We start from the raw sequence: 72,089 nt of genomic DNA, 5'->3' as shown, positions 1-72,089 counted from the left end.
AACAGAGTTCAAATACTGCCTCAAACACTTATGTTGTGACTCTGGACAAGTAATTTAACTTTTTTCAATCTCAATTTCCTCCCTGGTGAAATGTAGATAATAGTACATATTTCACAGAATTTTGCAAATATCAAATTAGATAACATGTAAAAATAGTTTCCAAATCTTAATATATTATAAAAAGACTAGTTATTGGAAATTTCTAATAATAAACCCAATAATCTAATATTAAATCACCAAACATAAAGTATGTGGGTTAGAGTTCTCTATTTGACTAGAATTTCTGGGAAAACTAAAAAACAACATGGCAGAAATTAGGCTTAAAACAGTATCTTAAACAATACACCACAATAAATTCAAAATACCTATGCTATATGGATATTAAATATCAAACATATGACCAGCAGGAGGAATATAGAGAGGCCTAGAGAGACTTAAATCAACTGATGCTGAGTGAAATGAGCAGAACCAGAAGATCACTGTACACTTCAACAGCAATACTGTATGAGGATGTGTTCTGATGGAAGTGGAAATCTTCAACATAAAGAAGATCCAACTCACTTCCAGTTGATCAATGATGGACAGAGGTAGCTACACCCAGAGAAGAAACACTGGGAGGGGAATGAAAATTGTTAGCACTAATATCTGTCTGCCCAGGTTGCATGTACCTTCGGATTCTAATGTTTATTGTGCAAGAAGAAAATGATATTCACACACATGTATTGTACCTAGACTATATTGTAACACATGTAAAATGTATGGTATTGCCTGTCGTCGGGGGGAGGGAATAGAGGGAGGGGGGGTAATTTGGAAAAATGAATACAAGGGATAATATTATAAAATATATATATATATATATATATATATATATATATATATATATATATATATATAAAATTAAAAAAAAAAGTGTAAGTACCCTAAAAAAAAAAAAAAAATATCAAACATATTAAAAAATAGGAGAGAAGGCTACTACTAACATTTTTCATAGCTATGGGTAGAAGAAAAAATAATTATTATTCTTTTAGTTTCATTGTTTTCAATCTTCTGAGCATTTATTATCTATGCTCTATTTCCCTGCTTCAATTGAACAACTTTTAAAAATGAAAAATTAAATCTTCATAACAAATATGTATAATCCTATAAAAACAATTCCTACTTTGTCCACGTCTAAAAATGTCTACATTTTAAAACTATAAAATCTCTAACAAGAACTATGGGAAATGATTAATCTTCAGTTGAGGAAGAGTTCTTAATTAAGTAAGAAACAAAGGCAATCACAAAAGATAAAATAGATCATTTTAATAACATAAAAGTAAAAAGATTTTTCATTTTAAAAAATCAGTATAACAAGATAAAATGAAAAAAGGACACCTAGGGAGGGAAAAATCTTTATTTCAAGTATCTATGATAAGGTTCTGATGCTCTAGATTTATATATACAGCCAATAAAAAGTATACAAGACTAAATGTCATTTCCCAATAGATAAGTTGTTAAAGGATATGAATTAAGTTCTCAAAAGAAAAAAATGCTATTACAAAACACACAAAACCACAAATACATTTTATATGTGTCTGTATATATGCATAAAGACTAGATCTAAGATTTCATTATTAAGGAACTCCCAGCTAGGGAAATTCCTTCTATTAATTCAGGTTGGCATTTTTTGCAATGTATAGTATTAAGGGCACTAAAAGGTTAAGTGACTTGTCTACCATTGCACAATCAGTATGTGCCAGAGGCTTGCACCAAGATCTTTCTGGCTCCAAGATTGTTCTAGGCCTTCCTGGCTGTGTGACCATCATCATTTCTGTACTATGATATGGCTGATTCCAAAGCATATGTGTATATACACCCACACACATACCTACATTATATTTGTATATATTCTTATATGTATATACATTTACTTACATGTATATATGTGCATATATATATATATATATATATATGAGTGTATACATATGTATATATGCATTTATACAGGGCATCCCAAAAGTTTGAAACTGTCCCTTTAAGGTGTAAAAAAAATGCACTAGGACTTTTGGAACCTCCCACACATACACACATACACATACACATAGTCATATGCATTATTTAGACTAAAACAAATTTAAGCTGAAGCATAAGCATGTGTCTTGCCCTAAATAGAAGAACTTTCCAGAGCCAGCTTTTGGAAAATAGTATTGTTGATAGTGTAAAGGAGAAGATAGCCTATGTCCTTTTTTCCTGGAACTTGGACAATAAAATTTACAAAAAAAGACTAATCAATAATATATTTTTCCAGAAGTAGCAGTACATCATAGTTTAAGATTTAAAGTTTATTCTTTAAATTTCCTTGGGCAAGTTGAGATTAGTTGAGAAATCTTCCTATCATTAACTAAAATGATATCTGAATTCATTTAAATAGAACTAATCAAAATTATATTTTCTTTTAAATCCTATAATTATTGCTTCAAAAGTTCATAGTCACTTTCCAAAGATCAAGGAGTTAGGCACTCTTTTCATCATTTATGAGGTATGGTCTAAGATTTAATTATATACGGGGAACCTTGATATGTCTTTCTGTATGTGATTATTCTTGGGGAGCAGGCACAGGGGAGGAAAGAAAGACTATGTTAAGGAATACAATTGTTTTCCTTCAGTTTTTGAAGCACTTTTGCTTTTAAAAATAACTTTTCAGGTTATTTTATCTGATTTTCTTATATCTGATCCTTACTTTTGACAACTGTGTCCTCCACAATTTCTACCTATAGTAAGAAAGGGAAATCTTAAAAATTCACAAACATAATGGTTTTGGAAATAGTGAGTTTAGTAGAAAGACCACTGAATTTGAATCATGCCTTTATAATTTACTTCTTAATTTCTTTGGGCCACATCAGTAAAAAGAAGGAATAGGATTGAAATATCTCCAAGGTTCATTGAAGCTCTTAATTTTGTAATTTTAAAGTTCTACATATATCAGAGTATAATTATATATCTAAAATGACATTTTGAAGTTTATGTATTTTACAAAGAAATACATATCTACCTAAGTGCTAACCTTGTAATATGTGAGTGATTTTGTTAAATTAATTGTACTCTAGTCCTTAGCCCCCTGTTTCTTTTCCTTTTAAATTCTTTCCCTTGGTTAATTGATAATTTACAACTTCTACTATCACTTTTATGCTAATAACTCTCAAATCTCTATCTTTAAAAGCCCAGATTATTTTTTTTATCAGCTCTAATTCTAAATTTCCAAATGCTTACATTTCCACTTGAATCATCTTCACTTGAATATCCTATCATCACTCGCAAATACTAAAGTACAAGAACTATGGAGATGCTATACGTTTCAGTTACAATAATATTGCTGACCATTCTGGCAGCAAGCAAGTAGACAAGCAGAGAAGCTAAAAACACAGGAGGTAAAGACTAAAAACCAGAAAAGCTAGGGTCTCGCCACACCCACACACAATAACTCAACAAGCTCTCAGAGTCTCAGAGCTCAAGACACAGCACAGTCATTGCTGTCCTGCTAATGCCTCACTGCTGCCCCCTACTGTCTGTAAAGGAAGCCCGGTAATACTATCCAGCAACTCCCCCCCCCAAAAAAAAAAAAAAAAAACCCAGACCATTTGGGTTTTTTTGTTAGTTTGTTTTCTTTGACTCTTCTTTGACAAAATGAGCAAAAAATTAAAGTGCACTCTAACTACTGATAGCTTCTATATGGCTAGAGAGCAGACTTTAAACCCTGAGGAGACTAAAAACACACTGTCTCCAGATGAATCCCCAAAGGAGGAAATCATCTAGTCCTCAGTACACAAGACTCTCACAGAACAAATCAAAAAGGCTCTCACAAGAGAGTTAGAAGAAAAATGGGAAAAAGAAAGGGAAGCTTGGCAAGAGAGTTTGGATAAGTCATCCCACTCATTTAAAGATAGAGGAGTGGATAAAGAAATCAAATCCCTAAAAAAACAGAATTATGAGTTGGAAAAAGAAAATAGCTCTCTAAAAAACAAAACTGGTGAAATGGAAAAAAAAATCCATCGAACAATACAACTCACTTGAAAACCCATTTGGACAATTAGAAAAAGATATAAAAAAAAAATGAATGAAGAAAATACTTCATTGAAAATTAGAATCAAGCAAATGGAATTGAATGACTCAAGGAGACATCAAGAATCAGTCAAGCAAAACCAAAAAAAAAAAACAAAAAACAAAAAACAAAAACCTGAAACAATGGAAAAAAATGTCAAATACCTTCTTGGAAAAACAATAAACCTGGAAAATAGATCCAGAAAAGACAATCTGAGAATTATTGGACTCCCTGAAAAATTTGATGAAAAAAAGAACCTGGACACTATTTTCCAGGAAATTATCAAAGAGAACTGCCCACATGTTTTAGAAACAGAGGGTAAAATAGACATTGAAAGAATTCATTGAGTATTCTCATGGAAGTGGATATCTTCAACATAAAGAAGATCCAACTCACTTCCAGCTGATCAATGATGGACAGAAACAACTACACCCAGAGAAGGAACACTGGGAATTGAATGTAAAATATTAGCACTACTGTCCATTTACCCAGGTTACTTATACCTTCAGAATCCAATACTTAACGTGCAACAAGAAAATTTGATTTACACACATATATTATATCTAGGTTATACTGTAACACATGTAAAATGTATGAGATTGCCTGTCATCTAGAGGAAGGAGTAGAGGGAGGGAGGGGAAAATCTGGAAAAATGAATACAAGGGATAATGTTATAAAAAAATTACTCATGCATATATACTGTCAAAAAATGTATAATTATAAAATTAATAAAAATGAATATCTTAAAAAAAATTTTAAAAAAGAAAGAATTCATTGATTACCTACTGAAAGGGACCCTAAAATCAAAATGCCAAGAAATATAGTGGCCAAATTCCAGAACCATCAGACAGAGGAAAAAATATTGCAAGCTGCTAGAAAAAATCAATTCAAATATGGAGGAACCACAGTAAGGATTACCCAGGATCTAGCAGTGTACACATTAAAGCATTGAAGGGCCTGGAATATGATATTCCGAAAGGCTAAGGAACTTGATATGCAGGCAAAAATAACTTATCCAGCAAAAATGAGCATCTTTTTCCAGGGAAGAAGATGGACATTCAATGAAATCAGTGAATTCCATCTATTATTGATGAAAAAAACAAATCTAAACAAAAAGTTTGATCTCTAAATATAGAACTCAAGAGATTCCTAAAAAGGTAAAAAGAAATCTTGAGAACTATACTTCTGCCATAAAGATATATAAAGAGCACATATATAATTTGTTCTAGAAACTAGAGGTGGAAAGGAAATTGTACCAGGAAAAAGGTAAAGTGGGGGTACTACATCTCACAAAGAGGCAAAGGAAACCTATTATATCTGAGAGAAAGAATGGAGGGGGATGAACATAGTGTGTATTGTACTGCCATCAGAATTGGCTTAAAGAGTAAAATATTAGAAATATCTGATTTATGGTGAAACTTCTCCCACCTCATTGAAAAGTGGGTGGGATAAAGTGAAAAGGGAAAGAGTAAGCTAAACCAAAGGGAATGCAGAAATTGTGAAGAAAAGATAAGATAGGGGAAGGAACTCTAGGGTGGGGGAGGGATACTAAAAAGGGAGGGCTGTAAGAAGCAAGTGGTGCTCATAAGTTTAATACTGGGAAGGGGGATAAGTGGGAAGGAAAAGAGAAAAGCATAAGCAGGGGTTAACAAGATGGCAAGTAATACAGAATTGGTCATTTTAATTATAAATGTGAATGGGGTAAACTCCTCCACAAAGAGGAAACAGTTAGCAGACTGGATTAAAAGCCAGAATCCTACACTATGTTGTTTGCCGGAAACACACCTAAAGCAGGGTCATACTTACAGAGTAAAGGTAAAAGGTTGGAGCAGAATCCACTATGCTTCAAGTGAAGTAAAAAAGGCAGGGGTAGCCATCCTCATCTCAGATCAAGCAAAAGCAAAAATTGATCTAATTCCCCCCCGCCCTCCCAAGGCTGGGGTTAAGTGACTTGCCCAGGGTCACACAGCTAGGAAGTGTTAAGTGTCTGAGACCAGATTTGAACTCAGGTCCTCCTGAATTCAGGGCTGGTGCTCTATCCACTATCCACTAGGCCACCTAGCTGCTCCCAAAATTCTATCAAAATATATCCTCACACAGTATCTCTCTGTGCAACAAGAGAACTGTTCAGTCCTACACTCATATTATTGTATCTAGGATATACTATATTTAACATGTATAAGACTGCTTGCCATCTACGGGAGGAGGTGGAGGGAGGAAAGGGAAAAGTCGGAACAGAAGGGAGTGCAAGTGATAATGTTATAAACAATTTTCCAAGTATATGTTCTATCAATAAAAAGTTATAATAAAAAAATATTGCTGAGCATTACAATTCCAGAAGAACTGGAATATTAGATAAGTGGAATCAAGAACTGGGTCCTCATGGGGTCATAAGGAAAGAAGAGTTTTAGTGGGGCAATTGATACAAACTCTGAATATAGGAGATTATCATTCTGAGAAAAGCATTCATAGTGAAAAGGTTTTGAAGCACTTAATATTTGTTTTCTAAGAGAAAAGTGAATTTAGGAGACCAAATAGTTTTCTGACTATTTCTCAGATTTCTCAGACAATTTCTGTTTCAGTGAGAAAATGATACTCACATATTGAATCATAGAATTTTATATCTGGAAACAACCATAAGGCTGTCCTATTTTTATGTCAATTCATTTGTCATTTTTACAGGTGAAAAACAAAGAGGCCCAAGAAGCTAAAATGACTTTCCTAAAATTATACCCAGAATTATCAACAAATTTTGGAAAATTGAATCTTAATGTTCTGACTCAACACAATATTCTTCCTACTCCCATTATACTGATAAATCTAATATATATGCATATACACGAATATATATATTTTATATTGAATATCCAAATGTGTTGGATATTCCTCTTTCAGAATACTTACCAATATGAAGTATGAAGTCTATATGAGATAATATATGTAAATTGTTTTTAAAAACTGTTCTTTTCCCTTTTTTTTGGAAAATCAAAACAACTGTCTAGTTTTCTATAGTCTTTCAAAAATCACTAATAAATGGTTTAAAAAATCATGTCTGCCTGTTCTTTCAGTATCTTAAGATGTGGCTAATTGGTACCAGATGACTTGAATGTGTCTAGGACAAGCAAGATGTTTTCATGGAGAACTTGGTCTTTACTTATCTTAAGTATCAAATACTAATAGTTATTTTTGTTTTCTCCTTTCCATTGCAGAGATTAGTCTCATTAGCAGAAGAAAAATAAAAGAGAAGGAAAGAGTTGAGCAATTCTGCTATATCTCTGACATCATCAGTTTTATTTACTCTTCTTTATTCCTTTCCCTTCTTTGATCTTCCTCATTTCACATTAACTGTTTTAAGAAAAATTAAATGATTTGGCTAAGGTGTCAAAGCAATCAATTGTCTCAGGTAGAATTTGAACCCAGGTTTTCTTCCTGACTCCAAATCCAGGGCCCTATTCGATATTCCAATAGATCATTCCTAATTTCCTTTAATTTTTTTTAACAGTTTTGCTAGACTGATAGATAAAAGACTGTCATAGATATAGTTTACTCAGATCTTAGCAAGTCATTTCACAAAGTTATGGTTGGAGACAATGAAAGATTTGGGCTGAACATTAGTACAGTTTTCAAAATGGGTTAAATGTCCAAGCTGAAAGAATTCAGTAATCTTGACTATTTAGAAAAACACAGACTTCATTGGGCCTCCTAAGCATCTGTGCTTGACCTTGTGCTATTTGCTATTTTTCTGTGGGCACAGAAAATTCTTCTCAAGCTTGCAAAAGATAACAAAGCTGGAGGTGACAGTGCACATTCTAGGAATCAGAGTCTAAAAGGTGTCAACAAGATAGACTATTGGACTTACTGCAGTGAGATGAAATTGAAGAGAGAAAATTTTAAGTCTATCATTTGAGTTCAAAAGATACACATTTTGATGGACTCTGAAGTCAATATGAGTTAATAGTGTGATATGGCATCCAAGAAAGCTTGTATGATATTAAGTTACAATTAGAGCATAATACTGTTTAGGGATAAGAAGATGCTAGTTCTGTTTTATTTTACTTAGTCATACCACAACTGTAGTAACTGTATTCAGGTTTGGGTACTACATTTTAGAAAAGATAGTAAAAATTTGAGTTAGTAGGATCATGAAAGACTTCAAATCCATGACATATAAAGGTGAAATGAAGCAATGGGAGTTGATGTCTATAGAAGACAATGATAAGAGGGGCCATGATATTTGCCTTCAAATATGTGAAGAACTTTACAGGGAACTTAATCAAATTTATAAAAATAAGAATCATTCTTCAACTGATAAATAATCCAAGAATAACAATTCAAAACTATCAATAATCACATGAAAAAATGCTCTAATGCATGTTTGGCTAGACAAATGCAAATTAAAACAACTCCAAGTTACCACCTAACTCTTATTAGATTTGTTAACATGATAGAAAAGGAAAAGGATGAATGTTAGAGGGGATGTGGAAAAATAGGGATATTAAAGTACTATTGATCTAACCATTCTGAAGAGCAATTTAGAGCTATAGCCAAAGGGCTATCAAATTGTGAATATGCCCTTTGAAACAGCAAATGGTCTGTATCCCAAAGAGATCACAGAAAAGAAGAAATGTGAACAAAATTATTCCTAGCAGTTCTTTTTTGTGGTGCCAAAGAATCATAAATTGAGGCAATGTCCATCGATTAGAGAATGAACGATTATGGTATTTAATGGTGTCATAAGAAATGGCAAGCAAGATGATTTCAGAAAAACCTGGGAAGACTTAAGTGAACGATGCAAAGTGAAATGAACAGAATCAAGAAAACACTGTACAAGAATAATAACAGCAAGAATAATTTCCTAACAACTAGAGCCATTCCAAAATGGAATGAATTGTCTTGGGAAACAATTGGTTCCCTCTCACTTAAGGTCTTCAGCAAAAGATTAGATGACCATTTGTCAAGTATATTGTAAAATGGAATCCTTTTTCAGATATGAGTTTTAATAAATGAGTTTTAAAGTCTCTTCTAGCTCTGAAATTCTATAATTCTAATTACTCTCTATGTTCCTTCCTCACAATAGTCCAATGAAGTAGGTAGGCTCTTGTTAATATTCCTATTTTATACCTGAAAAAATTGGACGAAGAAAAATGAAGTGACTTGTCCAAAGGGAAAAAAAATTCTAAATAAAAGAGATGGGACTCAAACTTCAGTCTTATACTTGGATGTCCAGGCCTCTAAAATGAAACATACTTTCCCAGGATATTAAGCAAATTTATCTCTAATAACCTATTTTTACTATGGATCCTTAGGTATGTTTGGGATGTTTTATAGATGTATTATAAAATAATCCTCAGAAAATTGTTGAACTTTTGTTAGGCCATATGCATCTTTTCTTAGTTATTCAGATAACCCAAAGAGTTTAAATAAAAATATTCCAAAGCTACAGGTCTTAACTATATTGAAAATTGACCACATCTTTTTGTCATTATGCTATGAACATAACAGATGACTTTCACGTTCCTACTGAAATCTTGTTTTTTATTACTCAAAAGCTTTTCAGTGTGTGCAATTAGTGGTTCATAGCACAATGGGGAATATTTATTCATTTTCATTATTGTTGGGGAAGTTAGAAGGTTATAAGAGTTAAAGTTTTAAAATTGAAGTTAGTGAGCTATACAAAAAGTATAAACATAAATACTGTGGTTCCTGGATAAATGAAACATTTTTCTACAACCATGTAATTAATATTATTAATTAAAATGTCATCAGCTCCTTTATTGTAGTTATAGAGTGGGAATTATGATTTGTATGTTTGTATAGTTTATATTCTATATCTGAGAGTGAAGAGGTAGTCTAAAGAACTGCTAATTATGGAGCATATGATCAGATTCATGACAAATCTAATTTTAAATCAACTGACTTTTGTTTCTTATTGTCTAATATAAAAATACTAAATCAAGAGAAGTACCATCTCATATCTATGCATGCTTACACAAGACTACATAGGAGGTTAGGTTGGTGGCTGCCTCAAAGGAATATTTAAAATAATATTCCTTATTCTGTGGCAGTCTACTTAATAATCAATAAATTGCTGGACAATTTTCAGGATTCTGACCAACCTCAAATATTTTTAATTGATCTACATTCTAGAATATTTTATATTTGAGTTTACCTACCAAATGCACTATCTTCTCTAATTTAGGACATCCTCAGGATTGACAATCCGCAGGTTAAAAGTCTGACAAAATTACAGCCAGACAACATTATCATTAAGAATAGAGATGGATTAGAAAGTCTAGTTAAGCTGATTTGGCTTGGTAAGGTTGACTTTGTTGTTTCACATAATCAAAATTTAAATATTTTCTGAACTATAGTTGACAAATTAGAATGTTTCCTCAGATGTACTGCATTAATTTGTTTAAAAGTCTACAGTCTTATTACCTGGCTATACAGAAATTCTGTATTTGTTCCCAGATTGATTAAAAAGGGTATGATAATCATTGTAAGTGGGAAAAAAAATATTAAATGGTTAGACAAAGAGAATAACACACATACAGAAAAGACTAAGTGATATAGTATGCTATTTTCTCTGCTTCTCTCCTGCTTCCTCTTCCTTACCTACCTTGTCAGTACCAGCATGCACACATGTATAAACACGTATATGCACATATGCATATTCACATAGAATTATAGAATCTCAAAGTTTCAAGAAACACTAGTAGTCATCTAGTCATGTTGATCAGTTATTTCAGTTGTGTTTAACTCTTCATGACCCAATTTGGGTTTTTCTTGGCAAAGATATTGGAGTAGTTTGCTATTTCATTTTCAAGCTTGTTTTACAGATGAAGAAACTGAAGCCAATAGGGTAACTTGCCTAAGTCACACAGCAAACAAGTATCTGAGATCACATTTGAACTCAGATCTATCTTCCAGACTGAAGGGACATGGCTCTACTCATTGTGCTAGCCAGGTGTCCCCCATGAGCCAATCTAACCCATACGCAAATAAGAATTCCACTTACAACTTACCCAACAAGTAATAATTCAGCCTATGTTTGAAGACTTAATGAGGGGAAACCAAGTACTTCCCACCATTATACCTTGAAATTCCTGTCTTTGTTAGGAATTTTTCCCTTTATCAAGTCTAAATCTCTCAACAACTTTCACTCATTGCTCCTAGTCCTGTCCTACAAACACGCAAAATAAATTCAATCCCTCTTTCACAAATTCCATAGTACTTGAAGACAACACTTACTTTCCCCCAGTTCCTAGTTCCTTTTATTCAGCTTTATATGACATGGTCTCTATGTTATTTCACCTTTCTGGATTCTGTACCCTTGACATTATTCAACTTATGAATATTTTTCCTAAGCTGTGGCTCCCAGAATTAAAGGCAAAACTGTAAATTTGACATGATCAGAATACTGCAGAGCTACCACTTCCTTTGTTCTAGATGAATTTCTTAATGTAGCCTAATATTATATTAATTTTCTTGACTACCCTATCTTACTGTTAACATTGAATTAGTAGTCCACTAAAGTGCCTAGATCAGACATACGATGAAATAAAAGCCAGGCCTTTCTCATCCTTGTACTTGTTTGTGATGGTGATCCTTTTAACCTAAATAAAAAACATTACATTTATCCTTTTAAATTTCATCTTATTTGATTCAGCTCAGTATTCTAATATTTTGATATAATTTTTTTGATATAGATTCTTTTATCCTGTCTTAATTGTCCCATTTAGCTTTGTGAGATCTACAAATGTGATAAATATGATCTCTATCCAAAACATTGTTTAAAATGTGAAATATTAAAGCACTAATTCCTAGAACACTATTTTCAAATTAATATCAAATCATCAAGAGGTAGAGAGCAGAAAAAGGGAAAATTTTGAGAAAACAGGATAGAAGAAAATGCAAAATTAACAATTATAATTAAACATAAATTGGAGGAGCTTACTCTCAAAGCAAACAAACAAACAAACAAACAAAAAAAAGATGAGGACAACAAAATGATTAAAAAGCAAAATCTAAAAATATGTTGCCTATAAGAAAAGCCCTTGAAACTTAGCTATACACATAGATTTAAGTTTGGGGATTATAGAAAAGCCTAGCATGCTTTAGCTTAACTTACAGTAAAAACAGGAGTAGCAATCATCTCAGATAAAGCAACAGCAAAGATAGTCTAAATTTAAAAAGCATAACAGAAACAATATTGTGCTTAAAGGTACCATGAGCAATGAGTTGATATCAGTCTTGATAATGTAGTCTTGAAATATATGTGTCAAATAGCATACCATGTAAATACTTAAAGGAAATGTTGAATTAGTATTGGGGAGAAAAAGATAATAAAAATGTAATAGAGGGAGATTTTAAGTAACCCCACTTCAGACCTGGGCAAATGTAAGAAATAAACAAGTAAACAAAAACCAAGAAAGAAATTTACTGGCTTCTAGTTTGTAGAATCAAACCTTCCATTTTTTCAAAATTGGGACATCTGCTTTTTTTTTTTCCATTCCTTGGGTAGATGTCATTCTCCATAATCCCTCAAAAATTAATTACAGTATTCTATGATGTTCATCTATATCTGGTAACTTGAATTCATCAAGGCAATCCAGTGCTTCTTTGCTTGATCCATTCATAATTTGGCATTTTTGTTTTGTTCTTTCCAGCTCAAAGTTCATTTCTCTTGGCAGAGAAGATGACAAAATTAGAATTCGATATCTCTCCCTTTCCTCTGTAATCAGTTATCATCATCTTATTTATTCTGAGCATCAGTCCTATGCCTTTTTTGATCCTCTTCTTTTCCTTAAGTATAGCTTGGTAGTAATGCTATCTTTGTATTTATATCTGCCTTTGTATTTCTGGGTTCCTGTATGTGTCCATGTCTCTATCTCTGTCCATGGTCTCTGTTACTTTTACTTTTCCTCTCTATTTTTAGCTTATATTTAGCTTTTTTATTGCTATTTTTGTTGATTTTTTTTTAAATGGGACTCTTGAAAACAACCTAACTATATTTTATTCTGACTTTACTGATATATGGATTGTAGTATTTAATTCTGGTCATCACTTAAAAAAAAAAAAAGAATGTTGATTAAACTAGAGTATATATATAGAAGAAAGCAATTGGTATGACAAAGGCTCTTGAAAACTATGCTGTCCCTGCAATGGTAGAAGGAAGTGAAGATATTTAACCTAGAAAAAAAGATTTAGGGGATATGTGATCACTATCTTCAAATATTTGAAGGGATTTCTTGTGGAAAAGAGATTAGACTTATTCCATGTGACTCCAAAGAGCAGAATAAGAATCCTATAATAAGGGATGAAAGTTACAGGGAGGTAAGTTTGGGGACAAATAAAGAACTTCTTTAAATTAAAGCCACATAAAAATAGACTGGACTGCTTCATGGAGCAGTGAGTTAAAATGTCATTGGAAATGTTCCTATAGAGATCAGATGACTACTCAATAAAACAATAAAGAAGAATTATACATTGGTAGAAGCTAAACTAAATGATTTCTAAGATTCTTTCCAACTCCATAATCTTGTGATTCTATTATTACATATATATGGTTTAGCTCTGATCCTAGAACCTAGATTTAAAGCTGAAAGATCATAGAAATCATATAGTCCAAATGACTCATTTAAAAGATGGAAAAAATAAGGTTCAGAAAAGGTCCAATATAACAAAGGAATTAAGTGGCAAAGCCAGCAATTCAAAACCAGGTTCTCTGATTCCAAATCTAGCACTCTTTACATTATATTATAAAGATTCACAATAGAAGTCATAGGAGGTTACTATGATTAGTAATAATGCAATTTACTGAATACTATCAGGTAAGTAGCTCTAGAGGGGAAAATAGCAATGGCTAGGGTAGCAACTGCTAATGTTGCTTGAGGCAATATGTGTGAAAGACAGTCCAAATCTTATAATTCAGCTCCCTTTAGAAAATTTTCTCTTCCTCTTTAAATATAATAAAGGGGTGAGCTCACAGAAAATAGTGTGACAAATCACATACCTTTTTTCCTTTTTCTTGAAAAAGTGCAGCATGCATTTTGTAGGAAAATTCAACATAATTGGTATATACCCATCTTTTTTTTTTTTTTTTTTTTTTAGGTGAATTAGGCCTTAACTGTCAGCTAACCTATTTTGTTCTAAAATTCAACAAATTCCTAGAAAATCTTATTCCATACAATCTTTTGAATATGTCATTTGCCATTTATATTTGATGGCCTTAAGCAAAAAAAAAAGTTATAAAAAGGTATTAATGCAAGTAGATAATAAAGCTGCATTCTATAAATCTATAGCAGCTTACAGTAATCATTAAAGCATGCAAAACTCTTTCATCTATTCAAAAATATGCAGTGCACAGAATGGCTGCTAAGGTGCATGACAAGTCAGAGTTAAATATATATTAATAAATGAATTAGCTTCATAAATAATAGCCATAATGACATTTTAGGAGACAATAAGTCTGAGGATTGTCAGAAAACGGTTGATGTATGAGCTTCACGTCTCAGTGATTCTTCAAAATGAATAGGCTTTGTGAGATAGTTCAGACCCGAGACCAGCCTATTTCCTTGAATAATTTACTTGTTGTCAATTTGTACAGCCACATTACACATGCAAATTGTGCTGCCTGTGCAAACACCACTTCGAGATGATAAAAACAAATTTACGAAGGCTATAGAAGAAGGATTTATTTCACTTTCTCACCCAGGTCAAGCAATACATGTATCTGACGATTGTGTGTACCCAATTTTGTTGTAATTATATCAGCAAATTATTCCTTATAATCTTATTATTTTTAGCAGTCTCCTTGTGCTTGGGATAATTAGCTTTCTTCACTCAGTGTAAAAACAATTCAACTTGCCAGCCAGGCAGGGCACAGCTCCATTATCTGTTTTGGGTTTAAATTTATTCCCTATATTCTTGGACACTTTGTGTAAATTAAAAATTTCATAGTCCCTAATACTGTACACGCTGTTCATTCAGTGATGAATTAAGGTCCCTAAACCTCTACGTTTGCTATTAGATATCTCACCCACTTTATATGTTAATCTGTGCTAATGAATTCCACAACCCCTAGCCACAGCGAGATGACTAAAATTATTACCACTTACAGAGATATGCCTTTTTCATTTAAAGTTCAATTCAAATTGCTCCCATAAACAGTCTGCCACACAAAGATACCTCCTATAAAGGAGAGTTACTTACCTATAAGTAGAGTTCTCTGAAGGTAGTATTATCTTTGGATGCACATTCCTAGGTCATGTGGCCTCCGGTGTGTGGCAAGGGGGAAGAGAATTCATGGCTGATAGGTAAGACTTTTTTTTCCTCCGGGTACTTCATTAGCTCTGAGTCCTGTATTCATGAAGGGTTATTTATGCCCCACCCTTTCACATAACCAACTCCCTATCTTTTATTAAAAGCCTTCATTGAAGTAATGGCACAAACCAACTACCTAATGAGAAGGCCTAGATTCTTGAGTCCCTTACTCTAAATCAAGAAATAAATCTTTGAAGTTATCTATGTAATCAGAGGATATTATGGAATTCTAAGCATTATCTAAAATCAATACTCATTTGTAATATAGGGCGTTATTGGTCATAAAGTATGAAATTCCATTTCTATCCTTAGACCAATCCTTAGCAAAGTAAAAAAAAAAGTCAATCACTCCTTTATCTCTTAGCTAGTTTAGCCCCCAATTTAGCTATTTCTTTTATCTTCCCTGTCTTCATGAGTAAATTCCAAAGTTTGGGTCTTAGAGTCTTTCTTCTTTACCTTCTTTTTCTTCCACTAATAAGATCTCAGCATAAACTTGTAACCTTAATACAAATTTCTGTAAATTAACCTTTTAAGAATATAAATTGAATGGGAAATTCTTATGAAACACAACCTAAATATGAGTAGAAATGTCTTATGCTAGATTCTCATGCTAAAGTAAATATTACTATATATACTTTGCAAATTTTACAAAGCATCTTTCACATACTGTATGTAATTAGCTACTTAGCCTATGTAGTAGATAGGATACATTTTAATATTCCCATTTTGTAGTTATAAAAACTGAACCCCAACAATATGTGATGTTTTTAAAGGTCATTTCCCTAGATAATAGAAAAGACAGAAACCAGATCTAAATCTTTAGCACTTTTTCTACTATATAATGCTAAATTCCAAATTAAGACTTTAGCTGTTATTTTTTGAGTCATTTCAATTGTGTGAAACTCTTTGTGACATTATCTGGGATTTTCTGGGCAATGATACAGAAGTAGTTTGCCATTTCCTTCTTCAGTTCATTAAACAAATGGGGAAACTGAGGCAAATAGGATTAAGTTACTTGCCTAAGGTCATACAGCTAGAGTGACTGAGATTGGATTTGAACATAGGAATTCCAGTCTTCGTGACTCCAGGTCCACTACTCTACCACCTTACTACCCTATAAGACTTTAGAAATCTTCTTCTCAGTGTCTTCTCAGTATTGTTCCTTAAAACTAGTACACCTAAAGGAACATTTTTAGAAACCTTTTGGTTAGAAACTCTAAGCTTGTATTTTTGTGATTCATACATTTTCTTTCTTTGGGAACTCCTTAATAATTGATTATGATGGAAAGTCATTTTACATAAAGCAAATATTTTGCTTCTGAGGAGTTTGTAATTCTCTGCCTTTTATAGTGTCCTCTACTTAGAATCATAAATGGCTTCTAAGAGTCAAGCTTTGCTCTATAAAGTCCTGGAAACTTCCCCTGACTAGCCTCATACTTAAGATTGGTTGATGAGGTAACGCTATTATCTATATTAGGAAAGCTGGGTAATTGATCTGTAGAATAGAAAGTGTGGCCAATCGTTCAAAAAAGGGCACCAACTCTTTTCTCTTTTGGAGGTAGCTAACCTAAAAAATAAATAATCTTTTGGAGGTAGCTAACCTAAAAAATAAATAATAAAGAGAGCTGAGCCACATGGAAGTATATGACATGACCGCTTAGTATTTAGAGACAGCTAGTCACCTAGGTGAGGCAGCTAGCTGACTCAGGCAATGGAGTTCTGAGCCTGAAGTCAGGAAGACCTGTATTCAGATTTGGTCTCCTCCACTTACTATGTGATCCTGGGCAAGTAAAGCCACTACTGTTTGCCTTAATCCACTGGAGAAGCAAATAGCAAATTACTGTAGTGTCTTTGCTAAGAAAACCTCATGGATATCAATAATATCCTGTGGCCCATGGGGAGACAGATCCAGCCAGCAACAATGATCACCTGGGTAAACTGTCATATGTCTATGTTAAGTGTTTTCACTATTCACATTTTCATTGAGGAAGGAGGTGTTTAGGGCCTTATAAGGTAGCATATACCAGGACTTCTTAAACTTTTTCTACTAGTGACTTCTTTTCATCTAAGAAATTTTGATGTGACTGGATATACAGATTGTAAAACAGGCATACAAATCCAATATTTGCTGATAATAAATCATGGTTTTGTGATCCCCACCTTCAGTTTTGAGACTCCAAATGGGGTCACGAATCACAATTTAAGAAGCTGGGACATATTCACAGGATTACATGGTAAGGACATTGTGTGATAAGGTCGGTAATGGCTATGTTTTGGCAACATTTTCTAGTCTCTCTTCTATTCTCTAAGTTCCATTTGTGCCAAATTACAGAACTTTTTCAGTGACAGTTTCAAAGAGCTTGACAAAACCAGAAAACATGAGTAGAACCATTAAAAATACCAGGTCCCTATCCACAAACCCAACCAAAACAATATGGGAAAATGATGATGCTAGATAAAAAACAATTCTTATTCATAGGATCATAGATGTAGAGTTGGAAAGAACATTAGAAGCTATCAAGTCTAAACTTCACATTTTATAAAGAAACTGAGGCAGCCTGCTGAAATCTTTGGATTCCTTTCAGAATGTTTATTGCATATATGATAATGGAAATACTAAATTTTTGTCAGATGTTAGTGTAAGAGCCCTTTAAATGGGCCACAGTGCATCGGGAGATTGAGTGGTCCGGAAGTAATTTCTATGGATATTAGGACTGCCTTGTAGGTGGGATCCTGTCCATTTTGAGATAGCTTTGTAATCGGTGACTCTCTCGCTAATTGGCTGTGTGTGTGACCTCACAGGCCCTATGTAAGCCCACTGCAGGCAGCAGTCGTTCTCTTTAACCTGGCGTTCTTCACCCTGGCTTCCCAGCCTGGGTGGCCAAGCCAAGATGGATAGCCAAAAGAGGTAAGGGTTTTGGTAGTGAACACGTGGGTCTTCTGATCAGGTGTTCACTCGGGAACCAACAAGTCAGGGCATCAATTAGGGCATTATGTGAGTAGGTATAATAAAGGCTTTTAAGATTACACGTGGCTGTTCTTGAGTGCGCTACCGGTTATTAAGCTATAGATTCAAGAGATTGTGGCCAGAGACCTTTGAAGGCCTCAGAGGAGGCGAGCCGGGTAGAGTTCACACTGCAAAGGACAGTGGTCAAAGGTACTCTGGTGGGTCTAGGACAGACTAGTAATTGTAACTGCCAGGAGAGCACGTTACATGTTAGTAAAAAAAAATTAAGCTTTTCCTCCTTATACAAAATAGAAAGACTTCCAGAAATTTATTCATGGATTTTTTATGGGATGCCCAAATTAAGTAATCTTTCCCTAGATTATGGGAGAAACATCATATTACAATAATGTAAGAATTTTTTTTTAATGAGACTGATCAGCAGAGAAACATTAGTAAACCTATATGTTACTTGGTTTGGGATTTATCAGGGCAAGAAACAGCGTTTATAATTTTAGTAAAATATTCTTTGTTTCTTAGTGGGTAAAAATAAACAACTTTTTTTGACTTAGTATTTTTTTTAAATATATCAAAATTTTCCATTTTTTAGATTATGGGATACTAGTATAGTAAGGATAATTGACTTATCTAAGTAAGCCATTTCTAATCCAAATAAATCAAGAATTAATTTGTTTTTAGTTACTCTAGTCCATTCTTTGTTCCATTTTCCTCAAGAAGATCTTCCTTCTTTCATCTCAAGTGGCGAGTACATTCTTCTTAGGTATTTCTCTTCAGTAATATCACTTTGCACCCAGCTCTACTACTGCCAGCTAATCAAAACTTCTCCTTAAAAATAATCTGCTAAATTAATTTAAACTGGCATTAAAATGACTAATAATTCATTGCCACTTGCAGGGTGTTTTTATTTTTGAAAGGATCAAAGACCTTTTATGGGAAAAAGAATGAATCTTTAATGATAACAAGTCAGGTATTCCTTAACCCAGTAGTAGATACTTCTTGAGCCCATCAGGGAAAAATCATAGGATTAAAGTTAAAAAGAAGCAGAGAGTCCTTCCTACTTCTAAAATCATTATAAACAAGAGTTCTAGGTTGAAAAGAGAAGCATTATTCCCAACATAAATAACATTGTGTCTTAATACTTCTGAAAATCATCTATCCAAGTAGATACTTTTATATCATTCAACTTGGATGGCAAGTGTTTCAATGTTTATGATTCATAAAATATCATGTTATTTCACATGGAAAATTAAATAATATTACTTAGAAAAAAACCATCTCTGAGATATTAATGAATGAGCTATTACTATAAAGAAGGATGATTCTTTGGTAAAACACTAATATTATGTTAATAAAGTTTCACAGAATAATGATAATTTTTAAAAATAACACCAAGAAACTAGAAATTCTATTACTAACTATAACAAAATAAAACCCAGAAAAGATCTAGTAGTTTATGATCTTGGTATGTTTATTAATATCTAATTAATTTTTTAAATTGACATCTTTTGTTTTACATCACCTTTGTTTCCAAAAATTTTAATTCTTGGGGCACCTAAGTGGCACAGTGGATGGAGCACCAGCCATGAAATCAGGAGGACCCGAGTTCAAATGTGATATCAAACACTTAATACTTCCTACCTGTGTGACCCTGAGCAAATCACTTAACCCCGATTGCCTCAACAACAACAACAAAAAATACACACACACACACACACACACACACACACACACACACACACACACACACATTTCATTCTTCTTTCACCTCTGTCAAGAGCAATCCACTGTAATAGAAAAGAAAAAAGCAGGGGCAGGGGAAGAGAAAGTTAAAAATTCAAAAACAACATATCAAGTAAGTTTCATAGTAGATGTATCGTTCCACATTTAAATTCCTTTTCCCTTGAAAACAAGGGAAGAGGATCATATTTTCTTATTACCTCTTTGGAAATGAATATGCCCATCATAATTGCACTGCACTTTGCTGTTCTTTTTTTTACATTGTTGTAGTTACTCTGTATATTGTTTTCCTGTTTCTGCTTACTTCAATTTGCCTTAGTTCATTTGACTTCTCATGCTTCTGTTTTTTATATTATTTTCTTATGCATAATTCTATTATACTTATGTACTTTGATTTATTTAACAATATGATGGTCATCTATTTTATTTTTAGTTCTTTTCTCCTACATGAAGTGATACTAAAAATATTTTCACACATATGGAACCCAATATATTATTATATATATGAATTACAATGCATTGGCCACAGAGAGTGAATACTTAAAAGACATTTCCTTACCATGAATCTAAATTGATTTCCAGAATGGTTAAATTAATTAATAGTTTCACCATTCCACCACAGCCTGCAACATTAACAAGTTCCATGTTTTTGTATCTTTGATGATTTTCTGGGAATGAGCTGAAAATTTTTCATTTAATTTTTAATTTGCCTTTATCTTATTATTAGTAACTTAGAGAAATCTTTCATGGTAGGAATTGTTCTTTAGAGAATTCTGCTTATCTTTTGAATAAATATCTGAGAAATGACTTGATAATTCTCTATGTAACTTGAATATCAGGCTTTTATCAAAGATATTTGATGAAATTTTCCCCCAAAATTGATAAATTTTCATCATATCGACAAATTAGTTTAATTAGTCTTCTCCTTGCACGAGTTTTTCTTTTCTTTTCTTTTCTTTTCTTTCTTTTTTTTTTTTTTTGAGGCTGGGGTTAAGTGACTTGCCCAGGGTCACACAACTAGGAAGTGTTAAGTGTCTGAGACCAGATTTGAACTCAAGTCCTCCTGAATTCAGGGCTAGTGCTCTATCCACTGCACCACCTAGCTGCCCCTTTGCACAAGTTTTTCAGTTTCATTCAATCAAATCTGAATAGACAAAGAACTCTAAGGGGAGGGGTAAGAGGAAAGACATTATATGTCTCAATTGTTGTCCATCTGACCACACTATTCTAGTATTGTTGGATGCCACCTATCCAAACTCTCCCCTAAATTTGCATGACACAAAATTATCTATTTTGGTTTTTTGTGATTTTCTTTATCATTTGACCAATTCTCCTTCTTACCATAGTTGGGAAAAGGCCCTGATCTCCTTCTCTTCTAAATGTTTAATATTATGACCTTTAGTGTTCTAGTCCTGAATCCATTTTAAGTTCATTATGTTGTATTCCATGAGATGTGAAATTATTCCCATTTTCAAGTTTTCTCAAAAGTTCTTATCATATAAGGGATTTTCCCCGAAATAATTTAGGTTTTTAGGTTTATTGAACACTAAATTATTGAGTCAACTTGCTTCTAATTCTTCTTTATCCAGACTATTTCACTGATCAATTTTTTTAAAAATTATTATCAACTGGTTTTTATGATTACAGCATTATAGTAACATACGAGATATAAAGTACTACTTCTTTATTCTTTTTAAAATTATTTTTATTTTAAATTCTAGACATTTTGTTACTTCAAATAAATTTTGTTAGTATTTTGTCTAGTCAATATAATGAATTCGTTAGTCTGGTATAGCATTAAATCCCTAAATTTATTTATGTAATATATTTTTTATCATATTAGATAGAAACAGCTAAGAGTATTAAATATTCCTCCAATTATTGTCTTCTTTATATCTTTAAATGTTTGATAATTATATCTATACAAGTCTTAAGTGTGCCTTGTTAGACTGAGCTCCCAGATATTCTTTAATCTTATAACTATTTTAGTGGGACTTCATTTTCTATTACTTCCTTCTATATTTTGTTATTGCTATATAGAAATTTTAACATCCCTTTTCAATTACTTTTTGCTATATTTAAGGATAAGGTCATCAAATGTTACAGCTGGAAGGGATTTTGAAGATAACTAGTCTAGACTTCTCATTTTACTTCAATACTTTAAATATTTTTGATTTTTTTTTTTAACATTGGTATTCCCTGTTTTAATGCAGATCACCACTGTTCTATCGCTTAGCAAACTTCTCAAGTTGATGTGATTGCAAATGTTATCAATTTCAGACCAACCTGTCCATCTTAAAAAGTTGTCTTATAATGAAAAATATACCTTCATCGGCCAATATTTAAAGCCTTTCCATATAAATAAAACCAACAAAACTGACATGAACTTAAAGAACCAAGGATCATTTTCATACCACAATGTGGCATTATAGTAAATCTTTAATGGAAGAAATTTACCTTTTAATTTTGAAGAGAAAAATGAAGAACATATTAGAAATGTAACATGCCCAAAGTCACATTACTAAGTAATAACAATATGATTAGAAATTGGCTTTCTACACTATAAAGCTCTCTATATTATTCTACTTTCAATTATTTCTAAAATCTCACCAATGTTGCTACTATCTCCAGCAATATAAATCAGAATTCATATCTTTTCATCCTGTGCAACTTTTTTTCCTAAGCATGGGGGAGGAAGGATAGGGGTAGGGAAGAAAGGGTGTACATAATATTTTGAGTCTTTCTTCTAAATCTTTTTAAAGTCTATGTATAGAATCTACCAGTTATCACTTTTTTGGAAATTTCCTTTTTGAGCCCTACATCTCTCTGATTGCTTCTCTTCATATAGTTTCTCTGATGTAATTGTCTTTTAGGAACATATTCTCTTATTAATAAGTCTATTCTTGTCCATTATGACCCGTCTACTTTGGTAAGTACTTTGGAATAGACTCCAGTCTACTTTGGGTAAGCCTAAACTTTAATTTTTGGTGACATATTCTATGATTCTCATCATCAAAAGAAGGCTGAAGTTTAAACAGTTAAGATTTTGTTTCGGGAAAAAATATAATGTCTTTAAAAGCACTTACCAAAGTAACCCAAGTCACTCTTCCTATTGAATTCTGGGCCCAGCACATTTGGAACATTTGTACATTTATAATCTTTGTTATATTTACATAATCACACATATACGTGCTTATATATATTTACATAATAGGTATGCATATATTTGTAAACTTTATATATATTCACATATTTATATATATATATTTATATATGAAATAAAAACAAAATGCGCATATACACACATATTGATATGTGTACTGAAATATAAATCTAAATATGTATTATTAGAAATATATCTATATACATACGTGTATACATGTATACATACATGTATATTTACACTTCCTTGTTTCATTCTTTGTATCTTTGTATCCCTAGTTCTGAGTCTAGGGCTTGATGCATAGTAGGCACTTAATATATGTCTATGATATTCATGTGCATCTTGACATACATATATGTTTACATACATATATATTGTGTAGATATAAAAAAGTATGCCCCCTTCAGCCAAGTACAAATTTGATATTCATAAAGGAAGAAGACAGAGGCAGCCAGATGTGATGGTTTAAATTAAATATTCCTTATCTTATAGTGGATCTAAGACCTTGAGTAGCTCAATTGTATAAGAAAAAGACAGCTGAGAAGATGAATTTGCCACTAGGGCATGAACTGCTTTTAATATCTTTCTGCTCAGTCACTTATTTGCATAGACCAAGAGAAATTTGGAAAAAGGTACAAGATGGTCACACAAAATAAAATTAAGGTGAAGTTCCTCTTGAGGGAACCCAGCTCTGAATTAAGCATAAATTGACTTAATAGATTCAATCATCTACCTGAAAAGTGGTAATAGTATCCAGCCACATTTTAGTCAAAAGATGTTAGATACTACAATAACCCAATGAAAAAAAAAGTAAGCCTGAAAATAGGGCATTACCAATAATAAAATTTTTATAAGGATAATGTGAGAGAATGATATAAGTAGTTACCTACACTGGAACACCTATTATGAATTTATTCCCATTGATAGGTTAGGTTCTTAGAGGGGTGACTGCCTCCTAGAATTCCAAAATTTTCTGGATAATTAATCCTAAAATTATGCTTCATGAATCCCCACCAGTATGTTTCATATTAAAAAACAGCCAGTAGATTCAATCAGCTCTTTACAAAGACAAATAATATGACCAGTAGTTACAAAACATTACTCCTGAAATCCTGAGAAGAATGGAAACAAATTTAAGGTACAATGACACCAAGGTACACACCAAGGGAGAATGTGTTGGCAAAGACAATTCATAAGTCCAAAATTGCAGGTTCTCAATGTCTTTTCTTTCTCTGGATTCCTCAAGAAGTTCACTGTGGAACATGGATTAGTCATTGAAGAAATTGCTCTTCTCATAGGCTGGTTTGACTCTTCTGAGAAAGAGTAGCTCTTGTTAATCTTCAAAAGTAGACTTTTTAATCTTCAAAACTCACTTATTCTTCAATGATCAGTTGAAGATTTCACTATCTCCAGTTTCAACTTTGACTAGGAATTACTAGTCTACATAAAAGATGAAAGGATTCTGCCACAGAATTGGCAGAATCTTTTTTAGTTCTGTTGACTGGGGTGAGCCCTGAAACTGTCCCCTTTAATCTATAAAAGAAGAGTGGTTGGGGTCTCAAGTTCTCCCCTGGGAAAAGCATACTTTTCCCAAACAATGCCCTCTTAAGTGGTTTCATTCAGTTGGAGATCTAGCCAGAGATATGATTGCACCCTCTATTAAGTTGAAGATTAGTCCAGGACCACTCCCAGTAGCTCAAACTACCAGTTAAGTGATTTTATTCAGTTGGAGATCTTGACATGATATTCCCTATTGAGTGGCTTGAAACTCCAAGATTAAGTACTCTCATTTCAACTGGAAATCAAGGCTTGGGGGCATTGACAACATTGAGGGATTCTCATTCAATTTTGAATGGAAGCTCTAGCTTCAGACTGCTAATAAAAGACAATTCTGAACTCCAAATTTTTGCAGAAGGACTTTGCTTTACCAATGGAGCTCTCTTCTTGGCAAGTCTATCTGCCAGGACTCCTGCTCACTGTGAAGATATACTCTTCTCAGCATTAATCTTTGTTATTTCTCTGACAGAACCTTGCCACCGAGGAGTCTGTCTTCCTAGCAAAGCTAACTTCTAAGTGCCAATAAAATTTCCTTTTCTCAGATTTTTGGGTTTGAGAATTCTTTTGCATTGGACCTGCATGGACCAGATAGAATTCCCCACCCCAATTTTCATACCTCTAGCACCACATCACTGTGATCCCAGAGTTTCAGCTTTGAGGGTTCTAACATCACAGGAAGGCTATGACAGAGGTATAGTCTCTCCAATGTGACAATTCCTTTTTGGATTAGAGTTGGATTTCTTTGGTGAAAGATCCCATCCTATTTCATGGTATCTCCCTAGTACCTTTCTCAAATTCCACATGGTCTTTAGTGACTTTAGATTTAGTTAGTGACTGAGGGAAAAGGAAAGAAAGCAGATTATACTCTGAGGACAAGTTCATTGTTTCTGGTGATCTTTTCATATGCAGCTGGGCTACTAAATTAATCAATCAAAAAGTATTTATTAGGCATCTACCCAGTACAAAATACTCTGAAACAAAAGAAGTCAAAAGCATTATCTCTATCTTCCAAGAGCTCAAATTCTGACATGGAATATTTCATTTATATTTGAAAGGGTCTTCCTCTATTTTTCTTTGACCATTCCAACATACTGGAAGTCTTTTTTTGCTGTTAAGAAATGTGGAAAATATATTTAGAAGAATCTAGGCAAATTACAGAGGATAGACTATTATTGGTTAGCTGACTAAAATGATTCTCAACTAACTACTACTCTAAAAGGGAAATGTACCTAAAGGGGTTAAGCAGATGTTAGAGAATCAGGATAATTTGATGACAGAGTACTTGGCCTGGAGTTAGAAAGACATCTTCCCCGGAGTTCAAATTTGACCTCAGCCACTTATTAGCTGCATGATTGTAGGCAAGTCACTGTCAGGATCCCCATTCCTTCCTTTCTACAGTTAGGAGATATCCTGTGTTTCAGAACTAAAGTTCCACAAGCAAGCTGTCCCCTGAATTTGGTATAACAACAATCCTTTGTACTCTCCCTCTGGATGAACTCAGTTATAGCAAAGTCCCAGAATTGTTTTACACTAGCACCAGGTGATCCCTGGGCTCAGATAAGCACCTGAGGTATGTATGTTCTGGTCATGAAGTTGGGCTGTGAATCAAACTTGTCTCTTTGTTGCTGTTATCCCTTTATTAGGGCTACTTTACTGCTGTTTACCCTCATTATCTGGGCTACAACTCACTGCATAGTCATTAGTGAGTAGATGTATTGAGATTTGTCTACACTAAAGTGGGTCTTCTACCATGGTCCTGGTACATGTGTCTACTTTCCCTCTTCCAATAGAATAAAGAAAGCTTTTTTATTTTTTATTTTTTTGCTGTTATCTCTTTGGTTTTATTTTATTTTCAGAGTTAGCTGTGATTGTGATAATCTTTGTGTCTTTGGTATGGTCAGAGTTAACAATGAGTTGTATAACTACTGTGACTCTTTGGTCATTTGTTTTCAGGGTTAACATCACTTTACCCTATTTGCCTCAGTTTCCTTATCTGTAAAATGAGCTAGAGAAAGAAATGGTAAATCATTCCAACACCTTTGCCAAGAAAACCCCAAATGGGATTACAAAAGAGCCAGACACAACTGAACAACAATAATTAGTGATTCATTCACAATTTCATAGGGACAGTTTTAGAACCTTGAGTCGGAAATATAGCTTTGTCCTCAGGACCTATCTACGGGAAGTTGACATAAAAAACCTCAGAATGTTATAGGAGTTATAATACCTCTATAGGCCTCAAATGTGTTTCCTCAAGTACAGAGTGACACTAGAATGCAACACAAAAGTGGGATTTGTGGGGACAAAGAAGGGGATAGTTTATACTTCCTATGAGTGCTCTGTGTTTGTGCATTATCTGTGAGGTGAAATTAAGTCTCGATTGTAGCTGATATTCTGTATAGATGCATGGACATTTAATATATACACACAAACATATACATATATAAATTATACATGCATTGCTGTATGGGCATATATATATATATATATACACACATACATATTTACCTATACAATATATACATATGCATAGACACAATTACATACTAGACAACCTTTATTTTACCTCATAAAAAATGCACAAACACAAATGGACTCAGGAAACATAAACCATCCCTTTTCTTCTCTTCAAGTTCTACTTTCTCCCAGATATACATATAAAGAGATGTGCACTTCTCTCTCTCTCTCTCTCTCTCTCTCTCTCTCTCTCTCTCTCTCTCTCTCTCTCTCTCTCTCTCCCCACATTTACATATGTGTCTGTGTATAAAATTCTGATATTTATAGGAAGGATCCTGAAAGTGGGAAATCAAAGAACAATTTGTATAAATATACTCAGATTAAGCTGGATCTTTTAAGTTCCAAGAGTGCTATTTCAAGTGTTAACTAAAATAATGTTTCTCCTTGCTTTTAGATCTATGAAGAAGCCAAATCTACCAACTTCTTTACACTGTTCCCCGAGTAAAACCTATCTGATATTCTTCTAATTAGCTATAATTTCTCTCTGTTTTTCAATTTCTTTATAACAAGGATGTCAAAATGAATGTGGCTAAGTTTGACCATTAAGATATCAACATAGATCACTAGACAAAAATTATAAATTAAGAGAAGGGCAACATAGTTGGATAGAAAAAATATTGATTTGCAATGAAAAGACTTGAGCATAAATCTTAGCTCTGTCATTTATTAAGCTATGCAACTGAACAAAACTTTTAGCTTCTTTGATACTTGTAAAATTGGGGGGGGGGGAAATCACACTTGTACTGCTTGTATCACAAGAATCAAATAAAACCATGTCTGTGAAGGATTTGTTATGCTTGGCCCAAAAAGATAGAAGTTATAGAAGCTAAACTTACAGTGATGTAAGAAAAAAAACTGTTTGGCAATAAGAATTGTCTAAACTGGGATGGATATCCTTGGGAAGTCATAGATTCCCTGTCAATTGGAGGTTTCCAAGTAGAAATTAGATGGCTACTTGTTTAAGATTTTAATATTAATCCTAACAGCTGACATGCCACTTAAGGTTTATAAAGTAGGGCATAATTAATAGAATTGGCCTCGAAATCAGGAAAAACTGGTTAAAATTTTTCCTCTGACACATTATGTAATTCAACTTTTAAGTGTGCTAAGCAATTGATTAAGATGCAAAAGAAGGTGCCAATATTCATAGACCAAGGAGTTTATCAGTTGTCACTATCAATGAATTTACAGATTCTGTCCAAAATATTTCCTGAACTTATTTATGAATATCTGTGGGTCCTACCTGTTTTATACAGTTTCTGAAATGGGAAAAATTAAAAGTTATCCCATGGCTGATAGCCATGTTGCAAACTGAGTACCTTCTAGGAGGAAACCCTTTTACCTACAGATAGGGAAACATTAGATATGAGTCAAACCTAAATTTTGTTTTACATATTTTCCTTTAGTATCCTTGGGTACAGGAGAGGGGAAAAGGGAGATGAGTAAAATAGAGAGATCAGAGGTTCATAGATTTATATTTGGAAGACAACTTAGAGACCATCTAGTTCAACCTTCTCATTTTACAGATGAGGAGAATGAAGCCCAAGAAATAATTTGACCAAATTTATACACATAATGAACTCTGATCTTCCGAATCCAAAGACAAAAACTGATCTCTGAGGGCAGGCCCTGATTAGGCCTAAATCTGTGTGAAACTAGAGTCTTTTAGTGAAAGGTGGTTGCTTGGCTGAAAAGAATGCCTAATGAAACAAAATTCTGATATGATTTATTTGCAGAAAAATAATTATTTTATTCATAGCTTAATTACCAATGTTGGTAATTTTATGTTTCATATAACTATTGCAGATATAATTGCTGCATTCTCAGAATGTATTGTTTGACAAATACCCAAAATAGAAATTTTTCAAAGGAGAGAGAGGGATTAAAGGGAAATAAATGACTTTAGTATTTCCCTAGAAAAGTGATATAATTATCAGCAAATAACAGAGCTAAATATCTTATCTTTGACATCAGGAGGGAAAAGTTTAAGTTACAAAATATGCAATGAATGCTCAAGGTAAGTATTGAAGAGAATTAATTAATAAAAAATATCAGTTTTTAAAAGGGTGATAACGCTAATTTCAAAAGATTTTTGGATCACTGGTTAAGAGACTTTAATTAAAAGAGATAAAGCACTGTGCAAACCTTAAAGAAAACATGGCATTTCAAAATTCTTAACATAATCTCTCTAATATATATATATTAGAGAGATTATGTTAAGAGATTATGCCTCAGCCAAAAAAAAAAAATATATATATATATATATTTTTATTTTCTTTTGCTGAGGCAATTGGGGTTAAGTGACTTGCCCAGGGTCACACAGCTAGGAAGTGTTAAGTGTCTGAGGTCAAATTTGAACTCGGCTCCTCCTGATTCCACCGCGCCTCCTAGCTGCGCCCTCTTTAATATTGTTAAGAAAATGTTTCCAGTTAGTTGGTTTGCTGTAAAAAAAAAAATCACAACTAGAGAGCGTACTTATCAAAGTTGACTACTCCGCATTCCCTCTTTCATTACTTTTGTGCCTTTTTCTCTTCGATTTGTTCATTTTTATTAACAGACCATTAAGTTGCCATCATAACCTAAATATACCGATGGAAAATAGTTGTCAGTCTGACTTTTACATATTCATGAAGAATCCTGAAGGTGGGCAGAATTTTAAAAGCAGGAAAAGATCCCTTAGATGATCAATTCAACGTCATCACTTTATAGATGAAGAAATTCCTCTATGGGACATTTTGCCTGAAACCCGCGACACCCCTGTAACTGCTATAATTGGATCAGTCCTTGAGCCTCCCCAAACTCGTTAATGTAGAGGCCCGGGGGCGTGGCTCCATAAGTTACGAGGCGTTTTGTTTTTGTATCTGGTTTTTTGTTTCGTTTTGCATTCCCAGCACTTAGCTTAATACCCTATACGGAGTAGCTGCAGAATAAATGCTTCCTTCGCAGAGAACAGTCGTTCGCTGACTTTGAAGAGTTATTGCCCCATCTTTCCAGCGGAGGCTGACTGGTCCAGCACTATTAGCACGGAAACGGAATTTAATTCCGGGGTCCTACAACAGTCCTCTTTCCCACTCCTTGCCCTTCCCCCACCCTTTCCGCTTTGTACAGAGATAGACGGGGACTTAAAGACTACACAACTCGGGAGCTTCGTCCCGACTCAAAGAATAGTGACTTCCTCCTCTATAAGGAAGTACACACTGCTCCTGCTGTGGGAAGCATCCACATTTAGCGTCCATCTCAGTCCCCAAATCTACCAACTACCCTCACCTTTCAGAAAAAGTGACAGGCAGGGCAAGGCCTGGAGGAGAGGGAGGAGAAAGAGACTGAGCTCCGCTCACGCTTCCTTTCCAAATACCCAACTTGGGTGAGGTTGGTTGCTATGGTGACCCCCTTGGCAAGGCTGAGTTCCCTATTGGACGAAAGCCCTACCAGTTACAGCCCATTGGATAGAAGACCAGAACCAATAGAAAGACGGGATGTTGACGACGTCTCAAAATGGCCGCCGGGTCGATCGAGCCGGTCGGGTGAGTAGTTCCTCGTCTTGTGAGTTGTGGTTCTGAGGGAGGTTTGGAATCCTCTGGGATTTCCGGTGGGGTGCGTTTCTTTCTGGATTGGGGTGTGTATCGGGCCCTCGGTGGCAGCTGCTGCGACTGTGACAGTGGCGGCATCGGAGGATTCGGATTTGCTTTGAGGGGACTGGGACTCCGGGTCAGTGCCGGTGGGGGCTTCTTTCCGCGTTGGGCAGCCCACGAGTGGGTGAAGGCCCTGGGAGTTCTCCTTAATGATTCGGATGGCGTGCATGTTTCTAGAAATACAGAAAAACAGGGATGGATAAAAACCAGGAGGCAGGAGATCCTAGAAGTCCCGGATCTGGGACTCAGGCTCCCCCACCCCCCACCCCGTCTCCCCGAAGGTTTTTCCTTTTGCCCCAAGTTGTGATTACAGTTGGAGGAGAATATTGGGCCTGGAAGGTTGGGGAGGGGCGCCACTGACTTTGTAGTCTTGGGCTTGTCACGTTCCCTGAGAGCGAGCCCCGAGGTGACGTCTAAGATCCTTTCCAGCTGCATTCCAGTTCCAGCGCCCTTAGGAGCAATCCCTTTGTATATATACACCTTGTAAGTATGCACTGGGCAGTCTGAGGTATAGCAGAGCAGCAGGGGAGAAGTGACGGGTTGTGGTTTTCCTTCTCGAATTAAAAGCAAAGCAAACATTAATTTTAACTTGTTCTTGAAGAGTTTCTATTATTCGTCTTTAATTTCAGGAGAGACTTGTGTTAATATGGTTATTTCCCCGTATTTTAGGGAAAAAAGATTTGATGCATTTTGGAATAAGTAAAAAATACTTATTCCTTGTGTTTATATTGAATTCTAAAAAATGAATTATTCTGAATGATATTTTCTATTTATTTGTATTTGACTAAGTCGTTCAGAATTATGAGTCATCCAGCCTTGTTTGTTGTATTAGAAAGTTGAAGTTAAAAGGCCTGGGGTTTGAATACTTTTAACACACCTTTGTGGCCTTAGCTAAGGCTATACTCAAGTTTTTTTCTGGGCCTCAGTTTCCTTATTAGTAAAATGATATTTTTGAGTAAATGACTTTTTCTGTGATCTTGAATAAGGGATAGATATCCTTTGAAGTGGTAGCTCTTTAAGTCAGTGTCATTCTTTTGAAGTTAGTGTCTTGGAAGGCAACTGCCATGTTCTACAAAATATACCACTGTCAAAATACCTTACTTTTTGGACTAATTTATTGATCTTAATAAGTTTAACTTATATCATTTGTAATTTGAAGAATTTAATCAGATTTTAATAAATATGAAGTTTAGCATTGACTGCTGATTTAATCCTTCTTTCTTTCTTTCTTTTTTTTTTTTTTTACTACTGATTTCTTGTTCTTTTATAATAAGCACTTAAAAAGCAGTTCCTTAGATTTTGTGTAGTATGAATGTTTAGGTAGTTTCCAGTGAAAAATGCAGTTTGTATTCTTTCAGATTTAAGACTGACTACATTTAGTCAACTCACAATCTTTATAATCCGTTTAGTTAACAAAAATAGAATGTAAATGAAATTAAGATTGATTATTCTATTAAATATATTTTCTGAAATATAGTTATAGATTTCTTAAAATCTGTGACTGGGAATATCATATTCCTATAAAAATGGATTTGTGGAAAAGCATCTGTAGTCTGCTTAGAGAAAAGCAGCCTACTCTTTGTAAAAGTGATATTTAGACAGCAACCTTATTTTAATGTAGGTATACAGCTGAAGTAACAGTCTATATATGCTATAGTATACCAAAAACTTTTAAGGATTGTTTTAAAGATAATATTGAATAATGCAAGACTACAAGTAGACAATAGCTATGGACTTATATTTATGTTATTGTTATCTTTTTTTCCTAATAGTCATATTTAGAAAGTTGATTCTTTTCCAATTACTATCCTGAGATTTATTTTTGGCATACTTTACTTGCAAAGAAGAATTTCACCAAAATAAACAAAAAATTTAGTCATGGGAATAGTCTTTATACTTGGGAGAGAAACCTTCCTCACTAAAGTAGAATACTCATTACATTTTGTGTCCTAGAGAGCAGTTAAGAATAGCAAACAAAAGAAATCTGCTCATTTAATATAGGTGATATTTAAAGTGCTAGAATGTTAGAGCTAGAGAAGAAATTTAAGAATGCAGTCAGTCCTTGATTTTATAGTTTGAGAAAGTAAAACCAGTGAGATTGACGTACTCAGAGATTAACACAAGTTAGTTGCATGATTTCAGAGTGGAAAAATTGTATTTTTTACTCTTAGTCCAATGTTTTTTGTATACCCAGTTTCCTCCAATGAGTGAATTTTTGCATGGCAATTATTGGTATTGCAGAGCACATAAAATTCTAGATATTTAAAACAGGATGAAGTAAATGTCAATTATGATTATAACTACTTACCATTTCACAAAATGTGTATCTTGCATTAAGCTTCAGCATAAATTAGTGAAATAATTGATGAATAGATTAAATGTGCAATTTCAGGGCTTTTGGTGGGTTTGTGTTGAAAATAATGGAAAATAAAATGACATATACAGAAGGAAGTCAGAGAATTTTCTGTCTCACATTTTTATTTCTCTTCTGAAGTAGATAAACAAGTAAATTACAAGTTTTCAATTAAATCTTGGAACAAATAACAGATTTTTAGTCCATGAACTTTTTATTACATTCCTTTCTGTATGACCTTAGACAAGCTTCTGAGTGTTTTAGGGTTTCAGTTTCCTCATCTATAGAAGGAAGGCTCTCTAAGGCTCTTTTAAGCTCCCAAGTCTGTGAGCTGTTATTAATTAGCAATATAAATAAAATGGAAAATAGTGTTAGGCTCTAATGTTAATTTCTTTGTAAGTCGGGTTAAGTTGTAACATTTTCTTCTCATGTCAGTTATCATGATGTACATCATTATCTGCATAATCTTGAAAAGTACCTAAAACTCAGAGATGTTAATCCATTGCCATGTAGCTTGTAAATGTCAGAGGTGAAATTTGAATCCAAGTTTTTCCTTTCTGCTAGTCCAGTATTCTATTTGATATGTCATGTCTCTTACTTGTTACTTCCCAAACATAATTTTCTTTTTTTAAAAAATAACAAATGGAGATTACCCAAAGTTTTTCTAAAAGTGACAAACTTTTATTCCATAATACATTTGCTAGCTTAAAATTAGCATTTGCTTCCTTTTCTGCTGTGTTTTTCCAGGTTTTTCAGGTTCAATCTGATCACTATTAAATATCTTAATTTTTAGTTTAAAATTATAGTTTTTAAGATAATGTTACTATTGAGTAGTTTGTATTCTTGAGATTCACAATGCTATTTTGATTCATATCTTTAAAAATCTAAGTCCTTTTTCTGTTTCTTTTAAGTTTTGCTTATGCCTTTTTGCTTTTATTGACTTACTCAGAGATTAATACAAGTTAGTTGCATGATTTCAGAGTGGAAAAATTGTACTTTTTACTCTTAGTCCAATGTTTTTTGTATACCCAGTTTCCTCCAATGAGCATAATCACTATTTTATATATATGTAGTTATATATACATATATGTATATATGGAAAGAGAGAGTGTGTGTCATATGTTTCTCTTGTAACAAAGGAAACAGTAAGATAAAATTATTTTTGAAGGTTGAGATAAATTTTATATTTTTAATCATTACATGAAAAGTGACTCATTATTATTGTTGAAACCCTTAATAAACTTATTTGGAACTTTTATTTTCTGTTGGTCATAAAGTCTTTCCTCCTTCCCATTTAGAAAAGACAATGTGGAGTGGACTGTTACCTCCTGGAATGAATGAAAGTGACATTGAGTTGAGTTCTGAAGATGAGACTACATCAAAAATCACAAAACTTAATTCAAACAAAGATAAGGGAGATGGTGTGAGAGAAGAGATTGGGCTCTCTGCTTTCCATACTGATGGACCCAAAAGTGGTGCTGAGACAAATGCAAAAAATGCTGATGAAGAATGTCCATCTGGAATTCCCCAAAATATGTGGAATGTAGGTTTTTCTGAAGCTTTTTTGTTGTGTCCTGGTGGGAAAAACATTTTCATGCTGTTCTTAGTACCATGTTACATTCAAATAGAAAATTACCATGTGAATAGGGGTTCATTATGAAATTAGCTTTACCTCAGAGTAAACAAATTTTGATTTGATATTTATTGGCTTTAGAGATAGCTTCCATTTTTTTTGGAAGATACTAAATAGTAATAGTCATCTCTTCAGTGAATCTTCACAATAGCCTCGTGAGGCAAATACTGTAGATATATCTATCCCCATTTTACAGATGATAAAACTCAACTCAGAATTTGTCACTTGATTGTAGTTATAATCTAGTGTCAGAGATTCATTTTTTTTTATTAAATAGATACACCTGTTTAACTGACAATATATTTTTCTCTTAATGACAGTTATTTTAACACTGTAAATTTTGTTTTAACTGCTTATCTGAATTGTTTTTCATTCCTTTACAGAAATTTCAAGAGTTACATAAAAAGCATTCTGAACTGAAAACCTTAACTATTTCTACAAGCAAAGAGAGTAAAAGAAAACGTCCCAGAAAAGGTATTTTATGTAGTTTCTTTTAATAAACTTAACTGTTAATAGGACTAATGGTTTAAAAAAAATTAGTTTCTTTTATTAGTCATTTTAAAGAATTAAAACTTTGAAGGATTTAATTGATGTCCCAACTTTTATTAATGCTTTTTTTCCCAGGTAAATTGAAGAATAAAGAAAAGCCTGACAGGTATGTAAAAATTAGCAAATAGCTTATAATGAAAAATAAGTATTTTGACTGTTAAACAGTTTATCTATGTGCTATTGCCATCTCTGTATAAACTGTAGCAACAACAAGCTATTGATTTTTAGTGTCTTAGAATCTGAGTTGGAAGTTACCTTAAAGAGCTTTTAGTTTAAGCCCTACCTAAAATAAACTGTACTAAAATTTCTCTTTGTGCTAGACATTTGGTCTCTCTTTAAAGCCCATAAGAGAGCAAGTTATTGTCTTAACAGGTAGCTCATTCCTTTCTCTGACTAGTGCTAGTTAGAAAAATTTCCTTTAAATCAAGCCTGATATCTACCTCTAAAGTTAATTCTAATATTGGCCTCAGGCTCAGTAAAACAGGTCCCTCTCCCATATAACAACTCATCCAGCTTTTGAAAATGACCATCATTCAGGCTGAATGTCTTCACTTCCTTAAGCTAAACTTCACAGTTTTTTTTTTGTTGTTGTTGTTGTTTTTTTAATTGACTCTTATATGGCATAGTTTGAAGTTTACTTACTATCCTGGTTTCCTTTCAGTCTTATTCCACTTTGTCAGTGTCCATTCTGTAACTTGCCCAGAACTGAATATGGTACTCTGTAGTCTGCTTAGGACAGTTATTTTAGGTTCCCTGTTAAATATGCTGAAAATAATGATGGTTAAGTCATTTTGAATAAAATGTAGCCAATGATTTGTTTTTAATGCAGTCAACAGTCTTCAAATGAAGCCCAGTGGAAAGAACTTACTCAGTATTTTGGAATAAATGATAAATTTGAACCCCCCATAATTAATACAACTTTTCAGAAGGTAAGTAATTTTTTAATTTTTTAATTCATCAACCATATTTAATAAAGTCATTATCCCCCAAACTCAATACCTAAGAGTCACCATAGATAAAATAAGCCAGTATTGGCAAAACCTACAAGTATTACTAAGAGTTGTGTTCAGAGAGTCAGACATCATATGCTGAAATATTTCTCATATTTAAAACTTTAAAGAATTCCCTTCATGAGACTAAATTTTCATTCTTCCTCTTTATATGTTGATATCTTGTTCTCCAGGTTAAGTGGTTCTGGCAAATAATTGTAAATTCTTCTCACAGAATGTTTGTAATATTTGGGGTGCTGATGTTGTAAAATTAAGTTACATAGATAATATTTGGCTTGTTCTTTGAAGTCAGTTCAAACTTTCAATAAATATTAGGTGCAGAGTTATGCCTGATACTGGGAACAGGAAGATATAACATAGGGCCCTCTTTGAAGCAAATTGATTTCTAATGATGGGAAGGGAAATTTCATACATAATTGAGACATAAAGAAGAGTATGGATAAGTACAAGAGAAAAAAATCTATAAAAATTTGAGCCCAGGGAAATGGGTTTTTCCTGAAGGAGTCTAGAAGGACTTCATGAAGGAACTGGCATTTTAATTGGGCCTTGAAGGCAAAAAAATGCTTCAGCAGTTGGAAATAGTTGAATGGAAAGGAAAGGAAAGGAGCCAACTATAAGTATAATACAAAGAAAGACATGGAGACAGGGTGGGTAGAAGTAAAATAGTTCAATTTGACTATTATAGACTGGTAAAGGAGAGTAGTAGACAAGGATGCATCAGGACAAATAGATCAAAAGCCAAGTGTAGTGAGCCTTTTTTAGGGCCAGGAGTTTTTTTTATTTGATAGATAAAAAGATACTGCTGAAGGTTTTTAAATAGGGGATTAAAATGATAATAAAACTAGAAAGATTACTGAGGCCATTGTATAGATAGATAGGAAGCAGAAAGACCAGGTTATAATGTCATGACTTTAGAGCTAGAAAGGACCTCTGAAACCCAAGTCCCACCCCCTTGTTTTACAGAACAAGCCTAGGGAGGGCAAAGAATTTGTCTAAGGTCATATGGGTATGGGCATTACGGACAGGGTTTGAATGCAAGGTTCTTTTATTCTAGAGTCACTGGATTGGGCCCTGCTGTCTTCCAGCTATGGTGCATTGAATTGTTTAGCCATGCAGATAACCATGCAGCTAGTCACCTGAAGTGCAAAGAAGCCAGATTGCTTGTCTGAGATAAAATCACTGGCAAAGGTGAAATGGAAGCTTGGGATTCTTTACTTTTTTTAGTATGCTTCTACTCCCATGGATTGGTTTCAGACCAGTTTTTCCCTGTTTGAGGAAGAGTAACATGGAGAGAGGGGAGGGGATGGTTCATTGAATTTCAGAAACAAATGGAAATAGTATGGAATGTAGTGGCAGCAACTAGCTAATGGAACACCATCTAGCACACATGCTATAAATTTATGGCCTCTACTGTATTCTGCTTTTTAAGAATATAATAAAATCTTGGTTCTTTTAGGAAAAAAAGATGTATAATCAAATTTCTTATTTGGGCATGGGCCATAGGAGAATCCTTGATTCAGCATTATTTAAAGCATTTATTGTATGCTTTACATGTAAATCATATGGTGTTGTGGTAAAATCATAAATTTAGATTGTCTAAATTGGAGTGATTAGTATAATTATACCATTGAAATGGTTAAAATTATTTTTAACATTTTTTGCCACTGAACGTGCTGAAAATATATGTAACACGTACTTATGTGGTTTATTTATTGTAGTTTTAAAAGTTAAATTATGTATAAAACATTGATTTTTTGAAACATGATTCTAATACTACATGTTTCTATGCTATAAACTTGTAGCCTTTATTTGGGTTTAGTACCAAGGTTCTTTGTGACATTCAGGTTGTCTCAAAGTTCTGAGAAATTCATTAGTGATCAACTTTACTATCAGTACTGTCAGGTTTTTAATCCTTAGAAAATATTCCTGAAAAGTTTCATGTTAATCAAATCATGTGAAATATTTTGTAAAATGAATGATTTCAAAAGAATTCTTCCCAATTTATATGCTTTATAAGTTTGGGTTCTCTAAAAAGCCAGCAGAAGGTGCAGCTTAGGGGGATGCACTGGATCAAGCACAGGCCCTGGAGTCAGATTCAGACACGTATTATCTATGAGATCTTGGGCAAGTAATTTCACCCCAATTATGTCTTGTCTTTTGTTTCTCTTTTCTTCTCCTTTCTTCCCCAAACTAAACTAGCAGACAGGAAATCTGACCCCACACTGGACTTTGCCCAGCGTATGACCTTGGCATGACCTTTAATCTTTCTATGACTTAGTTTTCTCATCTGTAAAGTGATTAAATTGAACTATATTAGAAATTCTAAAAACATGTTTTGTGACGTAGATCTATAGCCTAGTGAAACTCATTGTGATTCCTTTTTCAGATTATTGTCTATTATATACCAACATTGTGCTAAATTCTATATAAAATAAAATATTTGGGATTATATGGGAATTATGTTGAAATATATTTATCATTTTTTAAAACAAGTTGTCAGTCCCAGATTAAAAACCCTAAGTTAGGTGATTTCTATAAAATCCCTTCCAGCTCTGAATATATCCTTGTTACAAATAAGCTGTGTAGTACAGTATATAGAGCACAAGACTTGAGTCTTCCTGACTCAAATTTTGTTAAATTCAAATTTTGCCTTATTACTAGGTGTGTCACTATGGGCAAGTCACTAATTTACTTTGTGACCCTGTAACTTTTTTTTTTTTTTTTTTTTTTTAGTTTTTTATTGACAGAATAAATGCATGGGTAATTTTTCAACATCGTCCCTTGCAATCACTTCTGTTCCAACTTTGCCCTTCCCTCCCTCCACCTCCTCCCCTAGATGGCAGGCAGTCTTATACATGTTAAACATATTAAAGTATATCGTAGATACAATATATGTGTGCATGTCCATACAAGTCTCTTGTTGCACAAGAAAAATAGGATTCAGAAGGTAAAAATAACCTGGGAAGAAAAAGAAATGCAAGTAGTCCACATTCATTTCCCAGTGTTCCTTCTCTGGGTGTAGCTGATTCTGTCCATCATTGATCAATTGGAACTAAATTAGATCTTCTCTATGTTGAAGATAGCCATTTCCATCAGAATATATCCACATATAGTATGTTGTTACAGAGTATAATGATTTCCTAGTTCTGCTCATTTCACTTAGCATCAGTTCATGTAAGTCTCTCCAGGTCTCTCTGTATTCATCCTGTTGGTCATTTCTTACAGAACAATAATATTCCATAATGTTCATATACCACAATTTACCCAACCATTCTCCATTTGATGGGCATTGATTCATTTTCCAGTTTCTATCCATTACAAAAATGCCACAAACATTTTGGCACATATAGGTCCCTTTCCCTTCTTTAGGATCTCTTTGGGTTATAAGCCCAATAGTAGCACTGCTGTATCAAAAGGTATGTACAGTTTGATAACTTTTTGAGCATAATTCCAAATTGCTCTCCAGAATGGTTGAATATGTTCACAACTCCACCAACAATGCATCAGTGTCCCAGTTTTTCTGCATCCTTTCCAACATTCGTCATTATTTGTTCCTGTCATCTTAGCCAATCTGACAAGTGTGTAACGGTGTCTCAGAGTTTTCTTAATTTGCATTTCTCTGATCAATAGTGATTTGGAACACCCTTTCATATGAGTAGAAATAAGTTTTAATTTCATCATCTGAAAATTGTCTGTTCATATCCACTGACCATTTATCAGTTGGAGAATGGCTTGATTTCTTATAAATTAAATTAGAGTTAATTCTCTTTATATTTTGGAAATGAGACCTTTATCAGAACCTTTAACTGTAAAAATGTTTTTCCAATTTATTGTTTCCCTTCTAATCTTGTTTGCATTAGTTTTGTCTGTACAAAAGCTTTTTAACTTGATATAATCAAAAATTATCATTTTGTGATCAATAATGATCTCTAGTTCTTCTTTGGTGTGACCCTGTAACTTCAGTTGCAAAAGGGGGTGATGAGAATATCCACTTCACAAACATGAGGGTCAAATGAGTTATCAAGAAACTGTGTTTCCTAACAAATATATGTTTATGTTGTTTCTTTGGGCTTGCTTCACACTCAGAGAATGTTTTTTCAACCCAAGAAGCTAGAGGACCCAGCTTCTTTTTCTTTTTTCTTTTTTTTTTTTTTTCACCATTGATAATTGCAAAACCTTTTGTTCCAACTTTTCCCCTCCTTCTCCTAGAAGACTGGCAGATTGATCAATACATATTAAATATGTTAAAGTATAAGTTAAATACAATATATGTATACATGTCCATACAATTATTTTGCTGTACAAAAAGAATCGGACTTTGAAATAGTGTACAATTAGCCTGTGAAGGAAATAAAAAATGCAGGTGGACAAAAATAGAGGCATTGGGAATTCTGTCATAGTTCATAGTCATCTCCCAGAGTTCTTTCGCTGGGTGTAGCTGGTTCAATTCATTACTACTCTATTGGAACTGACTTGGTTCATCTCATTGTTAAAGATGGCCACATCCATCAGAATTGATCATCATATAGTATTGTTGAAGTATATAATGTCTCCTGGTCCTGCTCATTTCACTCAGCTTCAGTTCATGTAAGTCTCTCCAGGCCTTTCTGAAATCATCCTGCTGGTCGTTTCTTACAGAACAATAATATTCCATAATATTCATATACCACAATTTATTCAGCCATTCTCCAAGTGATGGGCATCCACTCAGTTTCCAGTTTCTGGCCATTACAAAGAGGGCTGGAGGGCCCAGTTTCTTAAAACTGTGTGACCCCATGTGGGGTCTTGTAAATGAATTTAGGGGTCACAAAATTGTTATTTATTATCAATGAATATTTGATTTGTTTACAACTTTCATATACCTATATATCCATGGCCATATAAAGATTTCTTGCATGAAAAAAATTCATGAATGGAAAAAGTTTAAGAACTCTGGGGTACAGTGCAGAGGACCCTGATTGTGATTTGAGAGAAGAATGAAACTTTAAATTTCTCTTTTGAAACTTCCAGCTTTTCTGACCTGAGGCTAGGGCCTTTCCAGCTTTTCATTTTGTAGGATCCTATGACAGAGAAGTATAGATTTGATGATCAGAGGACCATAAGTTCAGACTAGAAAAGATCTTAGAAGTCATATAAACAGCAGCCTTCCTTATTTTACAGGTGAGAAAATGGAGGCCCAGGAAAGTTAGATAACTTTGCCAAATAAGACATGAAATAAATTACAGAACCAGGATTTGAACTCAGGTCTTCTGACTCGAGATCCAAGACTCTTTCCAGTGTACCATGATGCTTTTCTGACTCTTTGATTTCATTTTTTCTGCACACAGCTGCATAGTTGCAAGCCAAGAGAAGTCTCACTTTTTCTTTTGTGGAGATCATTATTGTGAGGTTTTCCCTTTCACTCTTATGCAGATAACACAGTGCCAATGTTTCCTACTGATCTTGGTAGAGAAGAAAAAGGTAAAGATGTCCAGGTTAAAAACACCAGAATTAACTAAGAACAAATACAAGTCTAAAAAATGGTGATGAGTTGGTATCTAAGAAATCAAGAGTGAATAATGAGAGTATATTAATTCTTAAGTCCATTATTTAGTTTTCTGAAGTAGACTCTCATCTATTAACCTAGCTGAAAGGGGCTTCTTATCCTGTATTTAGTCAGTCCTGTGGAATTTATTATTTTTTAAACACAATGTCATTTTTTCCCCTCATAATTCCTTTTTGAAACATTACTTTCTATGCTCAGATTCTTCAGTCAAGTTGTATAGTTATAAAAAAATATATAATAATAAATATCCATTGTTTCCTATGCAGTACAAAAATATTTATTTTAAAATGTCTTCCTCTCATATAGTGCTGAATTCAGTTTGTATTAAATGCAGATATACATTTTTATCAAGCATCAAATATGAAATTCTCTAATCTATAATTATGATGTGATAAGTTATATAGATTCAGAATTATAATTTCAAAAGAATAAATTTTACCAATTTTGGAAATATTTTAAAAATACTTAAGTGACTGAATATTCAACATTCATTGGAAAATCTAATGGAATTATACAGAAATTATAACAAGAAGTTGGCAGCACCTATAAAGGATCTTAGAAGAATTATTTAATATAAGTGATTATTTTTAGCTAAGGAAATTTTAGCATGCCTTGTACTTGTTTCTAACAAAGAATTTCTTCATTAGTCAACTTAAACAATATATTTGTTAAGTATATTTGGTTTATTCTTATTACTATAGACAACAAACTCCAGTTTTTTTAAATTTTGTCAGTTTCGAAAAGTATTATGTTATACAGATTTTGTTTTTGGTCAATCTAGATTCTGTGAATGTTTTTAAAATTCACATACTTTGAATCTTTAAATATTCATTTTGCTATTAAGCTGTTTTCTTCCTGGGCCTGGTAATGTTCCTATTCCCATAAGTCTAGCAATGTTATAAATAGTAGACCTTTAATATTTTTTAAATACAATTTACTTAGAACATAAACATTTAGAAAACAGACTGGTACATAAAACTAGAATTGAAATAAAACAAAATAGAAACTGCTATGCTGAAATTTCACTAACTGAAACCTTTTATACTATACTGAATTGGTCTTTATGATAAATTAGGAATGTATTTTGACATAGCCATGTCCTTTTAGTATGAGAAAAAAAAATAAAACCTTTCCTTTTACAGGTGAAGAAACTGAGGTCCATAAGTTGCCAGGCTGAACAACTGTCAGAGATCCAACTAGAATCCAGCTCTCCTGGGTCCCAGTCCCATGTTTATGTCACTGTGCCATGCTAGCTGCCATGTTAATTTTGTATGGAAATGCTTCGGGGAATTAGTATGTTATTAGCGCTTATCCATCAGTACATAGATTGAAAACATGAAAATTTGCAAGTACCTCACATCATATAGATATAACTGAGAAGTGTAGGGTTTTTTTTTCCTTGCCCTACTTGGATAATGATGTTCAGTCAGTGTTCAAGGAAATAGCATATTTTAAATTGATATTTGATACTTGATATAGTACTTTAAAATTTTGGTACAATATTTAGTTACAGGCATTACAAGACAGAGAATGAATGTTATTAAAATATTAGTGTACAAAGGCTGAAGGTTTAGGGTAGGGTTGTGATGTCAGATTACTATATTCCTTTGATAGTGTAAGAAAAGCTATTATTATTTTAATTGGCCATTTTATTATATTTCAGTAAAACTGAATGATCTAAATAGTATACCCTCCGAGTGTGCGCATTGCATTGTTAAAACAAAAGATTTTTTTTTCATGAATAAAGCATCTATTGCCATAATACCTGGCTAAAGACATCCTTAACCTCATTATTGCTATAAAAATAGCATTCATAAGAGTCCAATAAAGAAAACCTTGGTTTGAATTGAATAGGCCATATATTGCATTTAAGGTCTTTATAGCCCAGGTTTGAGGTGCTAGGGGGTTCTGTCACTAACTCAAGCAAGGCACTTATTCTTCTACGTCTGCATTTCCTCATCAGTAAAATAAGCATTTTAGACGATATAATTATTTCTAAAATATTACATTCTAAAATATATTACTTCTATGTATGAACTTATACAGTCTGAATAGAGAAGAGACTATTGGTGATACCATTTTTCCCTCTAAAATAATATATATATAAAATTCTTCTTGAATATATATATATATATTACATATATATATATATTAATTAGAGATGAGTGTGTGTATCTTTGTCTTTGTGTATGAGAGAAAGACAAGAGAATAGATTTGATCATTTTGCACTAGAATTTCTGTGATCACCCCATCCAGACTCTCTTGGATTGACAAATGTATTGTTAGGATACTTAAAGCTAAGTGTCCCATGGCCAGTTTGGTTTGGAGAATGCTATATTAGGTTATCTCTAGGGTTCTTCCTAGATTTTAAAACCCTCTCATTTTATCTGGAGATTTAGTTATTATAAAGCTCTAGGTATTCCACAGAATCATCTGTTGAAAAAAATCAAGAAGCATTCAACAACTGAAATAATAATTTCATTTTCCAATAGCACTGTAATAAACTATTTAGAACCAGTTTGGCTCAGTTTATCTATTACAGAAGTACTATAATGTCAATTCAAAAAGCTTAAACTGGTTTTTAGACTGGAAAACATAATTGTTGTAGGAAGATCTCAAAGCAGTACTCAAACAGACCTGTTATCTCATTAACTCAGGAATTCCCTCCACTAAGTGCAGATTATAACCAATACATGCTTGTTCATCCTCTCTGACATTTGTTCCTAGCTTTTTGAAAGTTCATCACAAGTGGTCCACTCAGGAAGCTAAAGAACATTTTCTCCTCATGTCTCAAGAGTACCACTGGAACACTTCACTGTTCACCTGCCATCTCTTGTTCTTACCATGTGACCAGGCCATCTTCTCTTTCATACAATTCTTTAATGATATCCTTTTTTTCTTATTCTTTGGATTTGCTTATATGCTTATATGATAGACTACTCACATCTGCTATGTCCCTCTTCATTACCTATGCATAATTTTCAGCTTTAGTTCTTTGCATGCCTTAATGTTCCCCATTCTGCTGCCATGTAATAATAATATTATTAAAAATAGGAAACATTAAAAAAGAAGGCTTTGCTTTCACAGGAAGTTTGGAATCTATAAAAATACTTTTCAGTTTCCTGAAAGCAATCTAGCATACTCTTCCATTTTAACCTGGGGTCAGTTCATTGTCTATCTGTAGTGTTTATCCAGTATATACATACTATTGAACAAATTATAGATTATTCATGTAATTGCATGTTGAAATCTGGGCTTCAAATACTCTTAATGCATTTAGTCTTTCTTTTAAAGATTAGAGATATCCTCCAATAGAGTCTGATATTCTAGGACTTAATAAATTTGTATAATGCCAATGTTTGTAAATTATTTTGTACCAAATCCAGTGTTTTTGGTTTTTTTTTTTTTTTTTACCATAATCATCATATTAGGCTCAGTGAGATACTGTATTTTTCTATAGCTTTCAGGTTGTTAACAATATAAAATGTGTTTCCTTGTTTAGTATCATTGTAGAAACTTAACTGTATCCTAGTAATCCCATCATTGAGGAGGATACTTTGGGGCATAAATCTTTATTTATAGATGAAGAGAGTAGCCATCTAGAATGATAATTATTTCGGGGCTCTTGGTCACCTTTTAAAATATTAATAAGATTTAAGTTTTTGGTAATTTTGCTTTTAGTGTCTTTCCCCATTTTAGGTATCTTGTAACCCTCAGTGTCTTCACAAGTTCATAACATTAAGCATGGATTTCTTTGATGTGTACTTGGTCCCATAGAGCAAATGTTCTTGTCATGGCTCTCTTTAGTACCATTTTTGCTTCCTCTATAGATAGGCATATCTGATTGTTGTTAATATCCAAGTGTTTTAGTTTCATTCCCGTGATAGAAAAATAATTTGCTAAAAATATTTTTGCAAATCTTTTCTATTTCTCTTCAGTTTTTAGTCTGTCCATTTTTGTCCTTAAATGGCTTTGGGATGACTTTCTTTAGTTTGTTATCTTGCTAAACTTTTTAAAACTAATTTATATTTTTAACTTGTTATCTTTGACAGCCTTCTCTCTGGGTTTGACAAATCAATCAGATATTTTTCTGACTTGGATACTTTCTTTGTTCTCGTTGGAGCAATTAGTTTATATCAGCTAACTTAGTATTATAAATATCAATATTATTTCTGTTGTCTGTTATTTCTGATTTTCATGTGTTAAAATAATTGAGGGAAAATACTTTTGATTTTGCACCTTTTAAAATTTATTCTTGTTTTTTATTCTGATGTTAATACAGATGAATCAATGGTCTGACTATACTCAGCTGACTCAGAGATTATTCCCACATCAATAATAAGTCTTTTCCCATCTGTTAAAATATATTTCATTCTTTATGGTGTCATTTGCTGCTTACATGATAATTACAGAAGTATTCATGATATAATGCTGATACTTCTGTATAATATGCAAGTTTTTTGGCTTCCCTTTATCTTCCTGAACTATGCTTTGCCATTTATTTCCTCTTACCTTTCCCCACCCCAACTTTGCTTTTGAGTCCCTAAGAATTAGTGTATGTCTAGAATTTCATTTAACTTTTAAAAATTCCTTTAAAATTGAATTCAAGGACTCTTTCTTAATGAAGCCTCCATTGACTGTTAGGATCCTGGAAGATAGTGATTACACTTTTTCATTACTTGATGTAGAGAAGCCACTTGTGAGAGAAAGATTATTAGACTTTGTCTCTGAACATCTAGTTCTCAATCCCTTCTATCTGTTTGACCTTGGGTGATTCACTTTTACCTTAATCTCCTTATTTTCATGCTTTCTAACATATTTATATATGTTATATCATAATTTATGAGGATTATGATATTTTTTATGAGGATTCCTTTACTAGCTCCGTAAAATCAGAAACTATTTTATCCAAACTTTATAGGTTCCTCATTGCTTAATATAAATCTCTGTACACAGTTGGTGCTTAAAATTTTTTATTTAATGCAGTTGAAGTATTATTAATGATCACTTAACTAACCTTTATTTGCATATTTATATTCTGAATTGAGATTTACTTTTTTATGGGAGATAATTGGTAGTAATTTTTACAGTCTTGTTTGAATAGAGATTAGGAAGAAACAATTTTTCTTCTTACCTAACTACTTAATATAACTTAGTAATAGTCTTAAAAGTGGCATTATGTAGGACTTCATTTGTGGGCTACAATAAAAATAGCAGTTTTATGACTTACATGGAGCTCTTTATGGTTTATAAATTGATTTATAACCATTTTTCATTTAACTTCAACAAGCATTTATTAAGGTTTACTATGTACAAGATGTACTAGGTGCTGGAAATATAAGGAGTGACCCTGTCCTTTACCCTGAAGGAGTTTACATTTTAGTTGGTGAGGTATGGCATGACTACAGCCTGAACACAGACAAGTATAAACAACAATCCTTTGGGACAAAGTAGTATAACTATTAGTCATATTTAACATGGAGATACTTAGTCTCAGAGAAGTTGTGACTAAAATCATACAGCTAAACAGTGGTGAAGCCAAGACTTGCATTCTAAGTCTTGTAAATCTAGTACTTTTTCAATCACACCTGCTTAATAAATCAGCATTTCATTTAAAAGATTGAGAACTCTAAAAGAAAGTATTAAACAGTCTAAAAATGTCAAAGAGATCAAAATAGGTGAAGTAAATCATATCTAGTGATAAATTGTTGACAGGTATAAAAATATTATGTGTAATACATATATGTGTATGTGTGTTTTTATTATAGCAACTGTGGATGAGGTGGAACTAATGTATTCAAGCACTTTTTTAAAAAAATAAACATTATTGTTTAATATTTTTCCCCAGTTACATTCAAAACATTTTTTTTACATTTGTTTTTAAGATTTTGATTTCTAAGTTCTCTCCCTTATCCCCACCCACAATTAAGAAGCCACTTGTGAACTTAAGCAAAGCATTTCCATAGAATTCAAGTTGTAGAGGAAAAAAAAAAAAACATGTCTTCTACCCTAATGAAAATAAAAACCCTCAAGAAAAATTAAGGGAGAAGAGATAAAGGGTGGGGAAAGATAGAGCAAGGAAGGGAGAGAGAGATGGAGGGAAAGAGAGAGAGAGAGTGCTTTGATCTGTATTTGGATATAATCAATTCCTTCTTTGGGTATGGATAGGATTTTTCATCATAAGTCCTTTAGAGCAATGGTCCTCAAACTTTTTAAATAGGGGGACAGTTCACTGTCCCTCAGACTGTTGGAGGGCCGGACTATAGTAAAAACAAAACTTCACACTCTGTCTCCACTCCTCAACCCATTTGCCATAACCCGGCAGGCTGCATCTGGCCCTCGGGCCATAGTTTGAGAACCCCCCTGCTTTAGAGTAACCATCAGTGATTATACTACTGAGAATAGCAAAGTCATCCACAATTGGTCATCCCTGAACATTGCTATTACTTTGTATACAGTACAATTCACTTGTCTAGTACTTGTTTATAGATCTTCAATTATATCGACATGTATTTTAGTGTTTTAGTTCCATGAAACTGTATGTATAGTTCTTTCATTAAATATCTTCAACTTTGTATAGAAATATTTTATCAAATATCTTCATCTAGTAAAAAAAAAAAAAGTAATTTTTCTTAGGAAGATTAAATAATTTCCCAGAAAGAAACATTTCTGTTTCATAGATAGCTTCATTATTAATAATGACTAATTTAAAATTTGTTTTCTTTCTAGTCAGGCCTTGAAGTACGCATCGATGAATCTGTGGCTGAAGGGAATTTTGAAAAGGCAGAAGAACTCAGTAATAGATTAGCTACTCGAGAGGTAATTAAAAATTTTTTAAACTTATGTTGATTTTAAAAATATTTTATAAGAATATATAGTTAACATTTTCAGTACAGTCATTCAGCCTATAGTTCTTTATTTTGAAATGTAGAATTATGTTATTATAGTTATGTTTTTAGATCATTTTGTGCTAAATCTTTATTTCTGAAATGATTCTTTCCTCATAATCCCATAAGCAAGTAGATCTTTTTTCCCTGCATGACCAAAAGGTTAGTCTTCCTTTCCCATTTGCTTCTTTAACCCCATTTAACTTTCATTGTAGGAGGAAAAGCAGCTTGCTCTCTTTCTAACGATATGATAGGCAAGGTCACAAATAGGGGTTGCTGACTTATCAAGAGTAAAGACCACATGCGATCTGGCAGCTTTCTATATAACTCTTTTTTTTTTTTTTTTTTTTAAGCATTTAAAAATATACTTGCAAAATAGCTAAATTATTATGTCTTATTTGTAGCATACTAAATGACAGGTTTACCTGTTTGCCACCCTCTTGGGCTATGTTTATGTGACATCCAGTGGATTGATAGATTTAGTGGGGGAAGAAAGCTAAGCCAATATTTGTCTTCCTCTACAAACTAGCATGGTACATGATTTATAGAAAATATTATACTTCACCTTTTCATTCTGTTCATTTTCTAAATGGAAATTTAATAACCAAAATTTCATTTAGTAACTATCACACTATACTGTGCTTTAAAACCAACATTGATTGTTGGAGCTTTATTTTATTTTTGGTTCTGGAGTAGCTACCCTTATTGGTGTTGGGCTCAGCAGATATAGATACTTGAATTCTTTTTTCTCCTGCTTTTCATTGAATCACTGAACTCTTAAGGAAACAATGAAGGCTAATTACGGGAGTATCTTGATCATTTTAAGCAACTTCTCTTTTGGGGGAAAAGGGTTGTATTTTTGATATATAATCTCAGATTTATTAACAACAGTTTTAAAAACATTTTTCTGCCTAAACCAGTTGTTCTATTAAGATATATAATTAGTTTATTGTTATGTTTTATCTTTTATCTTTTGAGATGCTTACAGTTTGACTTCACTGGGTACTGCATATAATTTGAATATAATGATAATTTAATCAATCTGTTTTTACCCATTTTTATATTTAAATTTTAAAAAAATATTCATTGGTTTATTTTCCTTTTTTTTTCCCATTGGGTTATTCTTTTGAGAAAATTATTTTAAATAGCATCTTATATATTGTACATACCTGTTAGGCCTTCAGTAAATTTTAGCTCAAAAGAATAGATAGTGTCCTGGTAGGTAAACCCATGGAATCTAGAAAACTCAGGTTCAAATTCTGCTCTGATGAATATTTAGCTCTTTGACAATTGACAAATCATTTAACTTCATAGTGTCAGGCAAGTTAATAAATTTTTGCTTTGCCTCACTAGAGGGGTTTCCTATGACAATGAAGCATAGATTTAGAATTGTAAAAGAAAGTGAGCTATTGATTTTGTAGTTTGCATAGTAATTTGGGAAATACCGCAGGTGACTCTCTTTTTAAAAATTAGTTTTATTCTAAAAGTTCATTTATAGTTCAACTGTTAGAAACTTAAAATGTGTTTTTTTTAATAGAGAAAAAATATAAATATTGGGGTGAGGTCTTCTGACATTGTGAAAAACTTATATGTGAGTCCTGAATTCCATTTCAAGGAGCTTCTGCAGCTTGGTATCTTAGAACCTGTTTCAAGGACTCTGCTTCTATATCAAGTAAGGAAAGGCTTGGGCAGAAGTGTTTAGCAGCAGGGAGAGTTTTAACATTCTTTCTTACATTATTTGTAAGGTGAATACTTACTAATAGGGGATAAATAGCTTCCCATTTAGATCAAGATTACAATGGATTAGCAAGAAGTCAAGTTTGGTTTGTAGAATGTATGAATTGGAAAATAATATGTAATCTAGCTGGAAAGGTAGGCTGGAGTTCCATTGTAAAGGACTGCAAATGCCACAGAAGAGGTTATATTTATCCTTTGGCAGTGGAGAGTCATTGTAGCTTTTGGAGCAATGAAATGACTTGAATTAACTTGTGCTTTAGGAATATTAAATTGTAACATTCTGAAGGATGAATCAGAAAGGGAAAAGAGTGAAATCACAGAAACTCGTTAGGTAAATACAGTAGGGTAGGTATGAGCTTATGAGAATTAAAACTAGGTTGATGGCTATTGGAGGTGAGAAAGTGGGATAGGTCTGAGAAATGTGGAAGTTCAATTGAAAAAACTTGGCAACTAATAGGATATAGTGAATAAAAATCAATAAAGAGTTTTAAATTGCTAACTAGATGACTAGAGGAATGGTGGAATTGTCAATATTAAATAGGTATGTTAGAAGGGTAAGTGCTTTTATGGGGAAAGGTAGAGTTTGAGATTGTTTTTGGACATCCAGTTGGAGATAACCAGTTGCAAATGCAGGTTTGAAAATACAGTTGAGTACTCAAGATGTAAATTTGAGTGTAACATGTATAAAAATGGCATTTGGAATCTGAACACAGAGTGGAGAAAGAACACATGATAGAGGCCTGCGGGCACATCCAAATGGGAGGAGAGGAACTTAGATGATCTTGTGACAAGTGAGAACCTGGACAGAGCAGAGTCATATAAACCTGGAAAGAGAGAATATATCCAGTAGGAAAATAGTGGTTCAAAGAGGAGGATACAGACTGGAAAGAAGCTCATGGAACCTAGCATCATTAGGTCATTGAAGATCTTAAAGAAATCCATTTCAGCTAAGGAATGGAGTTGGAAGCCAGATGGTGAGAAGTGAGTAGAAGATGAGAAAGTGGAGCCATTAAGTGTAGGCAGCACATTGTTGGAATTGATCTGGGAAAGGGATCAGATAAAGAAAATGATCACCTGATGGGGAGGGGAAATAAGGGCTTTTTAAAGGGCAAGTGATGCCAGCATCTTGGTAGAAGCAGGAAAGAACAAGCCAGTTGACACAGAAAGGCAGAAATTGGGGGAGGAGAGAAGGGATTGTGGAAGAGATGAGTTTCTATGAGAAACGGGAAATGGAACCCAGGGAACATGTAGAGGGGTTTTTGTCAGGGAGGAGTGCCTGAAACCTCCTCCTCTTAGGTGAAAACAAAGGAGAAGATTGAGAGATGGTAACACTAGGGGTTTTCAATATGTTGGTTAGTTTTACTGAACTTTCCCTCCTCTTTTTTATTCTTTATTATAAGTAGTGGAAAAAAAAAATAATGGCTTTGTGGGGAAGAGGAGAACAGAGGATACCTTTGGGAAATCCAAGTTATGTAAAAACAAAAGATGCCAATAATTTCTTTTTTTTTAATGAAGAGTAGCTGAAGTGTGGATTTGGGTATGGAAGGGAACTTGAGACTGCCTAAGTTTTTCAGTAAAATTTGAAGCAAGATTCTCTGTTGAGGATGAAATAATGAGGGAGTGAATGGGGAAGATGACTTTTGAGAAAAGGTTTTGTACAAGTGCTTTGGGGGATGTTAAAAATCTATCAGAGAAATGTAAAAGACTGGGATAATGAGGGTCTAGTTGAGACTGGATAATGTAAAATTATAGTAGAGCTCATTTAGTAGTTGTATAACCAACCTTCTGCAGAGGTATTATGTAGCCTAGGATAGAGAAAGTGGATAAAATGCAATGAAAAATCTCCATGTAGAGGGTAATGACTATTAACTAAAGGGATAAGAATTTAAAGGGAGAGACAAGCTAGATTAGGGGAGATGGCCCAAGAAAGAGAGAGTGCAGTGAGGGAGGGGTAGAGGATAGTTTAGATTTAGTGGTGAGGATATTCATAGAAGAAACAGGTAATTATGGTCAGATAAAAGACTTAGATATGACAATGAAACCTGTCTTATGGGATGTAAAGAAAGCATTTATAAAAGCAAACTATATCACCATCCATGGGCACAACTGAGGTGGAATGAAAGTTCAGGTTGTTGCAATTGAATAATAAGTAAATGTATCTTAGGGTTCACAAAATGAAGTGCCCAACTTATATCATTGGGATATAAGAAAGATATATTTGGCTTGGAGGGACCTAGAAATATGAAAAATAGATTGTCCCTGTCTTCAAATGGTGACTAGGTGGCACAGTAGATAGAGTACTCACTCTGGAGTTAGGAATACTTGTGTTCAGATAATTAGTAGCTGTGTGGCCCTAGGCAAGTCACTGAACCTCCCTCTCAGTTTCTTCAACTGTAAACAATCATCACCTTGAAGAGGGTCACATGAGATAGTATTTGTAAAGTGCTTAGCACAGTACCTGACACAGAATAGATATTATATGTAAATACTTATTCCCTTTCTCTTTTCCTTTACAATTCAGTAATCAGAAACCAATGTTAGATTTACCTTAGGCTCTTTTATTTACATATATATATATATATATATATATATATATATATATATATATATATATATATATACACACATATATATATATAAAATATAACATTTGTATTATAATTTATTGCTTAAATTATATATCATATATATTTACATGATTAAAAATTAATAATTTTGAAGTAGTATAATGAAGCAGTTTTTGACATTAAATACTAAATTGGTCGTGATATTTTAAGAGAGAGTGCTCCAGAAGTCTTAGTGCAATTGTAAGCATTAACACTCTGTATGTCACAGAATTTTAGATTTGTAATGGAACTTAGAAATAATCTACCTCAGCATATATCTGAAGAAGAGACTTTTCTTCCACATCCTTGACAGTTTTGATCATATGGCTTTTGTTTGCAACATACTAATGAAGGATAGCCCACTAGCTTTCAAGGTATTCTATTTCAGTTTGGAGGCAGTTTTAGTTATTTGTGAGCTTTTTTTTTTTTTTTTTTTTAAATGTCAAGTCTAAATATCTGCCTCTCTATGGCTTGTACTCAGCCCTCTACTTACCAGCTTCTCTTGTTTTTGCAGCTATTTTTTCATTTCCATTCCCATTTGTACAACAGCATTATAGGGATTATAACTGAAAAGGGACCTTAAAGATCAATATAGACTAACCCACTCTTTTTTTCAGACAAGCAAAAAAAGACCCAGAAAGATTGTGATTTGCCCAATGTCATAGAAATCATCATAAATTTGGATTTGGACTCATGTCATCTGATTTCAAATGTAGCACTCTTTCCTTGTTTTCTACCTTGTTCTTTAGAACTACTTTGCAATCTATATTTATGCCTCTGAGAGGGCAGTTAAGATGGCAGAGTAGATAGAGCACTGGCCTTGAAGTCAGGAAGATCCAAGTTCATATCTGACCTCAGACATTTACTGGCTATGTAACTCTTCTTTATTATCACTCCTTCATCTTTTTCCCTTTTTTATTACCTCCTAGGTGCAAACATACCCAGTTCTGTGTTACCTCCTTCAAACTTTCATCTGTCATTCCTTCAAACAGATATCTTATAAGATTTTAAAAATATTTTATATTTTTAGTAAATATTAATTTTAGTTACAAATTTTAATAAATAATTTGTATTTTATAAGATCTTTACAACCAGCCACCTAAAAAGAGTCAGTTATTCTTGATACATATCCTTCCTCACCATTCAGTATTTCTCAACAGCCTCTTACAATTTGTCTTCTGACCCCACTGTTCTTTACAATTTCAAGTTTACCAATGATTTTTAATTGTTAAATTTTAATGGTCTTTTCTCAGACTTCATTCTTGATCAGGTCCTGGTTCTCCTATTGCTTTGGTCTTCTTGCTAATATATCATCTAGTTCTCCTTCCCTAATCACCTTCCCTCACAGGAGTTATTCTACCTTCTGAAAAAAGCATAAATGTCTCTCAAGGCAGTGAGTGCCATTAATCATCTTTCATTTCTGTACATTAGGAGCTTTTTATTTTATGAACCTCTTTGATAACCTATTTACCCTTTCACAGAAAATTGTGCATAAAATAAGATAGATTGGATTGCAAAGGAAATTGATTATATTAAAATAGATATCAGAATTTTTTGGGAAAAAAAATATTTCAGAGACTCCAAGAATCCTTATCTGCATTCTTCCTCAATTTCCATTAGCTGTTAGCTCTATACCAACAAACCCTAAATCTGTATTTGATTTCCAAAGCCAATTTTATCAGTTTGCCCATTTCTACCTAAATGCTCCAGCAACATCTCAAATTCAGCAAGTTTAAATAAAGATTTATCATCTTGTCTCATAAACCCATTTTTCATCCAAATGTCTAGCTACATTCATAAAAGTATAATCATAGAATCTTGGGATCTAGAGATGAAAAATGGTTTTTAAAGGTCATTGTGGATCATCTTCTCTTATCTTTTCATTTTATAGAAGTGGAAACTGAGGCCTAAAGAGATCAGATGACTTGCCCAGGGTCACACAATTAAGAAGAGTAAGAGTCAAACCCTTTTCTTTGATTCCAGAGCCAGATATTACAATATACATACCATAAAATGGTTTACATTGAGTGGGAATTATGTGGTTCATGCCTTCATTGTCTAAACTAGAAGTGTTAAACTCTGAGGTGGCAGTTTGAAAATAGCCAGTGGTCTATAAAAGTTGTCTTAGGTCCAAAGATTAAAAATGTTAAACAGAATGTTAAAATAAAACAATGCAACATAGATAATGCAAATTTGTAGTTTTCTAAATCATTATGCTGCTAGCAGGGAGCTGTTTTTGTTTCATTTTGACCCCACTAATCTAGACTATTGTAATAGCTTCCTAATTGGGTTCTTGGCATTTATTTTCTATTCCCTATCAAATCTGACCTCCCTGTAGCTGTCAAAATTATCTTAAAGTACAAAATCTGATCATTGTCACTGATCGATAACTTTTAGAGGTTCCCTATTGCATATAAAGCAAAATGTGAATTTCTTAGATTGGTATTTAATATCCTTATCTCAGTTGTAATGTACCTTTCTATTATTCTATTTTTTCACATTGTCTCTGTGCACTCTTAGGGACATTCACACTGGACTCTTTGAGTTTTAAAATTTGCCTTCTGGGCATTTGTACAGTCAGCTCTCATTCTTCCCTCTCACAATATATTTATTTTCGTTTAAGATTTAGCTCATGTGTGACCTGCAATGGGAAACCTTCCATCATCTTGTGGTAGTCCTTTTTCCTCATTTAATATTTTCCACAAATTTTTTTTTTTTCCCCAATGTGTACATGTTCTTTTTCTTCATTCTCCCATCCTCCTATTAGGACATAACCTGATTGAAGGCATGAATTATTGAATAACTTTTTTTAAATTCTTGCAAGCTTAAACAGACTTTTAATAGATATTTTTCTGATGGAACTAAGCATCTCTCATTGACAAATTTAAAAGTTTTCTGAAAGTTATTATTTTCAACTATAGTTTTTTGTTCTCTTGAAGTTAAAAGTATTTATTTATACTGCTTTTAAAATGGGAATTGTATGTTATTGACTAGATATTTTCACTCTTCATAAATATGTTTAGTTTAAAAGGCATTACTTTCTTGGCATGGTTTATGACAAATAGGATTGCTTTTGCAACACTTGATACTTTTCATCCTCTGAAATTCACATATAAGGATTGTAAAGATTTTTTTCAAAATTGCTTTTTCTCCTTCACACAAATATAACACTTTGTTCTCAAAAGTAAATTCAATTTATTCGGTTTTTTGATTAAAGAATTCTAATTTTTTAAAAAACATTTTTTGAGTTCACATAATTTGAGCTCTGTAAGTTTTCCATGGATAAGTGGAAAAACATCTGGAAAATGTTTGTTGTTGGTCTGAAACAGACATGGAAAAGATGCTGATGCCATGTTAATTAAGTACTCATGAGGAATAACTAAAGTAATCAAGATTGAATTATTGTTGTATACATAGTTAAAGACTTCATTTTTCTTACTTTCCTTAATGAATATTAAGGTTGGGATTTTGAAACATTAATAATTGTGTGTTTAAGACAATAGCCTTTTTAGAATAGAATATATTTGCACTTGGTGTGGGTGTCTTTTTGGAAATCAGGTATATTGGTTTTTAATCAGTACCATTTTCTTTTTCATGAGCAATGACTGGGGTCGACTGATAAAGCCTGGGCTGTGAGGCAGAGATCCGAGAGTTCTTCAAGCCTTTTCCTACCATAATAAGTGAAACTAATTTTTGATGTATAACATTTATAAGCTTGTGAAAGCAATAGAGCTGCATCAGCATTGAAAAAAATGAAGCCCCAAATAATTCCATAGCAAAGAATAGCCCTTGAAAACGTATCCTGAAAAACATGGTTTGTCAAAATAATGCCCATTAGTGTGCTATCATTGTGATATCACAAGAAATATTTTGCCCCCCAGATGAAAGTCCATTAAAATTCATGATGATATTGGGATGTTCATCATCTGGTTTGAGGGAATGGGTCAAAATCAAGTTCACACATTTGAGGACCTGGTTGTAGTGTAGAAAGGTTTTTCTGTTTTGTTTTTTTACATTGTAGGATATTTTTCGGTTATCATTTATATTAAAAATATTTTTTGTTTTGGAAAGGGGAAGAGTGTGGATAGAGAGAATATGCAGAGGTGAATATATGGCTATGTTCTTTTGTTTGTCATACATATTGAACCACTCTTAATTTTTAAGGATCCTGAGGGGTTTGTTTTTTGTTTTTGTTTTAGTTTGTTTTAACTATTGCATACCTAATTGTTTTGATCTCATATTGTTGTGGCACTTTCCATTATGGGTAGCAAGAATTATTCTAGTAAAACCTGACTTTGAAATTTTTTCCCTTGATGTTTTTTTAGACATAAAACTGTCTTTAAATTGAATAGCCAATGAGAATTCAGTACTTTAAAATCTCTCAAATACTAGATTTAATTAAAAAGAAGAAACCAGTTAGGTTGAATAGCACATTTGGAAGCAAAATTTTTCTCTTGGCTTCTTCATGTCAGCCTGTTGTAGATCAAAACCAGCTTTCTATTTGGCAACATAACAGTGAGTTTCTATCATCAAATGAGTCACACCTCCAATAAGTTAATGTACTGCTAAGATTGATTTCAGTTTAACTAGTAGTGTTAGAAATAGAATGACTAAAGAGAGAATATAATAGTTTATCACATAAACAACCCCGTCTCTGGCTTACTGTCTGTGAACTTCCTTAAAGTTTATTTAGATTATACCACATACTTTATTTAATGCCATTCTATAGATACTGCAATAAAAAGCATTTAATCAGAGCAGTAGCTAAACTTAATTCACTATTTAAAATATATATATATAAACTTGTGTATTATGTAAATAGTAATTACATTATGTAAATGTAAATTACTGTAAATAGGTAATATTCCTGTGCGTACTGGGAAGAGTAGCTTTTTTGCTCCTTTTACATTTTACAAAGTATTAATATTCATACTTGAGATACTCTCTCTTGTAATCCACTGCCATCTGTGCCTGAGCTGAAAGCCTTTGATTAAAGAAAAAGATATGAGAAAGTATTTCATATTTTAAAGCTCATTGCTTGAACTTATATAAATGAGTACCTAAGGCAATGACTTCCTCCCCCATATATTTAATGATAAAATTCCCAGCCTTTTTTCTATAGTGCAAAATATTTGTTTAGGAATACCCTAGGTATCTCAAGAATAAATTATATTAAAAGAATTGAGTTATTGTCATTGATTTTAAAAATATATCTGGGGAAATAGAAATAAGTTTGAGTCTATTATTTTTACTTTGCCAGAATGTATTTTCTTCAGTAGTAAACTTCATGGGTAAAGCTAGTAATGCTGACCTTTTAATTTTAAATAGGATCAGAAAAACATTTTTGTCCTTAAGCTCAGCATGATTAGGTCACATTTTTAATACTTGAGTGAATTAAATGCTCTGAAGTTTTGGACAAATGATTTATTTTCAGACTAGCTTGACTATCATACATCATTATTAGAATAACTTCTTAACTGTGGAAGTGGTCTGATTTGAAGTGTCCAAGTAAAGCTATGGAATTTTATCTTAGCATGTAAGTTACTCCTCTCTGAAGAAGGTTAATTTTGTTAAGGATATACATACACACACACACAGAGAAAAAGAGAGATGCACTACTATTCTGCAGGTGAAAAGAAACCCTGAGAATATTCTGGTTAATGCACATCTTTTGTTTCTTTTCTTAGTTTAATGTTGATATTTCATTATCTTAACATGAAAGTTAAAAACTTCCTAAATAATAAAACAATTGTGACATTATGTTTACCTGTCAAAGTACTTTAGTAGTATTGCCAGCACAGAGTTAACATTTTTTTGAAGTATTGTTAATTCTTCTAAAGAGGAATATATTAAAATGATTAATTGTGAAGGTGCTTTTGGTGTTTTAGTAAGTGATATTTCTAAAGTAGTCATTTTTTAGGACTGGGCTTAAGAGAAGCTGAAAAAATAAGAGAAATTTTAGTCATTTCAGTATTTCAGTGAAGCTAGTGTGTATTATTTTGTTTGATGCCTTTTGTCCTAAAATTTAAGTAGCAAATTACTTTCTCCGTCTTTCTTTAATGAATATTTCCTATATGTAATAATATACTGATAAACTGGTATTTCCAGGGTAAAATATTGTGTGTGTGTGTGTGTGTGTGTGTGTGTGTGTGTGTGTGTGTGTGTGTGTATGAAACAGAACAGCATATTCCAGTGAATTATTATCAAATTTTTGTAATCTCTAAAATTAAAATGAATATCATATCTTATTTCTTAACAATTATGATTTCTCACCACTTAAAATTGAACAAATACTACAAAATACATTAAGAGTAAAATAACTATACAGATGCAGTATTTAAAGTGGGAAAGCAAACTATGTTGCAAATTATAATCATGCTAATGAATATTCTATTTAAATTGCTTTTAAGGTAAAAGGTTAAGTTTTTAAAGATTTTTATATATATAAATATACAGGCTTATTAGATAATCTTTAATTACCCTGCTGAGATGCATTTCACTTCTTATTTTTATGAAATGTAATCTGTTTTAAAAATGGGTGCTGTTCTTCAATGTTTATTTTAATTTTTATTAAGGAATAAAATGTAATAGCTTCTTTTAGGTGTGTTAATGAGCATTGGATGAGGATGAACCTAGTAAATTGGGGGAAACTGAGAAGAAGCTGGAGGATAAGCTTTTCATTGGCCAGAATCTTCATCATCCCTGTAGGATAGAGTTATAAGGTGTGTGTTTATGTAAAACATCTTACACCAAATCACTTTATATTTGACTTGATCATGACTTGATCATTGTCAGTGCTTCTTAATATAAGTGTTCATCTATTAGTTATTTTGTAGTATGATCATTGGACAGGAGGCTCATAAAAGATTATTTCATTTTTCACTTTTGGGTTTCTTCTTTCTTGAGCATATATAGCAGGTCCATCAAGTCCTACAGAGATCTCTATTATTCGATTAGAAGATGATCTTTTAGCACAGCAAATACAGAGTAATATGAGTGTATTCAGGTAAGGGATGTTCTCGGTTGCATTCCTTTACAATCCAGTTTAAAGGGTTTTTAATCTCTGCTTAAGAAATTTAATTTCATAGTACAAAAGTTAGAGCATTATAATATTTTTTTAAATTTACACTTTTAGTTAAGGATAAGTCTTTTTCTCAGGCTTTTAAGGTATGCTTGAAAATACCTCCTTTTATCAAAAATGTTTTCTTCTAACCTTTGGTGTATGATTGGGTGATCACCTAGAATGGCATTCCTTATGCTCTCTTTTAATTATGTTTATCTGTGCTTTTAACAAACCTTAAAAAAAAAAAAAAAAAGATTTCAGATGTTACAAGTCTAATTAAAGAGACAGACAAAGCACAGTTTATACTGTAGATTTTTTCTGCAGTTCAATTAATCAGCATGTTTTCTCTTTTAATTAAAACCATTTTAGTAAATTAAAGCCCACAGCAAAACACATATATAATTTGTTTGTAATTAGCTCTTAATTGGTGGTAGTTGAAGCTTAGCACCCTTGGTTTCTTTCTTCATGATTGCCATTTTATTAGCAGCCAGTCATTAATTAATCTTTTTCTAATTAGCTTATAAAACTGTTGATGGCACATTATTGTAAATGTGATTTTAAGTTCAAAGCTTGTTAATAAGCTTTCTTACTTAGAAGAACAGAGATAAAGAAATTGCTGAAAACAGTACTACAGTTCTTTTTTTAAAAACTGTCTTTCTTATAAGGGGACTGTGTAAAGCATCTAACAGCTTATGGTTAATTTTTTTAGTGCTTTTTTCTCCCTTATGAATAGAATTTGCTTGAATATAAAGGTCTGTATCTAATAGTGACTTAAATAATAAAACATCTTTTCTCCCTCTGCTGAAGCATGATGATGTATACATATAATTTCAAGTCTTCATAACCATAATTAATATAGATGCTATACAAAGTATTACCCAGTGAATTCAATGTTGAGTACATGATTGAAAGTGTACTGTTTCCATTTCAAAAACCACATAGACTTGGCATTTCATAAATCATTTAACTGAGTGATTTATATATATATATATATATATATACATACATATATTTTTTTTAACACTCAAACCACTGGAATGCATTTTGAAATACAAATGGTTTATTTTGAGTGATTGTTATAAAATTGTTGGTGTAAAACACATATACTTGTGTATGCATACATGATCCCATAATGAAATTAAGTTACATTCTGTAACAAGGGAGCTAATGATTCCATCAAAATTGCTGCTTAAGAGGATGGATTCCTTTATATTTATTTAATAACTTAAAATGTTGGGACATCTCATAGATGTCCATAGATTGATAAGATCAATGTGAATATTTAACATATCCTCAGTTTAGCATAATACATATTTTATGAAATTATGAAATGGTTGAAATGCATTGTGAATGTATTACATTTTATCCTGTATTATAAGCTGCCTCTTAATTGCATTTAAAAGCCCTTAACTAAATAATATTCCAAATTAAATACATCAATATTTGTTCAAAGTTTTGAAAGTTGCAGAAAATATAATGTTATAAGTCACTGGAAATGTTTTTCCATTCTTGCTGCCTTGAACTTTATATTATAATTTTTTTTCAACTTCAGCTATTTTCTGCCTGTTTTTAGAAAGCATTTTATGATGCCATGCAGGAAACACTAGAAAGGGATAGCTGACAAAGAAAAAATTAAAAATTGGATAAAAAGTAAATGAATAATGTCATATTACTAAAAAGATGAGAGGCTAATTTGTGCCGACTTTTTGCTAATTTTGTTCAAGCCTCAAAATGAGGAGCTGTCACCCGTTCTGTGTAGCACTGATGACAGTGCCAATGATCCATGAAATAAGCTGCCGCTGGCTTTGTTCTGATAAGAATGAACAAATCTGCACAATGTTCGGCTCCCAGAATCTCATTTTCATACTTGCATGCAGGCTAAAAGAAATAAGCTGTTTGCAGGCTTGATTAATCAGACATTTGAGGGTTTTTTGTCTCTTTGATCTCTTTCGTCTCCTAGGTAACTTGCTTGACATTAATGTTGAGCTTGAGTAAAGACAATCAGGAATTGTAGACCAAACTGATATAAAAATTAAAGACCTTAACACTTTAAGTGCTCCAGTAATGGTTCCGCTTTACTTCAGAAAACATCTGTTTTCATTTAATTAAAGAACAAAAGAGAATGGCATAAATATTTTTCATAGAGACCTATTATTCCATGAAAAGTTAAAGTATGATAATTGGTATTTTTAAATAAGTGCCTCAAAAGTGTCCAAAAGCTATGGAAGTGGAGAGGATGGGGAGATTCATAAATCTGTTAGTTACAAGGTAGTAATTTTGAGATGAGTAAAATATTTTCTGAAATGGATAAGAAGTTTACAGCTATGCTAGATTAAGCTGTTCAAGTCAGATGCTTCACATGATTATCAGCAAACTTTATAATAGCAATATTTTACAGAGAAACTCATTTGATTTTTAAAGTTTGTCTTTTAAAAATCTATATACTATGTTACAAGGATGAGCCATTATATGTGTTTTACTACCCAAAATGATTTACACACTCTAAACCTGTAAAATTGAAAGGAATTAAAAAAATGTCGCAGTGCGTTTGCTTGAGGTTATGCAGACGCTTTTACAAATCTTCCAAGTGGCTGTAAAGATGAATGCCTCAAGGGTCTAGCCAGGGCCCTGCTTTTCCAACCAGCTAAAGCCCTTATCTTAAATCCAAGCAAAGTACCATTAATCTTTTTGAAAGACCTTTTATGGCTTTTAATATATCCCAAATTAGAACATTTTACACCCTTGGTTCCTGAAATATGGTGATAAAAAGCCTTTAGAGCTTAATTTTCCTTACTGCGTGCTCTGACCAATTTGCAGTTCTTTGTGATAATGTTTAGACACCTTAATTAAAATGCAGCAAAATATTGGATGTTCTATATGGAAAATGCTGATACTTTAGCTACACAAAACATTTTTATGTATATTTTAATTCATATTTTCTTATTTATTTTTACCTTGTATTGCTATTGAGTTGTCTAATGACCTGAAACAGTTTTTAATATAAAAGCCTTTGACTAAGCTTTTGTGAAATTTTTAGGTTGGGGCATAAAGGTACAAGTGTTAGAGGTATAGGTGAATCCTCAGTTCTGCACAAAATATTTATTTGTAATATTGTCATATTGCATCTCTTCTCATGGGCTGAAAATTAGAACTTGGTCGTCTTGTCTGATAAAATGTTTTCTCCTTAGACTGTTCCACAGAGGATCTTTTACCTTTCTAATTCTAAAACATTCTTTTCAGTGTGCAGAGAAATAAGTGATACCCTGATTTTTCATTACCTTTACCAGCCAAATAGATTTGTCATTATATCTTATGAAAAGTGACAGCAGGCCTTTTTTGTTTTGTTTTGTTTGTTTTTGTTTTTTTAAAAGTGTTTGTTAGACGCAGAATATTGTGTTTAAACTAACTCAGGTAAAATGCAGTTAAAAAGTTGATCTTTTTAAAGGAACAGAACTGTTTGAATGCATTGTCTGTGTACCCAGTCAATTTCTTGTATTTATATAATTCATAAAATGATGGAGTCCTCTCGTGCCAATACTTGTTTAATGCATTATAATGTATTATTTTAAGCAAATTTGTCTTAAAGAGTATGTACTTTTAAGTCTTTAGGTGAAGTATCATCCTGGATTGGGTTTAATGTAAATTGTTTAGAGCATAAGACCATGTCAAGATCAAATTTAAATCAAATAACTGCATGTTCTGACATAGTCATATGTACTCTGGTTTGTCTGTTCATGGTCTAGATAATGTAGATTGAGAAATTTCTGTCAATTAAAATGTTGGTATTGAGCTATATCTTAATTTATAATACTTTTAGAAAAGAATTTCATTAGACTGTTGATGGCAAATGGTATTAGTGGATAAAATTATGTAGCTTTTTTAAGTACACAAATTATAAGCTAGATTTGGTTGTATGATAGAAATTTTTTTTTGTAGGGTAGTATCACTACTAGTTATTCAGTGCCCACAAGGATTTCAGCAAAACAGTAGAATATACTGAAGTTTCATTAGAGTTCAGTGGAATGAAATCCAAATTAAAAAAAGAAAGAAAAAGAAAAACCTCATGATTTTGTGTAAGCCTTACACATGAAAGTGACAATTATAAATCTTAAAAACTCAGATGGCAAGCTCTAGTCAGGTCACAGTAGCTAGTTTAGTAAGTATAAGTTTGAGCTCCTTTCACCAAGGTTATGAGAGCTTTTCATTAGGAAATGAGTATAACTTTTTAGTGGTAGTAAAATAACTTAACCATAAACTAGACCACAAAATTCTTCTGAAGTTTCCTTTCTGTTAGCTAGCTATTGTACCAAAGACCTTCTAGTTATTTAAAATTGTAACTACCTTTTTGGTGATTTAAATGTTGGGGTCTGCCAAGAACAGGAAAATAAAAATAGAGCAAAAAATTCAAAGGACTTCTGAAGATAATCATCAATAATTTTTCTTATGAAAATCATTCAAGGACATTACTGTAGAGTTTGGCTTTATTTTAACTAAAAGTTAGCACCTATATTAGGTCCTATAGTATTGATTTAGAATTTTGAATAAATACTGTATTTAGCTTAAATGAGAATTTTTTTTTTTTCTTTGTTCTGTGGCTTTGCCATCTAGTGTTAACTAAATTTTGCTTTTCTTATTTTGGTTGTAATATTGTTGTCTTGCGATTATATTTCACCAACTTTGTGCTGAAAATTCTTATCTTTTTATGGGTGTTATCATCAATACTTGGATTTCCTTTTATGAATATCAGTTTAAAAAGCTGTATGTTAAAATGATTTTGGTCCACCTGTATATTCTAAAGAAGAAAACTGTATGAGTAACCTAATATCAGTGGTCTCCAAAGAGTGAGAGATGAGCAGTTTGGGGAAAGGCTGGAGAAAGGGGAGTAATAAATCAAAGGGCAGAATGGTAGATTGCATCCCACTCTTCCTGTTATAGTCAGTTTTAGGACTTTTTCCAACCCAACTGTAGCAGGCACTTGTTCCATTGTGGGCTAGCATTTGTATTTTGCTCCTTCTGAGTGGTTCTACAAGTCCCCAACCTCTTTCCTTTCTTAGGGTACCCCTCAGAGTAATTATAACCCAGTTTCAGCCTAAACACTTTCATTAGTTGCTGCTTAAATAAAATTCTCACCTTCCTATTTACCTCTTCCCATCTTCACACCCCGTCTTCCCCGAGAGATGAACTCTGTGTTCTGGGACCCTGGCTGATTTTTTGATTCTTGTAGGATAAATTGAGTCACATAAATAAAGCAGAAAATTAAGGTGGGTTGCTGATCTTTTCCTCCAAAATTTAACCCAATCCTATTGACTCTACCACCTTTATCCTAGGCATCCAGATTCTTAATCTTGGCTTTAGCCTCAATCCCTTACTCATTCTTATTCTGTGTATCCATGCAATTGTAAAACCTTATCATTTTTATCTCTAACATATCCTCTTCTCTCCTCTCATACAGTTATAACCCTAGTTCAGACCATCATCATCTCTTATTTATGAAATAGCTTTTTAATTGTTCTTTATCTTATGCTCCTCCTGATTATAATCCATCTTCCCCATAATTGCCAGTTATTTTCCTAAAATGTAAGTCTTGATTATGTAAACCTCTCCCCCGCCCCCAGTAAATCCAGAGGTTACCTTTTGACTCCAGTATCAAGTATTTCATTTTATCTCATCTCTTTTGTATCTGTCTTATAATATATATAATTAGTATAGTAACATATATTATGTCTGTATATGTGGTGATGCTGAAAGTGTTATGTTTTATTACTCATAACAGAGCTTCTTAAACTTTTCTCCTCATTACCTCTTTTTACCTGAGGAATTTTTATGCAATTCCAGGTATATAAGTATATATAAAACATAGCTGTACATTTCAAACATTAATAAATAATAATACTTAAAGAAATAATAAATAATAAACCTTAAAGAAATTTATTTTATTTTTAGTTCTTTGGTATATATAATTTTAAAGATAAAAGCAAATTTGTCTACTACTGAAATGGATGTGCTTGTTTATTTTTTACATAAAGAATTAAATCTTAGTGGAATATTTGATACTTTTTATTGTTGCTAAATTTTTTGCAACTCCCCTATGCGGTAATGTGACATCATATGAGTTACGCCCCATAATTTAAGAAGCTTTGATATGCCATACTATTATATATAAATGTGTATATTATACCATCACTCAAGCATTTCCAATAACTAGGACTATAGTAGACTTTGTGAAGTATACAAGATAAAAAGTTCTTGTACCTATGAGAAGCTTTTATTTTGATTTGGGTGATATATACATGAAACAATAAGAAACCAATATAAAATAATACATAATTAGATACAAATATGTTGTATATACTTGGTTCAAAGTAAGGAAAGAAATCTTTGTAGCCTGAATAAGAAAACATGAACAACAAAAAAAAGAAGGGAAAAACAATGTTGGATGCAGAATGTGGTACAAAGGTTAACCTGATACAAATAAGGTTCTGTATTGGAAAGTTAATACTTTTCATCTTTACTTTATACTTTATTTGATTACCATGGAAAGAATGAATTAAGAACTAAATGCTATTATCTGTATAAATGTTTTCAGAGCCACAAGCATCCCTAAAATGTAGAAATTGATCTCTTCTTTTATACTCAGGTTTTAATTAATTGAATTCTAGTTAGATTAAAAGTAACTCTTAATATTAACTATCATGTTTATTTGTTTTTTCTTTGCTTTCTTTTAGCTTGGGGTAAAAATTGCTAAAGCTGTTGCATGCCGCAACTTTGTAAAAGCTAAAAAAAATTCTAAAACTTCACAGGATATTCGAAAAAAGAAGAAACTTGCATGGGGGTGAGTCACTTTAAGATTCAGGTTGTAATTTAGTATTATAGCCTTGCAAATCACACAAATATTGCGAGTGTTTTTACTGTACTCCTATAATCTTGATTTATTTTTAAAAATATCTTTGCCTCAATTTTATCACTTTAAATATAGAAGCTTTACTTTCCTTTGTAGTTGGTGAAGTATTTGAAATATTAAAACAAATTTCATTTCATTTCATCATATGTTAAAAATATTTTAAGTATTTACCTTAATAATGAATTGGTGATTTGTATTTTTTGTTTTAGATTTGAAGCAAAGAAGAGATGGGAAACCAAAAGCAACATGGGATATATGTAACTAGGCCCTCATCCTTGAAAAACAAAAAAACCCTTGGTATTTTACTGTTTAAAGGAAGCCAGCTAAATTCCAGTTAGGAATAGTAATGTCAAATTAGTGAGTCAGTTACACATAATTTTTCAGTCTTTTAAGAAAATGTATCTTATTTTGTTTTTAAAATTAGATTTTCTTAATAAATATGAGAATATAGTTAAGGAAAAAATATAAGGAATGTAATATGTACATACATCAGTATTTAAAGTATTAATGAAATCATTGATACATGGATATAATTGCTATTGGTTCATATTGAAACCTCAATTTGTACCATAGAAAAGAGTGTTTTTGAATTGCTGTGGCCAAATTTTATCTTCTGACAGCTTTCTTCCAAGCATGGTTGGTTTGGTGGTCAGAACACATATTCTCTGTTAGCAAGTCTTGCACAAGCTTACTATAATAGCCTTGAAGGAATTCACTAATATTGGAGAAATATATTTATATACAGCAAAAATTATTTGTTTTTTACTGTTTGATGAATATTTAGCTATTGATATCCATGTAACTTAAAATATTTATGGTCATAAACTATCCTCATGGGTTTTATTTTTTTAAATAACGATTTAGTAGTAAATCATAAATATATCTAAGAAGATACAACCAGATCAGTCAAGAAGCATTCAATTTTAATGCAAGTGATATTTTGTCTAAATATTTTTTCCTAGAAAATTGGGTTTTCTTTTTTTTTCTCATGACTATCTGGTAAAAGTCAATTTTAAATAGCTTTGAGGATGGAAAGTATCATACAGTTTGCTTTGGTTTAATTCTTCCTGAGAATAAACATAGGCTATTCATATCTCATTGTCTCTTTTATTCCTATGATTCTTTGAATTTTAATGTTTTCTTAGATAGCATATCAGTCGTGCAATTTGATTATTGATAAATAATTATTTTGATATTAATTGAAATACAATATTTTAAATTCTTTAAATATATAGTTTGGATTATTTCCATTCTTTTTTCCTTTTGTTTACACACACACAATTATTTTGGAGAGTGGAAATCTTGAAAGGTAACCTTACCTGTAATGACATACAATCTGAAAATATGCTAACATTGCAGAATTCTAAAATGAACATCAAAATATCTTGTTGAGAGCATATAAGCCATTCCACAGATAGGTGTTATTCTTACATCAAATTTTCCAAAAGAAAAGATCATATCACTGTGTTGGTTTCAACTCTCAGAGGTGGAGAAGAGTTTATCACCATTGTCATCAGCTAATGTTGTCATCTGAGACCAAATAATCCTAAATAAAATATCTAATCTTAAACCAAACCATCTCTGGGATTATACACAGTTCATACTATGAAAAACCAAACTCACACTCTTTATGTGAATATAAATATGAATTGAAAGCCAAATATACATGAAATTTTCAAGGAGACGGTGTGTGGGTGTGCTTTTAGGAATAAAAATATGACTTTTTAAAAGATATGTATTTTTAGTACATTATATCTGAAAAGATTTTTTTTTTTAAATCAGAGCTGAAGATTTTTGTCTTGTATTACAGATAATAAGCCTCAGAGACATGACGTGGCCAAAGCCACAGAGTCAGTCAGTCAGTAGCAGAACCTGGACTAGAACTAAGGGCTTACCTACTGCCAGTCCAGTGTTCTTTTAGATTGCATGGTAGTTTGTATTCAGTATGATTTTGTTTTTACATAACTTTTTCTGAACAGTTGTACAATGAAATATATCTCTACTATCCAGAGCACTAAGTATGTTTTTACATTATGGCCATTAATGTTAGGGGGGAAAAGGGTTCATTGTTGTTTGGGGTCATAAAAATTCTGTTGTCCATGTAAGTTATGATGATTCATTGAGAAAATTAAGTTTCATAAGATCTTTTAGCTAGTTTTATAATTCATCTTAGAAAAATAAGAATCTGAACTGAACATTTTATTATTTTTCAATTTCTATATTTTTTTTATACATGGCATATTTCTGAGGGTACAGTTATATGCCATTTACAGAATCCCTGTTATATACAAAATCATTCTAAATGTCTAAGAGAGATAATAACACATATTGTAATACTAACCATTGTACAGACCTATTATGTAAGGAAATATCTAAAATTTCTAAATAAATTTTCTGTAGTAGTAGGTATTATTTCTCTGAGTTATCAGATATATCATTTAAAAATACAATTTTTCTGGGGAGGGGGAAATGAAAGATTGCTGTATTTGGTGTAACTGATATAATGGAAAGAGGAACATCCTAGTCATCAGAGGACTCTTAAGAAGACTTCTTTTTAGGATAGGTTCTACTACTCATTGTCTCTTTGAGCAAATCATTTCAATCTTTCTAGGCTCTAGTTTTTTTCTCATTTGTAAAATGGGGATATTAGCATCTGATTTCACTAGATTGTAATAAAACACTAATGAAAAAGCACTTTGAAAATATTAAACTTGTGCCAATGAGAAGGTTAGGGAATTTCTTGTCATTCTACCTATTATTCTTTCTGCTTCCCTTAGACCTATTTTCTTCAGGCATTAACTAAATCTAGAGGTAGTACTCAAAGCTAAAAAATCCTTCTTGACCCATAAGTTCAGTTCTAATGACGAACATGGCACAATTTTTAGAAGTATTAGAAAGTCCTACAACTCAAAAGATTTCCTGACTGCCTGAAATTTCCCATCTTAGACTTACTTTTGAAGCCTTAGTGAGCCCTGTGTTTTAAGGTACTTGTTAAAGGGCTCTCTAGGAATAGGATCTAGGAGTCTTCTTGGGTCTGGAAGGAATAAGGAGCCGTTCTAAGTTCCCAAATACTGCCTGAGCACTGCTTCCATGGTAGTTCAACATTAGGACAATATCAGGGTCCTTTTGAATGATAGTGTCTGAGTGGAAAGGGATGAGAGAGGTGATTTCGTTAGCAGCAGTCATCAAAGAACCTAGAATCTACCATACCTGCTCTCAGGCACTGTCTGAGGTGCCTTGAGCTGCTGAGCAGATGTATTATCCCACTTGCGAGGTTGTTAGCTGATCATTGGTTTCATTTAGGTAGAAAGCAGGTGTTGTCAGTTTCCTACCAGGGCAAGCCCCTTTTCTGCTCAAAGTACCCTCATACATAGTGTGGCTAATAGGCCCAACCAGGGCCTGGGTCTTCCAGGCTCTGAAGCCAGCTTCTTGCTGATTCTCTATGGTGTGCTGCCTCTCCATTCTCTAGGATATGAATTAAAAATTGTATTACATCATTTTAAAAAACAATGTGGTTGAAGCAGTGCTCATGCATACATAGCTTTTAACATTGTGCATACTGTTCTCAGCAAGAAAAGGGTACATTCTGGAGGAGTCATAACTCTACTTTCTGAAGCTTCTACATATACATTTACTGCTCCAAGAATGCTGGAGTTAAATTAGTAATGTAAATGTCAGTTATTGTTAACGGAGATTAATATGTTTCAGGCCACAGGTATGGCATTAATGTAGCTGATTTATTGTTTAAGTACTTCAGGCTAAAACAACTTACCAAAGAATAGTAATTTCAAGCTTAGCAGCATTGATTCTGAGAACTAAAGTTTGCAGTACATTTTTGTTTGGCAGCCCTCGGGATGTTTCTGATTTTTCAGTAGAACATTCTATTTCTTTCACCAAGAGGAGAGTTTGAATATGGTAATCTAAGGCCAGTTATAATTAGTTCTGATGACAGACTTAAATACCACTGCCAAGGTTGTAAATCAGTAGCTAAACAGGTTTCTACAACTGATCATAAATCTCTAACTCCATATTTTAAATGCTTCTATTTTTGAGGCAGACATGAATGGAGAGGACAGGGACAAGAATAAAATGTTATTTAACTTTGGACATTTGCTTGGAGCATTAAATATCAAGTCTTCAGATAAATACTTATGTATGTACTAACAAATTTGATTTCTTTAGTATCTTTTGCTTGTTATTCTCATGTTTTTGGTGTATTTTTTGATACCATATTTTATTTAGTGCAGTAAAACTGTGTCACTTGTAAAGCACCATGAAAACTTAGTGTAATAAGTTTAAAGTGAATATATAATATGTTAGTACAAATGGTATATTTTTGTTCACTTGAGTTTTATGTATTTGCTCTTTTAATACCTAAAAGACTCCCAAAACCTGTGAAAAGAGCAGTACAAATGTTATTCTCTTGTTTTCATGTAGTAAATGAGGAAACAGATTCAGAAAAATCATAGGGCAAGTAAGTAGCAGATCTAAGCCTTGAACCTCATTATTTCCCAGTGATAAAAAAAAACTTCAGAATTTCATAGAATGCCTTCAGAAAATTGCATATTCTTAATATATTTTGGATAACTTGCTATCTAGAGGAGGGGATGGTGGCAAGAAAGGGAAAAAAATTTGGAACACGATTTTGCAAGGTTGAATGTTGAAAATTATGCATATGTTTTGAAAATTAAAAAAAGTTTAATAAAAAACAGCTAAAAAAACAAAACAAAACTCTAGGCAAGCCATTGGATTGGCCACAAAGTCATTAAGAATTATATTTTCCCCACAGGTTGGAAATAAAATAAGTTAACACCAGATTAACTGAGATATT

The 72,089-nt window shown here is 32.7% G+C and overlaps 1 protein-coding gene across 3 annotated transcripts; it reads left to right on the top strand.

Moving 5' to 3' along the window:
* The first annotated feature begins 30,739 nt into the window (after positions 1 to 30,739).
* Positions 30,740 to 68,351, top strand: FAM204A (family with sequence similarity 204 member A). 3 transcript variants are annotated; one of them, XR_012487079.1, is made up of 9 exons: positions 30,740 to 30,866; positions 34,626 to 34,870; positions 35,344 to 35,434; positions 35,585 to 35,615; positions 36,339 to 36,438; positions 43,207 to 43,357; positions 48,794 to 48,883; positions 67,083 to 67,189; positions 67,468 to 68,351. XR_012487079.1 is itself a non-coding variant. In XM_074295722.1 (8 exons), exons 2-8 carry the CDS (start codon positions 34,634 to 34,636, stop codon positions 67,517 to 67,519), a joined length of 708 nt encoding a protein of 235 aa, XP_074151823.1. In that variant the 5' UTR covers positions 30,741 to 30,866; positions 34,626 to 34,633; the 3' UTR covers positions 67,520 to 68,351. The 3 variants fall into 3 exon arrangements, 2 of the variants coding, with proteins under 2 accessions (XP_074151823.1, XP_074151824.1); XM_074295722.1 differs by lacking the exon at positions 43,207 to 43,357 and having other exon boundaries at positions 30,741 to 30,866; XM_074295723.1 differs by lacking the exons at positions 30,740 to 30,866; positions 43,207 to 43,357 and adding an exon at positions 30,981 to 31,050.
* Positions 68,352 to 72,089: the final 3,738 nt, after the last annotated feature.

The sequence above is a fragment of the Sminthopsis crassicaudata genome, chromosome 2, assembly GCF_048593235.1.
Source record: "Sminthopsis crassicaudata isolate SCR6 chromosome 2, ASM4859323v1, whole genome shotgun sequence".
In the NCBI taxonomy this organism is placed as follows: Eukaryota; Metazoa; Chordata; class Mammalia; order Dasyuromorphia; family Dasyuridae; genus Sminthopsis; species Sminthopsis crassicaudata.
The sequence above is the reverse complement of the archived record's forward strand: the minus strand, read 5'-3'. Positions and strand labels throughout refer to the sequence as shown.

Coding starts and splice junctions, on each gene's coding strand:
- FAM204A (XM_074295722.1), top strand. CDS start 34,634: ATGTGGAGTGGACTGTTACCTCCTGGAATGAATGAAAGTGACATTGAG. Junction 35,616..36,338: donor AATAAAGAAAAGCCTGACAG/GTATGTAAAAAT, acceptor TTTTTAATGCAG/TCAACAGTCTTCAAATGAAG. Junction 48,884..67,082: donor ATAGATTAGCTACTCGAGAG/GTAATTAAAAAT, acceptor GCTTTCTTTTAG/CTTGGGGTAAAAATTGCTAA.